We start from the raw sequence: 54,746 nt of genomic DNA, 5'->3' as shown, positions 1-54,746 counted from the left end.
AATTTTTAAATTCACAGGGAGTCCCTCTTCGACTCCATCCACCTTAAGATCTTACTCTTGAGAAACAGTAACTATAAAATTCACTGGGATTCTCACATGTTAATTTCGTTAAACATTTTTGATAAAATTTACATAAATTTTCATTTCCTTCAAGTGAAATTTCCAAAAGAGTAAACTTTGGGTGTGGTGTTACCTAGTTGTGCATCCCTTCCACATGGTCCATTTTTATGATATCATGTGTCATTTTTTTTTCTTTTTTTCTTTTTAAAATTATTCTCTTTCTCATTCGTTTGGACTATTTTCAGAAATATAGCGTTTTTGGAAAATAATGACAAAAATAGGTAGTGCGTGAAGAAGTGATGAAAATGGGGTGGATGACCAAACTATTAAACAACAAAAGAAGTTGTGCATCGGATACACAACTTTCATTAATCCACGTCGGCCTACTTTGATTAGTTTGACCCACGTGGAACGTGACTAGATAAGAAAGACAAAAAGGAAACTTATGAATTAATTTCTTAAAAACATCATTAATCAAATATATAATTAAAAAAAAACTTTATATTCAATCCCTTATTATGATTATTATAAGTTAATTTCTTAGACATTTAATTTTTTAGGAAAAACTACCATATTTTTAAAAAATTTAGACATTTAATTAATTAATCTATAAAACCCTTATAATGATTATTATGGTTTAATTTATTCAAAACTTAATTAATCCATCCTTTAGTTTTGTCCTATTTTAGCCAAAATTATGGTTTTTGACACTAGACAAATGTTCGCCATTTTTTGGAAGCATTGGCAATCTTTTTTATCGTTTTGGGTTGCACCTGAGTTCTCTGTCCCACGAGTTCGCTTCTTAACCTATACTTTTGGGAAAATGTGTAAGGGACCTTTCTAGACATGTAGACTAAAGTCTTTGGAGTTTAAATCCCTAAGCTCGAAAGACTTATGACCAATACAAAGCAATGAAAACGTTGAAGGACCACTTTTTATCCCAAAATAAAAAAACTGACATTGTTGTTTGCATTTTTTTAGGACGAACACCATAAGTTCTTGAACTTAGCTCATTTTCTTTGCTGGAAATCCATTTTTAGTGGTTCTTAAGATCGGACAAATGTTCGTCAATTTTTTGGAAGCATTGGCAATTTTGGGTTGAACCTTTGTTCTCCCTCCAACGAGCTCGCTTCCCAACCTATACTTTAGGAAAATATGTAAGGGACCGTGCCAGAAATGTAAACTTAAGTATTCAGAGTTTGAGTCCTTAATCTCGAAAGACCTATGACCAATACAAAATAAAGAAACCGTTGAAGGACTACTTTTTACCCAAAAGAAAAAAACTGAGTATGGAGAATTGTCGTTCGTATTTTTTGGGACAAACACCAGAAGTACTTGAAATTAGCCCATTTTCTTTACTAGAACTACATTTTTAGTGGTTTTTGACACCGGACAAACATTTGTTACTTTTTGGAAGTATTGGTCATCTTTTTTATCGTTTTAGGTTGCACCTTAGTTCACCCTCTAGTAAGCTCGCTTTTCGACCTATACATTGGGAAAATGTGTAAGGGACCATGCCACAAATGTAAACTAAAGTGTTTGGAGTTTGAGTTCCTGAGCTCGAAACACTTATGACCAATACAAAACAAATAAACCGTTGCAGGACCACTTTTACCCTAAAATCAAAAAACTGAATCCAGGGCATTAGTGTTCACATTTTTTGGGACGAATACCAAAGATTCTTGAACTTAGCCAGTTTCTTCCATGGAAGTGTATTTTCATTGGTTTTTAACATCGAACAAATGTTTGACAGTTTTTTGGAAGCATTGGCCCTCTTTTCAATCGTTTTGGGAAGTACCTTAGTTCATCCTCCATCAAGCTCGCTTCTGACCTATACTGGAAAATATGTAAGGGACCATGTAAGGAATGTAAACTGAAGTATTCGGAGTTTGAGTCCCTAAGCTAGAATGACTTATGACCAATATAAAATAAAAAAACCGTTGAAGGACCAATTTTACCCAACAATAAATAAAACTGAGTCTGTGGCATTGTAGTTCGCATTTTTCGGAATGAACACCATAAGTTCTTGAATTTAGCCCATTTTCTTTGTTGAAAGTGCATTTTTAGTGGTTTTTGACACCGAACAAACGGTCATCACTTTTTGGAAGCATCGGCCCTCTTTTCGATCGTTTAGGGTTCCACCTTAGTTCACCCTCCAATGAGCTCGTTTTCTGACCTATACTTTGGAGAAAATGTGTAAGGGACTATGCCAGGAATGTAGACTGAAGTCTTAAAAGTTTGAGTCTCTAAGCTCGAAAGACTTATGACCAATACAAAACAAAGAAACTGTTGAAGGACCACTTTTTACCCCTAAAAAAAATTGAGTTCGGGGCATTATCGTTTGTATTTTTTTGGGATGAACACCAAAAGTTCTTGAACTTAGCCCATTTTCTTTGATGGGATTTCATTTTTAGTGGTTTTTGACATCGGACAAACATTCGCCACTTTTTGGAAGCATTGGCCATCTTTTCAATCGTTCTGGGTTGCACCTTAATTCTCCCTCCAACGAGCTCGCTTTCCGACTTATACTTTAGAAAAATGTGTAAGGGACCATGCCAGGAATGTAAAATGAATTCTTTGAAGTTTGAGTCCCTGAGCTCGAAATACCTATGACCAATACAAAACAAATAAATCATTGAAGAACCACTTTTTTCCCTAAAATAAAAAAACTGAGTCTAGGACATTGTCGTTCACATTTTTCTAAGAAGAACACCATAAGTTCTTGAACTTAGTTTATTTGCATTACTGGAAGTGCATCTTCAGTGGCTTTTAACATTGGAGAAACGTTTGCCACTTTTTGGAAGAATTGACCATCTTTTCAATCGTTTTGGGTTGCGCCTTAGTTTTCCTTCAAGCTCGCTTCCCGACATATACTTTGGAAAATTATGTAAAGGACCATGCTAGGATTGTAAAACGAAGTCTTCGGAGTTTAAGTGCATAAGCTCGAAAGACTTATGACCAATAGAAAACAAAGAAATCATTGAAGGACCATTTGTTACCCCAACCGATTCGAGTTGTTCGAGAGTGGTTTATATACTACACCAAATTATTATTATAATAATTTAGCTTTTAGCTTAATTTAGGAGCCAAAACAAGTCCATTTGAGGATGTTTTATTTAAATATGCATGTGATGTAGGTTTTATTAATGTTTAAACTGTATGTGCATATAGTATGCCATATAGATTTAAAATATCACCATAGGTTAACATGTTCATGTATTGAAAGTATCTTATAATAGTTATAATGTATCGTATGCATGTTAATTAATTAATATGATTAATTAATTAAGTTAATTTTGATTAAATATGATTTAATAAAATTAATTAACTATTGATTTATTTATTTTAATTAAATATGATTTAACTAAAAGTTAAATAAATAAAAAATACATACTAATTAATTTGTTTATATAATGGTTATATATTGTTAGATGTTTGTTATAGTTTTGTCTAAACTTTTTATAAGTCTTATAAAATGAATTAGACATTTAAAATCTAAAACAAAGATAAGTTGCACGCTCACCTAGGTTAAAAACATATCAACCAAATTTCACAGAATTAGGTCGATATTTTGTAAAATTGGTTACAAGAGACTCAACTGATTCGATCTTGTCAGCAAGTCAGATAAGATGACTAAGGTTAAACGTTCTTAAGTTGACGGTTTACAGAACACCTACTACCTGGAGATCGTAATTAGTTCTTAAGCCTAATTAACCTAGTTTTATGAGCATGCGTGGGAGATGTGAGGTAATAAAATTGGTTTATCACTTAGATATCGTAGGTTAAAATCCGGTATAATGGTTGTGCTGGATGTTTCACTAGACATAGGATATGTTTAAGTTAGCTTAAATATGATCATATTTTTTTTTAAGTACCCTTTGAAACCGTCTTAGAACACTTCATCTAGAGAAAAGTAATGTACTTTTAGCTTCAGTATCCCTAAGAGTTCACACTATATGGTCTATACAGGGCTTTAGGACGTGCATAAGAGCGGACTCCCTTCGAAGAGTGTTTGCATGGATCAATATCAAGGTGAATAAGAGAAGTAGTTCATAGTAAGTGGGTAAGGGATATGTGATAACACATCCCACGGTCTCTTCCACTAGGTCACATCATGAGATTCCTATAATGCACCTGCTTGTCTGCCATGGAGCGACGTTCCCTTTGGAGGGCAATAATATAGGATTTGAAACATCACGAACTCTATACATGGATAGGGTCTCTTAGATCAGTTTTTATATCGAAGATCAGAAGCATAATGATTTTTATCTCTGAGATCTAAAAATGGAGGGTTACACTTACAAGAATTACTAAGTTGTTAGTATATTCTGGACCAAACTAGCGATAACTAAGTGTTATGGGAATATGAGATATTCAAGAGTTAGCATTTGATCAAGATTGTCTTGGTTCAAAGGAGGAGTAATCGACTACCATTTGTTAGAGGTTATTCTGAACCTTTGGAATATCGTTGCAAAACATAATAATGATGGGTACATTATTAATATTTGCTATATTAATTGGTTCTTAAAGGATTGTAGTTTTTCACTCGATATAATTTATTTTATTTTTCAGCATAAACAGCTATTTAATACAACTCTTAGCTTCTGAGATTCTTAATGGTGATATTTATAGACTTGGAAATCAAGCCTAAATACCATACTAGTCCTAAATGATTTAAGGTTGTCTTAACTGAGGAACGTCCTCAAGCCCCTATCTAAAATGTCAACTGAAATGTTTGAGAAGCATATGATCGATGGGTTAAGGTTAATGAAAAGGCTCATGTCTATATTCTTGCCAATATATCTGATGCTTTGGGAAATAAACACGAATCCTTAGCCACGACTAAAGATTGTATGAATTCATCGAGGGAAATGTTTAGTCAACCATCATGATCTCTTAGACACGAAGCTATTAATCACATTTACACCAAGCGAATGAAGGAAGGGACTTTTGTTAGAGAACATGTCATGGACATAATGATGCACTTCAATATCACTGAAGTAAATGAGAGATCTGAAGTTGTTTAGATAGATATTTCATACTTAAAAATTGTTTTGTCTAAAAAAGTTGAGAAATTTAATTAATATCTATCTCTTATATTTGAGAACAAATGTATTGTTTAGCATAAAAGATAAAGATTTCTTCTAATACCTATTTATGGTACTTAAGATTGATCACATCAATCTCAATGCGATTAGGAGAATGGATAAGCGTAAACTTTTAAATTAGTTAGAAGATAACTCTTTACCTTCATGTGAGTCTTATTTTAAAAGGAGATTGGATAAGAGTAGACTTCTAAAAGATTTTTTTATTGGAAAAAGGTCTCATAAACAAAAATACCATCAGAACTAGTACATTTAGACCTTTGTGGACCATGAATGTCAACGTTCAAGGACAATATGAATATTTCATCAGTTTTGTTGATGATTATTCAAGGTTTGGTCATATTTACCTATTGCATCACAAGTCCGATTCTCTTTAAAAGTCCAGAGAATATAAGGCTGAAGTTGAGATTCAATTAAGTAAAACTGTAAAAAGACATTTCAATCATATCGAGGTGGAGAGTATTGGGACTTAATATTCCAAGACTATTTGATAGAGCACGGAATCTAGTCACAACTCTCTGCATCTAGTACGTCTAAGTAGAACAGTGTATTAGAAAGAAAAAACTAAGCCTTGTTGGATATGGTTTGTTCTATGATGAGCTTTGCTCATTGATCCTCGAGGAATAAGGAATTTGTATAGACAAATACCATATTCTTAGAGGAAAACCTCACAATAAATCATTAAACCAAGTAGTGAATTAGTATTAGGATTTCCAAAGTAGTAAACCTAGTTCATCCACTAAAGTAGTTGATAAAACTAGAAAATCTCATTCGTCACATCATTATTAAAAGTTGAGAGTGCCTCAAAGTAGTGGGAGGTTGTTCATCAGCCTCACCGTTACATGGTTTTATCGAAAACCAAATCGTCATACTTGATGATGATTATAGAGGATCCATTGACTTATGAAAAGGGAATAAATGATGTAGATTATCTATATGATGTTTAGAAATAACTAGCTATGCACTTTCAAATAAGAGATTTGGAAATGCACAATGTGTTCTAAGGATCCAAATTGTTCAAAACGACAAGAACATGATACTAGCCAGTGTCAAGCATCTTATATAAACAAAATGTTGTCTAGATATAAAATACAAAATTTCAAAAGAGTTGGATTATCGTTAAGAATATTTTAAAATAGTTTAGAAATTTAAAAGATTATGTGCTCGTGTATAGTGCTAAGGATTTGATCCTTATCGAATACACTAATTCTGATTTTCAAAGATTGTAGAAAGTCTACGTTGAAATCAGTATTCACTATAAATGGAAGAGCAGTAGTGTGAAGAAACGTAAAGTTAAAGTGTAATATTTTATTTGGGTAATTGTACATCGTAGTGATGTAGTAACCCTGATACTTGTCAAACAAATCATGGTTGTTTGGTTTACAAAGTCATTCACGACTAAATTTTTTAAAGGTCACCTATTTAGTTTAGGTTTACGAAGTTTGTGCACTAGGACTAGTGGAAGAATGTTTGGGTGTATGCTCTAGTTTGTTGTACTCATATGTTTATTGTATTTATATGAGTAATTCTCTCACGATTAAATTTAACATTGTTTTCTCACACTAGGAATTTTAATCCAAGTGAAAGTTTGTTAGAATTTATGTCCTAAAACTCGTAGTTTATAGTTAAAATTATATTTTATTCAATAAAGTGTTTATTAAAGACTTATTAGTGAAAATAGAATATTATAATCATGAATACAATTAACTAAGGTCCTGAGGCTATCTAGTGTAGACTTGAAGTTTAAGTAGAGACATAAACGTGGATCAAGTTTAAGTTTATAGCCCAAATGGTTCATAGTGTATGAATAAGGTTGGTGCCTTATTACGGGAACACTATGGATGCGGCCTTATTACAAACGAAGTGATGATGAATCATTCATGTAGAGACATGGGAGTGGGGGCATCCTATGTAAAGAGTTTATATAAAACTGGAACCATGAAATAGTCACTTTTAAGTTATAACACCGTTGACTTTATAAACTGATTATTTCGAGTATGATGACCTAGGTAACTTAATATTAATCATGAGCTAACTATGAACTTCTGTTTAAATGATATTATTCTTAGATCTGCATAGGTGAGGGCAGCTCAACGATATTGGCCCAATAAGTCTTCTATTTCAGTGGTAAGATCGGGTGGATGGTTAGGGACATAACGTGCAAGACGAAATTCACTCGTACCCACTTTATGGTTAGTATATAAGTTGTTCCCTTAACTCCAAGTCTTGATCAAGAGATCCCACCCTCTCATTGGCCCGAAAGGAATTTGGTTTATAAGTTGGACTTTAATTCAAATGTTCAATAGTGGATCAGCGGAACTTAAGGAACAAAATGTAGTCTCGGGGGTAAAATAGTATTTTAACCCAGCTGAGGTGACGAACAACCTGTGAAGGATTAACTTACTGATCATGGTTATATTAAATGGACACAAATATATCTATAGTGAGGGGAGTGCAACTACAGGACTTTAGTGGAATGACCCATTAGTTAACGAATGTCGATCAGCTTGGTCTAAAAGGGTTTAACCAGATAATCTCGGATCGTTGGAGCCCAGATCTATAGGTCCATTAGGTTGCGCTGATAGCTCATATGGAATTAACTTATAACAATATATATTAGGTAGAGAGAGAAACTGACGAATACATGTTATATCGCCATCGGTTATAGAGCTTTATGTTTAAATGTGATTTAAGTATTAACAATATGAAACCAGATTCATATTCGAAAGCTCAAAATTGATGGAAATGGTTAAAGTTGTGAAAATTCAAATTTTGACCGGCTTTATATTTAAATGTGATTTGAATTTCAGAAAAAGAAATGAGGATTCATGTTCGGGAGGAACACCGGACAAACATTCGCCACTTTTAGGAAGCACTAACATCTTTTCGATCGTTTTCGGTTGTACCTTAGTTCACTCTCCAACGAGCTAGCTTCTCGACGTTTACTTTGGGAAAATGTGTAAGGGAGCATGCCAGGAATATACATTGAAGTCTTCGGAGTTTTTGTCCCTAAGCAAGAAAAACTTGGCCAATACAAGAAAAAGAAACCGTTGAAGGACCACTTTTTATTCCAAAATAAAAAAACTTAGTCCGGGGCATTATTGTTTGCATTTTTTGGAACGAACACCATAAGTTTTTGAACTTAGCCCATTTTTTCTACAAGTGCATTTTCAATGGTTTTTGACACAGAATAAACGTTCCCCACTTTTTGAAAGCATTGACCATCATTTCGTCTGTTTTGGGTTGTACCTTAATTATCCTTCCAACGAGTTCGCTTCTCGATCTATACTTTTGGGAAAATATGTTAAGGTCCATGCTAGGAATGTAGATTGAAGTCTTTGGAGTTTGAGTCCTTAAGCTTGAAAAACTTATTACCAATACAAAATAAAGAAATCATTGAAGGACCACCTTTTACCCATAAATAAATAAAAACTAAGTTCGGGGTATTGTCATTTGCATTTTTTGGGACAACTACCAAAAGTTCTTTAACTTAGTCCATTTTCTTTGCTAGAAGTGCATTTTCAGTGGTTTTTGACACTAGACAAACGTTCGCCACTCTTTGGAAGCATTGGTCATCTTTTCGATCGTTTTCGGTTGCACCTTAGTTCACCCTTCAACGAGCTCGCTTTCCGATATATACTTTAGAAAATTGTTTAAGGGACCATGCAAGGAATGTAGACTGAAGTCTTTAGAGTTTGAGTCCTTAAGCTAGAAAGAGTTGGCCAATACAAACGAAAGAAGTCGTTGAAGGACCACTTTTTATACCAAAATAAAAAACTTAGTTAAGGGCATTGTCGTTCGTATTTTTTTGGGACGAACACCATAAGTTCTTAAATTTAGTCCATTTTCTTTGCTGGAAGTTCATTTTCAATGGTTTTTGATATCAGACAATCGTTCCTCACTTTTTGGAAGCATTGGCCATCTTTTCAATCGTTTTGGGTCATACCTTAGTTCTCCCTACAACGAGCTCGCTTCCCAACCAATACTTTTGGGAAAATGTGTAAGGAACCATGCTAGGAATGTAGGTTGAAGTCTTTGGAGTTTGAGTCCCTAAGCTCAAAAAACTTATGACCAATACAAAACAAAGAAACCATCGAAGGACCTCTTTTTACACCAAAATAAGAAACTTAGTACGGGCATTGTCGTTCGCATTTTTTGGAACTAACACAAGAAGTTCATAACATAACCCATTTTCTTTGCTGAAAATTCATTTTTAGTGGTTTTTGACACAGACAAACGTTCGCCACTTTTTGAAAGCATTGACAATCTTTTCGATCGTTTTCGATTGCACCTTAATTCTCCCTCCAACAAGTTCGCTTCCCTACCTATACTTTGGAAAAATATGTAAGAGACCATGCCAAAAATGTAGCTTGAAGTCTTCATAGTTTGAGTCCCTAAGCTTGAAAGACTTATAACCAATACAAAACAAACAAAACACTGAAGAACCACTTTTTACCCCAAAATAAGAAACTTAGTCCAGGGCATTGTCGTTCGTATTTTTTTGGGACGAACACCAGAAGTTCAAGAACTTAGCCCATCTTTTTGGAAGCTTTGACCAACTTTTCGATCATTTTGGATAGCACCTTAATTCTCCCTCCAACGAGCTCGCTTTTCGACCTATATTTTGCAAAAATGTGTAAGAGACCATGCTAGGAATGTAGACTGAAGTCTTCGGAGTTTGAGTCCCTAAGCTGGAAAGACTTATGACCAATACAAAACAAACAAACTGTTGAATGGCCACTTTTTACCCCAAGATAAATAAATTGAGTCCCGGCCATTGTCGTTCGCATTTTTTTTTTGGGACGAACACTAGAAGTTCTTAATATTAGTCCATTTTATTTGCTATAAGTGCATTTTCAATGTTTTTTAAACCAGACAAACGTTCGCCACTTTTTGGAAGCATTTGCAATCTTTTCCATTGTTTTAGGTTACACTTTAGTTCACCTTCCAACGAACTTACTTCCAGAATTATACTTTGAGAAAATGTGTAATGGACCATGTCAGGAATGTAGACTGAAGTCTTTGGAGTCCCTAAGCTGGAAAGACTTATGACTAATACAAAACAAACAAGCCGTTGAAGGACCACTTTATACCCAAAAATAAAAAACTTAGTTCGGGGCATATTCGTTCACATTTTTTTGGACGAACACCAGAAGTTCTTGAACTTAGCCCATTTTCTTTGCTGGAAATCCATTTTTAGTGGTTTTTCACATCGAACAAACATTTTCCACTTTTTGAAAGCATTGTCCATCTTTTCGATTGTTTTGGATAGCACCTTAATTCTCCCTCCAACGAGCTCGCTTCTCGACCTTTATTTTAAGAAAATGTGTAAGAGACCATGCTAGGAATGTAAACTGAAGTCATTGGAGTTCGAGTCCATAAGTTGGAAAGACTTATGGTCAATACAAAATAAACAAACCGTTGAATGACCACTTTTTACCCTAAAATAAAAAAAACTTAGTCCGGGGCTTTGTCATTCGCATTTAGTTGGGACGAACACCAGAAGTTTTTCAACTTAGCCCATTTTATTTGCTGAAAGTGCATTTTCAGTGATTTTTGACATCAGACAAACGTTCGCCATTTTTTGGAAGCATTGACCATCTTTTCGATCGTTTTAGATTGCATTTTAGTTCACCCTCCAACGAGCTCACTTCTCGACCTATACTTTGGGAAAATGTGTAAGGGACCATGTCAAGAATGTAGACTGAAGTCATCAAAGTTTGAGTTTCTAAGCTTGAAAATCTTATGACCAATATAAAACAAAGAAACCGTTGAAGGACTACTTTTTACCCCAAAATAAAAAAACTGAGTTTGGGGCATTGTCATTTGCATTTTTTTTACAAACACCAAAAGTTCTTGAGCTTAGCCCATTTTCTTTGCTGGAAGTGCATTTTCAAATATTATGATCATTTACAACGAACTTCAATTTCTATGTTTAAGTGTATTAGAAATTTTCTCCACACATTTTTCTTTTTAACACAAACATTTAAAATTCTCTCTCCACCTAATTCGCTTGCATTACTTACTTTTGAAACTATAATGACAATTTAAAGTAATTAATTAGAAAGATTTGTATGGTCTAAATTCTGAAACCATAATGACAACTTAATGCATAGTTGAGGGATGTGTCATGAAACTTCGAATCAGTGAATTCACTACAAGAAATCTGACCTTTAATGTCGGTTTAAAACCGACATTAAAGGGCTTTAATGTCACTTGACAACCGACATCTTTGCGAGCGTTATTAAAGGCCTTTAATGTCGGTTTAAAAACGACATTAAAGGCCTTTAATGTCAGTTTTCAACCGACATCTTTGATAGTGTTATTGAAGCCCTTTAATGTCGGTTGGGCTTTAATGTCGGTTTTAAACCGACATTTTGATAGTGTTATTGAAGCCCTTTAATGTCGACTAGACTATGATGTCGTTTTAAAACCGACATTAAAGAGGCCAATAATGTCAGTTTAAAACCGACATTAAAGGCTTGTTTTTGTCCATTTTTAGAAATTTATATTTATTTAATTGTTATTATTGTCCATTTTTTATAAACCAACATTGAATCCATATAGATAAATATTTTTTTCTCGCTCCAACAAATTAATAAAATTAATATTATTTTAGAAACTATAATATTTATCTTTTAAATTTGTATACACAAAATGAAAACTTAATATTGTGTTTATATATACATTCTACAATGGTACATGAAACAAGATCCTAATGCAAGACTTAAATAAGAAATTCTAAACGCCTTCTCAGTCTTCAACCTTCAACGATCGCTTGGCTATCTACACAATCGCTTAGCTTTCAATCTGATGACTTCAATCATTCTACAAGCAATATCAAAATAAACCATTTAATCTGATAACTTTTGATTTCTATCATCTCCATTATTACAAACAAACATGTTTAGCATAGTAGTAAGCAGTTCTATCACTAGAAGAAAACCATAAACATACCCAAACCCAATTACAAAAACATTCAAACCCACTCATAAAGAAAAGTATATATCAAAATAATTTTTGGAATATGTAGAAACTGTCATTGTACACATTCAAATGTCTATCTCCCAAACATTTTTATATACAGAATCATTTTCCATGGTCGATTCCTTGCATCATATTATTTAAATAACTGCCCTGAACACTCTTCCTTGCATCATATTATTTAAATTTTCAAAGAAGAGAAGAGAGGAGAGTTTTCAGGTGGATTTTACGGTATCAATGGCATGAACCAAATCATCGAACTTTGCTCCAGTTACTTCTTTAACGACCTTCTTATCCTTTAGAATTTTGAAAGTTGGCACCACTTTTATCCCAAGTTTCTTTGCCAATGGCTGCCAGATAAAAGCTTAGCATATACTGTTGTGACTTATTCTAACATATCACACACACATATATATTGTAACTTACTTTTCAGATCAAAGCTTTCAATAGAAAACATATCACGAAATCATTTGACGTCAAGAACTAACCTAAATTAAAGAAACTGTTGGAGAATTCAGAATATCGACCTATTCCTCTTACAAACTAACTAATTCAATAACCAGAGAAATTAAGCATTAAATCTACACAAATCCATAGGAAGAAAGATGATGTCTTCAACTACTATCCATTTACTTACAAGAATTTCAGTATTTTACACTGCCAGGACTCTAAATTGTTTTGGCTTTATTTTGTTGGGAGTGTTCGGTTTCTTATCACAGAAAATTGTTAGGTTGCCATACATTATTTTTTTCTTTCTGTAACCTAAAGTGGAAGTTCTTTATGCAATAGCTTCCCACAATCATAACCTCTTAGTTGTTTTGGACTTTTCTATGTGAATTATTTTGTCTCGAGAATACCTGCAGTTCACCCCTTGCAAGGGCAGGTTTTAATATGTTTGCTGCATCAATAGCTCCTTCTGCAGCCCCTGCTCCAATTAACAGTGGTGAACGACGCGCCGTGGATTCTAACAGTGGTGAACGACGGTCCCAGTTCGGGAACGATGGTGAACGACGCGCCGTGGATTCTAACAGTGGCTGCCTCCACCATTGATAGGGATTTTGAGTCTGATGTTGTGTTGGGCAACAAAAAAGTGATCAAGGTAATTCGGAATCCTTCGGCAACTGCAATGAAAACAGCTAAAACCACAATAAATTATTTCAAATAAAAAAATTATAATGCAGGGCGAAGGTATAAATTTCTCTGATCTTCAAAAGTCCCCTGTATACCCTCTAATACAAGGCAAGTCAGCCAAGAAAGCGAGTGCCAGTGAAGACAGTGCAAGGTATATAAGAAATGACATGCTGAGTAATTTATTAAGATTTCTTGCAAAGCTTTCTGATGAGTTCTCCAGTTGTTATTGTCAGATGTATTTAATAAATACATATTAAAGTGTGCTATCTATGTGAATTAATAATTTATCGCCTTCAGAGTCTTGGTGAGGAAGACTTAGATTTAAAGTATTTACGCTAACTGTTACTTCTCAATTTAATTAAATTAGGATTTGTTCTGAAGATTCCATGGATGAAGCTCAAGTGAAGGGAAAGATAGTTATTTGCGAAAGCAGTGTCGAAGGAGGTGGTTCGGATTGGCAAAGTCAGGCGGAAACAGTGAAGAGTCTTCAAGGGGTTGGGGTAGTTTTAATTGATGACGACTCAAAATTAGTTGCAGAGAAGTTTACTACTCCCATGACAGTTATTAGCAAAAAGGACGGTCCTGAGATCCTCTCCTATGTTAACTCAAGCAGGTAAAAGTTAAAATAATCCTCTGTTTAATCAATCTAGATAGAAAGCTCGGATGTGAAGTGAGCTTCAATTCCATATCTTCTTTACTAGCTTGAACTTCACGATCTCAAATGGCTAATTGAGTTTGAAATTTTCTGAAGGAAACCAGTTGCTACAATTCTCCCCACTGAGACCATAATAAACTATAAGCCAGCACCTGCTATAACATATTTTTCATCCAGAGGGCCTAATCCCGCAGTATTAAACATAATTAAGGTAAAAGGCAGCTTCTACAGGAAGGACGAGGGGAAAGATTATTATATTTTAACTTGAAAATTTTAACCTTCATGAAGAAAATTTATTGTTCCACGCCTGAATTTGAGAGTTATTGTGATGCAGCCGGACATATCAGCACCAGGAGTGAACATTCTTGCAGCCTGGCTTGGAAATGATTCAAGTTCAACTCCACAAGCAACAAAGTCACCACTCTTCAATGTGATCTCAGGAACTTCAATGTCCTGCCCCCATGTCTCTGGCGTAGTGGCCTCTGTAAAATCTCAAAACCCCACATGGAGTCCCTCAGCAATCAAATCAGCCATCATGACAACAGGCAAGGAATATTAACCTTAGAATGGAAAAAAAAAATTCTTCTTTCCTTTTCTTGTTGACCTGAACATGTTTACTAATGACCAATTCTTTCTCAAAAAAATTTACAGCAATCCAAACGAATAACTTGGGATCGCCTATGACTTTGGATACGGGATCAGTAGCCACACCTTATGATTATGGGGCAGGAGAAATATCAACCAATGGAGCATTACAACCAGGACTAGTCTACGAAACTAGTACAACAGACTACTTACTATACCTTTGCGGCCGAGGTTATAATCTAACCACCATTAAAAGCATCACAACTACTGTTCCTGATGGATTTGATTGCCCCAAGAATTCAACTACAGACTACATATCCAACATGAACTACCCAACAATAGCAGTATCAGAATTGAAAGGCAAGGAAAGTAAGAAAGTAATCAGAACAGTTACAAATGTTGGTGGCAATGGTGAAACAGTTTACACAGTCAGTGTAGACGCACCTGAGGAAGTAGAGGTCAAAGTGATTCCAGAGAAATTGAAATTTGCAAAGAACAATGAGAAGCAGAGTTATCAAGTGGTTTTCACCCCAACTGCATCCACACTGAAGGAAAGAGTCTTTGGTTCAATCACTTGGACCAATGGAAAACATCGAGTCCGAAGTCTATTTGTCGTCACTAGTGAGAGTAGTGAGCCATAAGATTACTTATAAAACAGTGAACACATTGCAAGGTCAAAAGTTGTAATTCTCTAGTCATCTGTTTCAGTTTGGACTATGGTACTTTCTGAATAAATGTAGTTGGTGTTTTAGATGTCTAACCTGATTGAACACCCTTCATCTTTAAAAAAAATCATCAAAACTAAATTGAGGGCTAAAGACACTGAATAGAAACATTAGGATTCAGGAGAAACGAAGAAAGTATGGTGGAAGAGCAGATGGGGCTGAGTGATTAATTGATCTTAAACAAGACTGTGTCTAAGACTCCCATTTTTGGCTAATAGTGATTGTGAGTAGAAGAGATATACAAGCAAATGGACATAGTAACAACTAACAAATGAATTTCAACTTCACTGATAATGTGGCACTTACCTGGGGTATAATACCATGATAATGTTGTCCTTATCCCCATTGTAACCCTGAATGTAAAAGCAAAAAATTCAATGTCAGAGAAGGTTTCAAACAAAATTAAGGCACACGTTAAAGCCGACCACAAAGAATTAGTGCAAATTAAAGGAAATGCAATATGATTCAGGCCACTGAAAGTAAGCAGTTGCACAGAAGGAAAGAAGCACCTTTAGTAATTCCATTTCTTCCTTTGTTGGACAAAACTTGATTAGGTTGTCAACCTGATCCACATCTAATGCCGATTCATCCAGTGCAAGGACCGAACACTGAGAATGGTCACCACAATTCGTACAAAAGACTAAATCAAAAATGAAAATACGCTTGAAGCAAATAACACCCTCAGAAAACACATTATGCCTCCACCATTACACAAATCGAAAGGGAAAACGCGACCAAAGTCACACAAAAAATGCACCAATCTCAAACCTCAACCAAACTGAAATAGCACCGGTAAGTCACAGGTGTAAGAACACGTGGTAGTACCTGCTGATACAAGCCATAGAGTAACAAAGCGGCCTCATCAGAGAACTTAGACCTGAGGGCCTTTGAAGACAATTTCGGTGATCCATCAAAACCGGCATAAGAAGCCGCGGCGTAGAACCGATCGGGATATTGCAAGCCGGAGCTCGCCCTCACCATCGCAGCCATCTCTTCTTCGCCTTCTTCTATGTAAGCTTAGGAATTGGACGAACAAACAAGTTGCACTTGAGGTTATAGCCGTCATCGTCTGATGGAATTATGTGAGAGAGGTATCAAAGGCGGAGAGAAGGGAGTTGGAACTTTGCGACGGTGGAGATTGAAGAAAGGGAAGAAGAGGAGATGAAAGATGGACGAGGATTAGATGCAAGAAGGGGAGACGAGAGGGATAGAGGGAAGGGATGAAGGCGGCTGCTAATGGGTTAAAGGAAAAAGCATTAAAACCCTAGTGTAAAAGGGAAATATTAATTAAATAAAAATAATAAGAATAAAAAGTAGCTTTAATGTCGGTTTTAAACCGACATTAATCCTTCCTCTTTGATGTCGGTTTTAAACCGACATTAAACATCCGCATTTTAAAAACTGACATTAAACATTCATTTTCATTTTTTTCAACCGACACCAAAAGTCATATTTCTTCTAGTGATTATATGAGATTTGTTATCGGATTTTTAAGTTAAAAAAATTGTATATTTTTAGGCAAGTTTTTCCTTAAAGCTTTGAAGTGTTGTTTTTTACCTTATGGCCATGGTTTTGGTGTAAATAAAAATGCATTTTCATATAATTCTACATTTAAAATTGAAATTTATAAGAATTAAAAATTTATACAAACATCAAATTTATGTACTAAGCATATTCTTGATTTCCCTCTATGACATCATCGCCTTTTCGTCGTCTATATCGAATGCGTTTTTGATCTGTGTCGGCAACATTGAGTCGTCTGGTTTGCTAAATAATTTGTTTTATATTTTCCAAGGTTTGATCGCACATTGAACTCAAATCTTGTAAATTATTTTCCATGAAGTAAGCATGTATGTCTTGCACAAAATTATTATGAATGATTACAAATAATATAATTAAATAATGTGCATGTATTAAATTTATAAAACAAATCAGATTAAAATTCTTACCATGTAATAATAGTAAGCAACATTAGGTGTGATAAAGTGTCTCGTAATTGATGAGTATCAGGGAAAATAGTTATTTGATATTATTGGCTCGTGTGTCGCTACTTCATGTGCACGAAAATCATTTCGCGAATGCCACATTGTGATATGCTTCGCATGACTCCTACGCCAATCTTGATCATGTTTGTGGCATTTGCAGCATACCAAACTGTCGTAACCACGATCTGATTGATGCTTCTCAATGATATGAAAGCAAATCATAAGACCCACGTAAGCCCGCACCACTTGGTTGTTATGACATTGATCAGGAAGCAATGTCACAATGTCGGACGTATATGGTGTCCAATTAATCTATTAAAAAAAACAAACATAAGTAGATAGCAAAAAACATACCTAGACAACATTCGTATAATATTTTATTACCTAAGAGTGTATCAGTCGATCAAATATCTGTCGATATGTCAACAACATATTTGCTGACTGTTTTGATGCAGGTAGAACACCACTCCATCTAATGTGTGAAAAAAATTAATAATAAGTTATAGATAGTGCAAATTTTATTAAAAGAATAATATATAGATAAAATAATGTCTGAAACTCAAAGGTCGACCAACTGAAGCATGTAGTGCTACTTGTGGTACCACAATAAGGAATCTATCATATGCCCATACTTGCAATAAAGTTAATGGGCCAGTTATTTCTAAAAATTGTGCATTACTGGCTTGACATAATTCCTTATACAGTCATACAAGGCATGCAACGCTTCAAGAGTATGTACCAGCCTAGTCGAAATCGTTTAAAAGTGGAAGAAACATACAGTGGACTAGAGTATTTGATTTTTTTGGCAAACATAAAGACTCAAATGAGTTGCATAATGTATACGTGAGCGTATCTTTGAACGCCCACAACATCAACATCTGGTGGCAATTCTGTGAACTGTTTTGCCACCAGGGAAGACTTAACCGTTGACCTTTCATGTCAAGCGGTAGAACTCCCTAGAAATCTTCAGACTTGCTTCCAGTTATACGTTAACAATCTTATAACAGGCTCACCATCCACCGGTACAATCAAGTGCCAATCCAATTGCATGAATCTATCTAGAAAATCCCAAGAAATCCAACAGGTTTTAAATATGGCATAATCCGCTGATCGAAGGGGATCGTGCGTTGGGATGCTGCCTCTCTCCTCTAACAACTCAAAACAACTGTGGAGGAGGTATCTCATACAAAACGTGAGCAATGAGACAATTGTAAATATAGCTGGGTAGGATCAATTGGACCAGGTTCCATTGTGCAAGCTATTGTAAAAAAGAAATTCATTAATAACATAGATGTATTGTAGTAATAACATGAAAAATGAATGTTCAACTACATAAAATTGATTAATTCAAAATATTACACGTCCAATTTATGAAACAAAAGTTCAAAAGCATAAAATTAAACACTTAAAATAGGTTATATTCAAACATGATATTGTAAATTACCCACTCTCTTTATTCGTGAACCCATCATGTTAAACAACATCCCACGTATAGTAACATTTAAAATATCCTGAATCCTCAAAATTCAAAGTACCTCAGATCAAATTGTTTTTCAAAGAATTGTTTTTTTTGTTTAATTTTATAAGATACCTCAAATCCAATAATTTCAAATCAAAATTCAAATAACAAACCCAAAATCAAAATTCTTCCTAAATCAATTACCTAAAATTAAATAGTTTTTCTAAAATCAAATAATTTCCCTAAAATATTTTTCCCTAAAATAAAAATTCAAATAACTCCCTAAAGAAAATAATTTCCCTAAAATCACAATTCAAATTACTCCTTCAATATACCTAAAATCAAAATTAAAATAACATACCCTAAATTAAATAATTCTCCCTAAATCAAATAACATATCTAAAATCAAATATTTTTTCTAAAATCAAATTACAAACCTAAATTCAAATAATCTTTACAGCAAAATCAAATAATTTTTACAACAAAATCAAATTATATAACTAAAGCCAAACAACAAACCTATATTCAAATAATTTTACAAAACAATCAAATAATTTTTACTAACATCAAATAATAAACCTAAATTAAACTATTTTTATAACAAAATCGTGTACCTTATCTATGATTTAGTTAGATAATAAAATCATATAAGGAAAATATACCTTGTGACGACAAAATCGGAAGGCAAAATGGGAGGGGAGAGACACTTTTTTCATGAAGGCTGAATGTGAGGGAGACTCTTGGTTGCTGATTTTTCATGAAGGATGGAAAGATTGCTAAATTTTTATGAAGGATGGAATTATTTCATGAAGATTGAAGGAAGGCAGAAGGGAAATGGAAGATAGGAGACAAATGATAAAGGAAGACAAAATAAGAGGAAAAGTAGAGAAGACTCGAGCTAGGTTTTAAAAGTGAGCACCCAGTATACGAGACCTTGCATGCCGGACAAATGGGTGCACATGAAAGGAGTCGTGTACTGGATACACGATTCCAGTTACAAACTTACAAGTTGGGGATTAGGTCCACGACTCTAGTCACATTTCAGCTTGTAGACGTGTATCCGATCTACAAGTTAGCAAAGTTGTGTACCTGATACATGACTTCGCTACTTTATTTTTAACATTTTTTCCCACATACCCTATTTTTGTTATTATTTTTTAAAAATAGAGTGTTAAAAAAGATTCCATTCCTTTGTTCATCTCCTATTTTTTTTTTCTCCAAATGTCAATTGCAATCTCCAACTTTCTTTTTTTGTTGAACTCTTTGATTTTCTACTTTTTGTGTTGCCCAAATCTCGAGCTCACTTCCAAGGTTGTTCCTCTTTTTCTCCATAACAATTTTAAAGCCATCAAATATTTTACTAATCTCGGACAAGAGTCCATGGTCCTTTAGATTTGCAAGTTTACGTTGAAGAAGAGATGTTAAATAAAGGATATAAAAGTAGAAAATGATTGATAGGCACATGCATGAAAAATAGACAAAATAATAATGGTGAAGAAAAGAGGCTATATGGAAATGGAGATTAGAAAAGATAAGAGAGAAACATGAAGAAAAAAGAAGCAAAGAATGATGAGAAAGGAAAAATAAGTGAAAATAAGAAAAGGAGAATGAAAGAAGAAGAAGAAGAAGAAGAAGAAAAAAAATAAAGAGAAAGCGGAGAAGAACGAAGGAAGGAGAATTTAAATAAAAAAGTAAATTCATGAGACCATAAAAATGGGCCACGTGGAAGGGATGCATGAATGCAGTACCCAAGTTTTACTCTTTATAAAATAGGTACTAAAGTAAACTTAATTAAACGTTATTGAAAAACTTTGGAAAAGGGGTATTATTGTTTTATTCATTTTTCTTTTATTTTAAACAAATAACACTAAAATAGGAAGAACGATAACTCATACAACTAAAGTATGGGTGTGAGAGAAATTTAAAACTAAAAAAGAAATATAAAGGGAAAAGTAACGTTTGCTATTTAGAATTTTAGAAAATCTGTCTTGCAAAATTCAAAAGCCATAGTAAACGACACCGTTTCTCTTGACCAACTCGGACCATCCCGCAATCGCATATACATATAGAAATCACAATCCCAAATTCGGAAGGAGGAAAGGAAAACAGAAGAAAAACAAAAACAACAGGAAAAATAAATTTCAATCTCCCATTTCCTAATTTGCAATCCAAATTTCTTCGTCACCCGCTTTCTTCTTGGATCGAATTCTTTGGAAGTCTCATCAAATTCCTCCCCTTTTCGCTTGAATTCAATCCCCCTAACACAGATAAATTATATTGATTTAAGCTGTTGGAATTGGTGTCTTAATTGGCTAAACTAGGGCTTGTTGCTCCCCGATCTGCGGGAATTCAATGGCGGATCAGGAGGAGGAAGACCTCCGGGCGGCTCTACGGATGAGCATGCAGCAGCACTCACCGCCGGAACCTAAACGGAGCAAGCCCAGGGATTCCCCCGTCGGACCTCCGACTTCCTCATCGGAGGAGTCTCCAGAAGTGAAGAGCCGGAGATTGCAACGGGAGCTTATGGCTGCTGCTGCTGAGAAGCGAATGTTGGCCTCTAAGAGTTATTCTGAAGCAGTGGGTTCTTCATCAAAGTCGGTGAAGAAAGGGAAGGATTTTAGTGTGAAAGACGAGAATTTGGGGAAGGAATTGTCGGAAACTGAAGCGAATCAGTTATTTTCAATGGTGTTCGGGGACGAGGTTTCCAAAGAAATACTCGCGCAATGGAGTAATCAAGGCATAAGGTGTGCTAAATCTCTGTACTAGCATCGCCTTCTGTTAGAAGTCTTAACTCTTAGGATGGGTATTAGTCTTATATTATGTTCTGCTTCTGCTGTATTATTAATATTGCTACTTGATTTCTATAGAGGAATGTAATTGTGAATAAGAGGGCTGCAAGTGGTATAGATGACTTATACTTAGAATAGGATGTCACAGTTTAGAAATTTGGAAGGTGCCATTTTTCTTGTTGATATATATCATGTATCTGAAAGTGATTTTTCATACATTACAACATTCTTTTTTTTTTATCCATTAGTTCATCAATTGTGGTCTTCTTGCACTTGTTTAAACTATCATTGGGAAATTTGAATTGGATTCTGGTTGAAATGTATCATTTCTTTCCTTGGGAAAACTAGTTCAAGCAGTTATAGTTTGAGTTTTAAAAGAGTTAAAATATATATGGCATGCTCATTTCAATACCCTTACTGGCTAATACTGGAAGAACTTTCTTTAGGTTTAGCCCCGATCCAGAAACATCAATGGGCTTAGTGCAGCATGAAGGTGGGCCCTGTGGCGTCTTAGCAACTATTCAAGTAATCCCTAATTTCTCAGAATGTAGTTTCTAATATGTCTCACAGCATCTAATTTGACTTTTAAGTTGCTCATATTGCTTTCAAAATATCTTCTGTTTCTTACTTTGCATTTATGGGTATTCACAGTAAACTCCTGAAGTCCTTCCCTGTTTATTGTGCTGTTAGTTCAAAAAATGAAAATTCGAGGCTAGTAACAGCTGTGCATATGAATATGTAACTTAACGTACTGATGCAATCTGCCAAATTTTGTTTGTTTGTTTTCTTTTTCTTTTTCTTTTTTTTTTGGAATAAGACAATTTTCATTGATGAATGAAATAAGAGGAAACTGCAACACCTAATAGGGAAAGCTCTCCATTTGGAAAGGAAAAAAAAAACTATAACGAGTAAAAGGATGATTAGATTTACACCAAAGAAACACATTAGCTAAAACTAAATCCATAAACCGGTTAAAAAGTGAGGAGGAATCCTTAAATAGATGACCATTTAAGAATGCTCGCACATTAGCCAACCAAATTGTTCTTTTAGAACCACCAAAAGGATGTCTCACTAATAAAGAAGCTATAAGATCAAATATAGAATTGGGACAAGCCAAAGACCAGCCATAAGCTTCCAAAATAACATTCCAGTTATGAGTTGCAAAAGAACAATGAGCAAATAAGTGAGGTGGAGATTCAACATCTCAACAACTCTAGTGGAAGGTGGAGATTCAACGTGTCAACGACATAAGGGGCACCAAGAAGGGGAGAGATGCATGTAAAGCATCTGCCTTTGTGGTTTATCAGTCCCATTAATAGCACCAAGAAGTTGATCTTTTTTGGATAATGATCCCACCAAACTATAGAGTAAAGATCCTTACTAGTAGAATCAACCGAACCCATTCAACCCACTAAATCTGCCATGAGAGATTTAATTGTAAAATTCAAAGAGGGATCAATAGTGCAGATTGTAACAAAAGATAAGTTATGAGATAAAGCAGCCCATTCAGAAATCTCCAAGTCATTAAGATTATGTAGAAGGCGTAGATCCCATGAAGTTGAACCATCAGTCTACACATTAGCCACAATATCATCAGTGTGTAGAGCAAGATGAAAAAGGAGGGGGGATGTAGTTAAGATAAACCACAACTGAGTGTAGAATCTTTTCAAAAAGAAGTAGAAGAAATATTACTTATGCAACGTTGTTCACGACTAGCAACCAAGCCAAACAAATAAATCTTCAGGGGAATTTAAAGAACATTGATAACTAGATATTGGCCTAACTTTGATAATCGCACAATGCTTGGCCACAATTAACTGCTGCCATGAAGCATCCCGCTCGATGAGGTAACATCAAATCCATTTAGCCAAACGACCTAAATGACTATGGTGAGAATTGCCCATGCCAGTACCACCATCAGTTGAGGACCTTGTGTAATCTTCCAATTCACATTATGCATATCGCCATTACCACAAGAACCTTTCCAAGAAAAGTCAGGAACCATCTTTTCTTGGTTATTGATGATCAACGAAAGAGCATGAAACAAGGATACGTAATATGTAGTCATGCTAGAAAGCACTGGTAGATTTAGTATAGGCCCAGGGGACTCAAGTTCCCCTTTAACTTTATGCTAATTATATTAAATATATATATATATATATATATATATATATATAACTGAAATAATATTAATAACAGTCGCTAACCCAGTGGTAAAACTGTCATACAACCCCCACTAGACTCAAGTTCAAGCTCAACTCTTTACATTTTTCTAGATTACTTTTACTGAATTTTAAAGCACCCCCCCTCCCCGTCGACAAAACTTCTGGATATGCCATTGTTAGAAAGAGTAGCTTGAATGAATGTGTGCCTAAAGGTGCATACATCCAATTATGAAGCTTATGTCAAATCCTCTCAACAATTGAATGCCTAAAAAGTAGTTGCCCTAGCCTTCCCACCAAGAGGCAAGCACAAGTAGGTAGACAGCCTACAACCCCGTTTACAACCAAATGTGTTCAACATCTATTCAAAATCAAAATCAATAACATTAATCCCAAGCAACGCACTTTTAGAGAGGTTAATTTTCTAAGAAGCACAAACATTGACATACCACACAAATACAACACAACATTTACATGGAGACGCGCTAATCTTAGAAATAGTTGGACATGACACATTATTACTTTCTTTTTTCTTACAAAAATAAATATGTGCGTTTATTTTGAAATATTGTGAAATATACGCACATATTTAACAAAAGGAACAAAAACAGGAATGGAAAAAAAGAAAGATAGAAACGGAAGGAAAAATAGCAGAAATGGGAAAACAAAACAAAACTGTAAGAGGTAGCCTGTATCTAAAACTTTTATATTTCATAGAAGATTGAGAAATGCTCTCCTCTCTCCTTTCTCCTTACCCCCTCTCTTCTGTAACTGTGTCCTTGGCTTCAGACACCATGGGTGCTACTACCAATCCTTCTTCAACTACTATTTCCTCCAGATCAATTCTTATAGATTGGAAAATCTTCTCCATTCAACCAAAGAATTGGCTTGGCCACAAGCTCTAATAATTGAATAGGGTAGATCCTCTTCTATTCTCTCTGTCTTTCATGGTTAACTCTTGATTGGCTTATCTCATCCTTTAATAGCCTTTGCAAATATCCACATAATCATAAGTTTTTTGGAAAGATGGATGATGGTAATAATACCTTTTGGTTGGAAAAGCACAACAAAAATGGCTATTTTGCCGAACTCACACAACTCCTTCACTTTGGTTACCGAGTTAAGCTTTACATTGCCTCATAAGATAAAAAGAAGGGATGGTTCTCTTTCTACTCACAGATTTAATACTGAGGGAAGCTCCACCTAAGAAAACAGAACAAAGATCTTTATTGCAGTGGTATTAACAAAGCCCTCGATCCACTTCATGGATAAGCCTCACCAGCCAACCCTTTTAGACCCTTGCATCACTTTCAATTGTCCACCAACAACATGACTGGAACTCAATGGTGATTGTGTAACGTTACCAACTACACGACACTTGCCCAGAGATTAGAGCAACAATTTGATCACCACTCTCCATTTATTATCCAAATCCCTTTCTAATTGATAGACCCTTGCTTCACGTTTATGATACCACGGATTAATTGAACCTCAAACTCAGAAAAGGTAAATCCCCACTAAATCCATTTGATTTGGCTGATATCTCTCCTCTTTCCATTCAAATCCAGATAACATCCAACCTACTTTATTTGGTGAAAGTTACAAATGCTTCGGATTTTCCTTCCAGCTTCTCCTTTTCTTTCCAAATACCAACACTTGGACCCACAAAAATCATCTTCTCCATTTTTCTCCAGCCATCTGTGTGGGGTGGAGCGGGAAGAGGAACGAAAACAGAGGGGGTCTCACAACCAACAATCTTCCTGGAGATAGGTGTTTGAATCATCCCCAATAAGGCAATTAACTAATCTGGGGAAGGTGGAAAAATCGGAAGGGATCGTTTTCCACGGTTTTTTGGATGTACCCTTTAGACTCTTTTTAGCGTAGGGTCATTTGACTTTTGATGCAAGTATTTCTTCATCCATTACCATGTATCTCAATTTCTAAATGCGCTCCCCCTTCCCCCCTATAGATAAAAAACAATTTCATTCATAGGATGAAATTTCAAATGGAGGGCAGCCACCATCTAATGATCCAAGACATCCATGCCCAACCCTCTTGATCAACTGGCCTTGACACCATCTTCCTCCTAATCAATTGAGCAGCCCCCACCATTTAGTCTTCTCTAAACTCTTACAAAGATAAGCCTACTTATAATCCACAGTTACAAAAAGACAATTGACAACATACATTGTTTAGGCTTAAGGTCTATGGAGCGCGCACACTTTGTTTTTGACCAAGTGTCGGACATAGATAGGTCTGCACAGCATTGTGCTTGATGGTCAGAAAAATCAGAGTACTCCTGTGAGTTTCAAGCTTTCCTCTGTAAAGAGGGAAAGTTTTTTTTTGGTGGCTTTAAAAAGGTGACGAGAACACTATTTATTTTTTTGAGAAAAGACGAGAACACTAACTTCTGTAATTTATTTTACTTCTTTAGTGCTCTAGGTTTGGTCATTTTCTACGAGCATTGATTGGAATCCTTTCAGATTCCCAGCGGGTTCTACCAAATTTTAAGTTACTAAATTCGGGTTCCTGAAGCCGTTTGAAAGCCATGGCTTAATAAGGCTCATGGTGACAATGTCTACCCTATTGGACTTTTCAGAAAGTCATGGAACATCTCCAGGTAGAGTCTTGCAAGAGTTCTTAGATCTAGGTTGTATTGGAATCTTAGCAAAACTCTTATATACGCTATCTCTAAAAAAACATATGCCAAGAGATGTTGTTATTACTTTGATATTACGATATTCTGTTTTATGTTTGTGCCTCTTGTGATGCTTAGACGAGCCTCTTCAAAGAGGGGGTCGCCTTTTGGTGCCTTGTGGCAGCTCGTTGTGCCTGTGGCTTTGTCAAAGGCGAGCACTTGAAACATTATACTAATATTAAATATTAAATAATGCTCGATTTCTTCTCCTTCATCAAACGTCCGGTCTTCACACTTCTACTTCACAATTTCATTTCTTCTCCAAGGCCTCCCCAAAGGCGTCACCTTTTGCGAATAGCTTCATCAAATCATCAATTTTGTTGTCTTGCTTTTTATGGCTGCTTCGAGTTAAAGAGTTATGTGGCCGTGCGGTTTTGTTTCCCTTTGATACTGATTTTCTAGGTTGTGTAAAGGTGTTATATCTTATATGCGGATTTCTTGAACTTCAGCAAGTTTTTAAATAAAAAAAAAAATTATTTTCAATTGTTTCAAATAACTTATGTCCATTTTAGTTTTTGTGCATTATATATTCAATGGGTGGGGGGTGAGGTATTACATATTTTTCCCTCATGTGTTCATCATATTATTTATGTATTATTAATTATTATTATATTTTATTTTTTTTCAATAAGGATTTTCTTACCGTTTATATCTTATTATTATTATATCCATATTTTGCATATATTGTTTATTTATTCATTGGGCCTAGCTTTGCTCAGGCGTCACCTTTTTGTCGCCTCTTGTCTTGAGGCGATCAAGAGACTTGTGCTTTGAGAACGCTAGCTTAGCTTAATGGTAATTCACGTAACCTTCATCCCTAAAGGTCGGAGGTTCGATCCCTTTTTTCGCAGTTGTTGTACAAAAAAGTTGGTGTTTGTATTTTTTGAGCATTTATCTCATTTCATTTTCTTAATGGAAAGTTTCGTTTTCTTGTTCAACAAAAAAAAAAAAAAAAAAAAAGGAAAAGAAAAAGAAAAAGAAAAAGAAAAAAGGGAGTACACTCATCTTTATTAGATCATGTCTAAGTTCTGGTAGAAAAATGAAAATGATCCTCTCAAGTTCTCTAGTATTTCACTGATTTCCAATTTGCATTTAGTGAAGGAAAGCAATCTTGATGATTGGAAGAGAAAGAAAAAGGTGTTGCCAAACTCAATCTTGAGATTTAAAAAAACTTCAGCTTTGACAATTAGAACAGTAAGCTAAAACAGTAAACTTAAGCTAAAACAGTAAACTAGTAAGATGGTAGGTTTATGCTATTTGAATTACAGCATTCCACCCCCTGAGCATCAAACTTGTCCTCAAGTTGGGTTTGCTATGTAAGCTGGAATCCATCAGCTACGTTGTACCTTTTCAGATCTGCAATTTTGAAAACTGGTGATGTTGATCCCTTCAGGCAGCTCAAGCTTTTAGGCGTTTGGCTCATATTTAGCTATTATTCTACATGGGCCGATCCGTCTGTCTTTTAAGTTTCATAGGTTCCAGCTGGGAACTTCTTTTTCTTCTTCAAATGGGCTTTTACTAGGTCACCAATTTGAAAATGGACTTCCCTTCTCTTCTTGTCTTTCTCCTCTTTTTAAGATTCTGTAGTCTTAGTTGGATGTTCTATAACTTCAGTGTGAAGTTTGTGGATTCTTTCAGCCATGTCTTCTGCTTCTTGTAGTTCCACTTCTTTCGGTAGTTTGTTAGGTCAAAGGTAAGCCTTGGGGCTTTAGTATATACAATTTCTAAAGGACACTTGCCTGTAGTTCTATTCTTCATGTTGTTAAAAGCAAATTCAGCTTGGGCAAGAATCATATCCCATTGCTTAGGATGGGTTCCACTTAGACATCGAATCAAATTCCCCAATGACTGGTTAATTACCTTTGTCTGTCCATCTGTTTGGGAATGTGCAGTAGTACCAAGTTTCAGGGTGGTGTCGAATTTCTTACACAAAGTCTTCCAAAAATGGCTTAGGAACTTGGTATCTATGTCAGAGACTATTGTTCTAGGAATGCCATGTAGCCTTACTATCTCTCTAAAGAAGGGAGTGGCTATGTAAACTGAATCAGTAGTCTTCTTGTAGGCCAAAAAGTATCATCTTGTTGAATCTATCAACAACCACCATAACTGAATCGAATCCTCTTTGAGTTTTAGGTAGACCTACAACAAAATCAATCGATAAGTCTTTCCATATATTTTTTGGAATTGGTAGAGGAGTATAAAGGCCAGCATTCGTTGAAGTAACTTTTGCTCTTTGGCAAATAGCACATCTCTTCACGAAATTGTTGGTTTCTCTCCTAGCTTGTGACCAATAGAACCTTTTATTGATAACATGGAAGGTCTTGTCTTGACCAAATTGTCCTGCTAACCCACCTGGCTGTGCTTCTTTTATTAAGGCTTCCCTTAAGGAAATATAAGGGATGCATAATTGGTCTCCTTTGAAGAGAAATCCTTCCATCAAGTGATAGTCTCCTTCTCGGATATTGTTAGAGCAATTGCTCCAAATCTTCCCAAAATCTTCCATCATTTTCATACAGTTTTGGGAGATGGTTGAAGGCTATAATCTCGGCTGAAAGAATAGTCAATAAGGTTCCTTTTCTACTTAGAGCATTGGCAACCCAATTTTCTTTCTCGGCTTGATATTTATTGTAAAATCAAAACGTTGGATATAAGACACCCATCTACAATGCATCCTGTTGATGCTTTTTTGAGCTTGTAGATACTTCAAAGAGAAATGGTCAGTGAGGAGTATGAACTCTTTAGACAAAAGGTGCACTCCCACTGTCTTAAGGCTCTTACTAGAGCATATAGCTCCTGCTCATAAGTGCTCCAAGCTTGTCTAGAGGAACTCAACTTTTCACTAAAAAACTCCACTGGATGCCCCCCTCGTGATAGGACTGCCCAATTCCAGCTCCACTGGCATCTACTGCCACTTCAAAGGGACTGTAAAATTCTGGGAGTTTAAGCACCGGATGACTGCTAAGCTTCTTTTTGATCAAATCAAAGCTTTGTTGTCGATTCTTCCCCCAAGTAAAAAGCTCCTTTCTTCAAACAATCAGTTATTGGGGCTGTTATGGAGCTGAAATTTCTAATGAATTTCCTGTAAAATGAAGCTAGCCCCATGAAGGCTTGGACTTCCTTCACTGAATTAGGAGTTGGCCAATTTGCTACAGCTTCAACTTTGCTCTCATCCATCCTTACTTGGTTTTCACAAATAATAAACCCTAGGAATGAAACTTTCCCTGTGCAGAAAGTACACTTCTTCAAGTTAATTTACAATTCATTCTGTTCTAGGGCTTCAAAAACCAATTTTAGGTGCTGTAAATGATCTTCCTCATTTCTGCTGTACACCAAGATGTCATCAAAGTAGACGACCACAAACTTGTTTAGTAAAGAATGAAGCACTTGAAGCACTAGACGCATGAAAGTGCTTGGTGCATTGGATAAGCCGAAAGGCATCAGTAGCCACTCAAATAGCCTTCATTATTCTTGAAAGCTGTTTTCCATTCATTTCCAGGCCTTATTTGGATTTGATGGCAGCCACTCTTATGTCTACCTTTGAAAAGATGAGTGCTCCTCCAAGTTGATCAAGTAGATCACTGATTCAGGGATAGGCAAACAATACTTGATAGTTATCTTGTTGATGGCTCGGCTATCAACACAGATTCTCCAGCTACCATCTTTTTTGGAGCCAATGGGGCTGGGCTGATACTCAAATGGATATTTCCCTTCTTCAGTAGCTTTCTATATGTTGATGCAAGATTTCGTACTCCTTTGGACTCATCCTATAGTGAGGAAGGTTAGGAAGGGAAGAGCCCAGAATCAAGTCAATGTTATTCTGAATGTCCCAAAGGGGAGGAGGTTCAGTGGGTTCTTCCTTGATGTTTGGAAACTGATTGAACAATTGGTGGCATATGTTTGGAGCAATCTGTGGTTGCAACAACAAGGCCTAAGATATCAGATTCTTTATCTTTAATAAACTTCTTACCAAGTACAGTGATGAAGAGAGGGTTGTTGGACTGCTTCAAATTAATTCCGTCTTCATTTTTCTTGCTAAGTGGCACTAGGACAATCTTCTTATTCATCCACGGGAATTCATAGGTATTCTCTCTTCCTATATGGACTGTTGGACATCATATTGCCACGGGAGATATGGCAAACATCCATATCTAATACATCACAAATGATTTGGTCTTTATAGCTTCCTCTAATTGACAAAGGCACCGAGCAAATCTCATTTATTTGTGTATCTCCACCTTTCTTGATCCATCCTATTTTATAAGGAAGAATGGGGTTCTGTCTTCAGTTTAAGGGCAGTAACTAACTTAGAAACAAAATTCTCGCTGCTGCCACTGTCGAAAATCATGTTGCATACCTTATTTTGAATAGTGCAATGGGTCTTGAAAAGACTATGTCTTTGCTGGTGGGAGTTATCATTTCTTGGTGCAATTAGCTCTCTCTGATTTACCTCATTCAGTTTATTGATGACACTGCACTTACATGGAATTCTCTTTAATATAGTAAAGTTTCTGAAGCACCTTCTGTCTTTTAACATTAACCTCACAAGTTTAAAAGTCATGATTTCTAGCCTTGAAATTAAAGGTTTGGTAGATTGGGGTGGGTTGTAATGTTCAGTATCGGCCCAAGGTCTATGTAGGGCTTCCTCTTGATGGAAGATCTTTGATTTATCAAGTTTGAGAAGCTGATCGTCGTGAACTTTGTTGATAAGCCTCAAACTGGAAATGCAATTCACTCTCCTAAGGCAGAATGCTCACACTTTTGCAGATCTCTCGAACCTACCTGCACGTGCGCTTGTTGGTTATCCAAGAAGGTTCCATCTATGACTGAAACTTATACGTGGGACTTTTACTGGAATGTTAACAAATAGAGTGGTGGGACCAATTGGTAGCTTGGAACAGGATGAAACTTTCTATTCCTTTTAGATGATTGGGTTTTAGTAATTTTCATGATAAGAATCTTCCGCTTCTTGTAAAATGGCTGGGAAGATTCACCCTTCAAAAAGATCTCTATGTAGAGGAGTTATGGCTGCCAAATTTGGGGTAACTGGTTTAAAAGACTTGATTAAATATACCATTCTTGATTGTAGCTAAATGTGGAACTTGGAGGCATAATTTTCCTTATTATGAATAGTTCAATTTTTGCCCCGCTATTGATTAAAACGTTTTGCACGATAACCATCATGGGTTGGCCTAATGGTAAAAGGGGACATAGTCTCAATAACTAACCAAGAGGTCATAGGTTCAATCATGGTTGCACCTACCTATGAATTAATTTTCTACGAGTTTTCTTGACACTTAAATGTTGTAGAGTCAAGCGGATTGTCCCGTGAGATTAGTCGAGGTGCGCGTAAGCTGGCTCAAGCACTCACGAATGTATAAAAGAAGAGAAACGTTTTGCATGATGCAGATGAATCTATTTTTAGATAATTAACCAATTTGATGATGTCTTATCTTATCTACCGTTTAGGCATATACATGTCTAATATTTTCTATTTATATTATTGACTTTGTCTGTAATTTTTTATTTAATTTATGCCCATTTGGTTTTGTTACGACAGGCATTTGTTCTGAAGAACATTCTTTTCTTTCCGGACGAATTTGGTAAAGTTGCATCAAATATGGCACAGAATTTAGGTTCAAGTAGATTGTCTAGCAGTGAATGTGTTGCATCGAATAATTTTGCTGCTCTTACCGAAGATGTGAAAAGAAGGTGATTTATCTTTGTGTGAAAACTGAAAAGAATGGAAATACGTTAGTGTCACTGTTCAGTTTGTCAATTTTCCTGCTTGAAGGACTTGTGTGCTTGAGCAAGCTAGATTCTGTAGTGCATGGATTCTTGTTCAAATGCATGTTTAGTTGCACATTTTTATGTAATATATATGATTTTCTAGCCACTGTTTGGTTTCAAGGTTACTCATCAAGTCTAGGAATTTTCTTTCCAGCAATGAGTTTCTCATGCCATGCACTTCATCTTGGTGGTCGTGCTTTTCTGCGGCAGTGGATGAGCATGACCTTTTGTCTAATACACATTATACAACCTTAAATTTACAAACTTATTAGAGTCAGAAATCTACCTGCATTATGCATAAAAAGTGCAGATGTTTTTTTTTTAATTTTCACTTTTGATATTCTCAAGTTGATGATTCATATGTGATATAGCACATTAGAAAACCGTGAATGTGGACAAACTAGTTAAAGTCAGGAACCCATCCATCCTGCGAACAAGTGTAAAATAATCCCTCCAAGTGCTTAGTGAGTGATAACCTAATCAGGCATGCTTGAGAATACAAATGTATGGAAGTTTGTAGTCTTTATGCTTTGTGTAACGATAAGGACTCGTTTAGTCTAATTTTTTTTTAGGTCTGAATTGAGGTTTTTGTCTCATTCCCAGGCTTATTCCTCGTCTCTCCTAATAAAAAGAAAATAAAGTTTTAAGACCACCTTTAGTCCTTCTAAACATTTAATATAGTTTTGCATGCACATGTGTGTCTATGCACAAAGGTGCTATTGATAAGCATAGGTCAACATCAAATTGAATATGCACACAATTTGTTGTGCCTAGAGTGCAAATTGTGACAACTGCATAGACACACCAAATGTTGGACATAGACAGACTGGAAAATGTTGAACACAGAAATGAATTTGCACACACCATGATCTGCACATATTTATGTAGAAATCATTGTTTGTTTTGACAAGTGCCACGCCAAATGTTTGAATCTCTTTCTAGAAAAATTGTACAAAGGACAGACTGCATGGATTAAAATTGTACTGTTTGTAAGATTAAATTTTTTATGTTATGGGTATGCACTTAACCATGAGCATAGCCTTCCTATCTCCAACGCACCTTCAAGGAATTCTGGAACCAATGCAATCACAGCCAAATAAGGGCTTGAATCTCTTACTAGAAAAAAATATACCAATTTCTTCAAAGGTGTCTAAGCTAAATAGGAATTATAAGTCGCATTTCAAATTTATATCATTGGATATAACTTTCCTAGCAAATAATCTTTTATAGAATGATTATTATTCAAAAGTTAAATGCTTAGAAAACGTCTACTCAAGCAATGTGTAAACTCTTTTGGCAGGGCTTTGATCAGAAGCATGAGTGAGATATTGTTTCTATGTGGAGCTAATAGAAATGCTGTAATAGCAACTTTAAGTGTGCCTGGAAACAGCGTTGTAGGATCTGGACACATAGCAGAAAATGAGGTACGTTAGATTTATCTTGATATTGATGCATTCTGAAGAATCAGTTGGTCATGCTTGAATCTCGTGATTGCATTTTCTTTTTAGGTCGTCAAGAGCTTGTTTTCATTTTATTCATGATGTGATACATATTTTTTTGTGCACAGACAAATGCATTTGAAGGTCTTTCAATAGAATCAGGCTTGGATTTGCAGAAAGTGCTGAGAGTCACCACATGCACATCAAAGGAAAGTGCATTACAGAGGCTCAGTGCAGCTCTTCCTGTCTTCCAGAGTCGTATGGGTGCCTTGCTGTTCCTGATTTCTGCTTTACTTTCACGAGGACTGGTATTTTTGTCAAATCACGCTCATTCAACCAATTGTCGGATTTAATTTTTCCTGTGATTTTAAGATTTTAAATACCAATGAATTGATATGGTTCTATTATTACTGACGTTAAGGCAGTATCTTGGTTGTTTTCTGTAAAAGGTGGCCAGAACTTAGATATTCTAGAAAGCCAAACCATCAAGAAAAATAGATAGGTGGGATTTGGCAAGTGTTCATACATTTTGTCTCATAATGTTTATGTCTTTGGTTTATGACTTGCAAAGTGGTGATGGATTTATTTGTGGTTGATCTTTCTTGTAAGTACTGACTCATAATTTGCTTGTTATAAGTGCCCATTGGCCATTATACATCGTGAGTGCTAATGTCTGATTTCTTTTTCCTCCACAAGGCCTTTTAATTTCTGTAATTTCTGATAACTGAGTTGAATTTGGATGTTACTTTCTGATTATCATTTTAGGATCTTTATATTATTAATGCCAGTTCAATTTTACTTCTTTAGGATATGGTACAAGCTGACAGGGATGATCCAAGCCTCCCTCTTGTCACTGCTCCATTTGGTCATGCTTCACAGGTCTTTTGATTTGCATTCTATTTGATTGAATCATGTAATTTCCTTCAGTTTCTGTTTGTATATATAATATATATATACGAATTTTATTGGCATGAAACAGGAGATTGTGAACCTGCTGCTTTGTGGACAAGCCGTTCCAAATGTGTTTGATGGAAAGATGGACTTAGGTGGTGGAATGTCCCTAAAAGGCATATCAAAAAGTGTGGAAGTTGGATTCCTAACTCTGTTGGAATCTCTCAATTTCTGTAAGGTTGGCCAATATCTTAAATGCCCAAAATGGCCAATATGGGTGGTTGGAAGTGAGTCGCACTACACTGTTCTCTTCGCTTTCGATACTTCTGTACAGGATGAGAATGAACTGGAAGAAAGGGAGTCACAAATAAGGAAGGCATTTGATGGCCAAGACCAGAGTGGAGGTGGTGGTTTCATCAGTGTTGAAGGCTTTCATCAAGTTCTCAGGGAAGTCAATATCAAACTTCAACCCGAGAAACTTGATCATCTTTGCAGTACAGGATTTATTGTCTGGAGTGAATTCTGGCAGGCAATTCTGGAGTTGGACAAAAACTTTGGAGGCCTAAAGGATTCAACCGGATTGATGGGTAAAAAAGTGTTTGATCTTTATCACTTTAACGGGATTGCCAAGTCTGATTTAAATGGAAACCAAATAGCCTGTGGAGGTGAGACTCCTATTCAAAGACCCAGGCTGACTAAATTGAAAGTTTCGGTTCCACCACGGTGGACTCCAGAGGAATTCATGGCAGATGTGCCTGTTTCTTCTGCTTCAGCAGGAAACGGATCTGCCAGTAAAGATGTTGAGGTTTCTAAACCGGAACCATCTCAACATGCCCCACTGGTCGATTGCATCAGAACACGCTGGCCTCGAGCTGTTTGCAGCTGGGCTGGTGATCCTCCTAGTATAGTATGATTTTTTTTCTTCTTTTTTTGCTTTCCATTGTGCACAATGCATGAATGTTGCGGCAAAAAGACGGGGAATTTCCATTTGAAAGCACACAAATGGGCATAATATGTATTATTATCTTTAGGCTGTTTGTGCACGAGTTCTGTGTAATGTTGTAGTTTTAACATTCAATTCGATTTTGACGTGTTGGATTGGATTACTTGAACAAAGGCTTATCTGTAATTTATTTCTCAAATGATATAAAATTTCTTCCTTTGTGCTTTGGCTGTCAATTGATGAGGTTTCTTTGGACTTGGGGAGGTCGGTGCGAAGCATCACTGCAAACATCGCTGCAACATCGGTAACGGCAGCAAATTTCCATGGCCGGAGGTGGAGCTGATAATTTTATCAGGTGAGTAATTTTGGCTGCTTATCAATTCATTATTGGAACTGTGCTGGCTCTCACCCCCTTCAACATCTAACTTCTATGTTAGAATACATTATGAAAACAAATAACATTTAGGCCACGTTTAATGGGAAATAGTAATCATAATAAAATTTTATTGATGGATTTATTGTAACGATTGCAACGTAACTGAATTACTTTATTATTATTATTTTTTTTAATTTTTAACAAATTTATTGTATCTATTTGATTCTAATGGTAATAGTCAAGCTAAAGGTAAAAAGTAGAAGGATTTTGTAATTTCCATACTGTACAGTGATAATACAGATTATAGTAGTAAATTTTCATGCATAACCTTTAGTTCTTCAATTAGATTGCGTGTTTTGATTATATAGATTTGGAGGTGGGTTCCACGGTTTATTACAATTACGAGATATTGGTAACAACAAACATAATCAATTGGGGCTCGTTTTTTAGTTTACTATTGATGGATTACATTCCAATTCCATCAATTTCAATTGGAATAAACGTTACCTTAAATTCATATATTAATTTTTTTCCCAGAATAACTAAAGTCCATTTCCTATGTAAAAGATCACTCAAAGCAACCAAAATACTTAGAAATAATGTAATTTTGTATTGCAATGTTGTGAAAAATGGGGAAACATCTTTAGAATCCTCATGCTCTTACACCATGAATCAACAACTGGAATAGTAAATCATTCCAGGAGTCTATTGGACCTGGTAAACACCAATGTAAACAATCAATCTGTACTTTTCCATTTCCATGAGCAAATGGATGGAATTGCCTATACCAGCTCGGGTGCCCATCAGGTCTCAACAAAGAGAGACGTGTCGTGTCGAGAAGCTTCAAAGTTGGAGCCTTTCCGATTCCAGATTTAACAACCTTGTCAAACTCTTGCAGTTCAATATTTCTCATTACTACATCCACATCTTTCATTTCAACCTCCCCTCCCTTGAAAGGCACTGTCCTATTGCATTGCCCTCCACTAAACCATTCTCCATTCTCAAAATGATCTGGTATGGTGGTTCTAAACAAAACAAATGCCTTATGATCAGAACGTGTAATGAAGTCGAAGACCAATCCAATTGCTTTTCGATATGCATAAGCGAATCCGAGGTCTGTCATGTTCTTTTCCAAGCAGTTATGACAGCCGGTCACGGTATTGTTCTCGTAGTATATAGCAGCCTTCAAAAACCATTTCCCACCAGCAAATACTACATAGTCAAGATCCTTGTACGGTGACGTCCATTTTTCATCAAGCTCGTCGAGATGCAGTTTGATCTCCGAACTTGAAATTCCATTTATATCCTCGAAAATGGCTGCTTTGGTTAGGAAGGGAGACCAGATGACTGAAAGGGTGAAGTTGTGAGATGGGAAGTGCCATTTTTTGGATCTGTATTCTTCGTCATGGTATGTCTCAATTACTTCCTCCACCTGTGGAATGTTATCATTGGGACTTTGATCACCAAAAGCAGAACCGTACTAATGACATAACAAATCAATACACAAAATAAATGATACTAAAGAATAAAAAAAGAACACGACAAGAAACAAAGAGCTATTGTCTATTCCAAATATGTGGAGTTTTGAGCTCGGAAATCCAACCAGATTTTGTGAATAGTGAAGTTTGGTCCACCACTAATATTCTATCCCACTCAAGAAAAAAAGACTTGAGGATAATTATCAAGGTGATGTTCTCAACTGTTGAATTTTGAAAATAAGTTATTTTAAATAAATTTTGAAAAAATTGAACTATTTTACCACTACTCAGAATAAATTTTGAAAGAGTTTGAAAGTGTTTATTTTTAAATGGGTTTTAGTTTAGATAAAAATGATATTTTAAAAAACATTTTTTCTCATAGTTAATTCACAGTACAATTTTTCTTTTTTAATTTATCCATGATAGACTTGATTGTTGACCAACTTTTATCGCCGATAGATTCTCACTAGCTTAATATGATACATCACTTATAGACTTCAAGAGTTAGGTTTAAATTTTGTTATATAGCTAATTCTTTGATATTATAATATATCTGTTAATAATTTGGGGCTGTGGCGATTATTACCCACCTGAGGAGGCCCAGTTGTTGAGTTGTTAATTATTAATAGTTATAGCAGTTGGTTGATTGGTGAATTATTGAGAATGCAGAAATTTATGTGTTTACCGTAGAAGTTAGCTAAACATAATGTCATGACAATGGCAGCATAAAGGAAGAGATGTAACATTAAAGCTTCCTTTGCTTCTAAACAAAGTAAAGTTAGCATGAAAATGGACTTCTATTTCCTTTTTCACATTCAAACCAACAATTACACAACTGATCCAACCTCTTTAAACTTGAAAAACAAACTCGAAAACAACATTAATAATTGGTCGAGACATGATTGAGCTGAATTTACTTCTTGTACCTGAGAAAGAATGCAAAGCAATGATTGAACATGGTTACGTTGAATGGAATCCCCAACGAAAGCCCATGATTTGTTCCTCATTAGACGAAGAAACATGCCGGGATTGAACCTCGGCAACTCGCACTCGGCTGGATTCCATCTCCAGTGAAGATAACCGGTGTCGGGCCGCCCGTTTCGCATACAATTCTGATGAGTTTCAATGAAATGGCAACTCTCATTTGTGTAAAAAGGTCCTATAGAATCTTCCACCCATTCCCCCACAAATATATCACATTCTGTTCTACTATCTGAACAAAAACCATATGACAATGAGAAAACAGAGCATTCAACATTTGAACCGAATATTAGCTTTAAAAAAACAATCTTTACCAAAACGTGAAGAAGAGATAGTAAGAATATTGAAATTCAAGCCAAAATATCTCACCATTTTGAGGTTGGGTTTGAGCCAAATCTGTTGAATCAAGAGGAGGGTGTGGAAATGAAACTAGTTTGAAAGAAAGAGAGAGAAAAATGTGAAAGGAAAGAGCAGCAAAGAGTAAAAAGAGGGCAAATTTGAGAACACAACTCATATGTTTTCTTAGGAAAAATGGGTTATGATATTCAATCTTCATTTCTCTCTCTTTGACAGAGATTCAAAATATTGAAGGAATGAAGTGAAAATGGTAAAAAAAAAAAAAAAAAAAAAAAAACAAAGAAAAGAAAAGAAAAGAAAAGAAAAGAAAATACAGCACTTTATTTTGGAACCAACGACATAAAGGCTTAATTAAGAGGGAGTTGGAAGATTGGGATGTGGGTTTAAAGCTTTGATTTTGAAAGGGTTTTGATAAGATTGTGATTGGTGGGTGTAGATGGGGATGGGGATGGGGAATCAAATCTTCATAATGTAATTATTCATTTTCAATATCTTTCTTACTCTCTTTTATTTCTCTGTCTTCTCAGTTCTTACCATCATAGATAAAGCTTCTTTCTTTTTCTTTCTTTCCATACCCTTCACTTCATAAAATTATTCCTTGAAAATGACACAATAATGTGATCCTCCTGTACCCATTGGGAGCATATTTGAAGTTTATAGCCCTTTTTTTTTTCTTTTCTTTTTTTCTATAACTTTTCTATTTCTTGTTTTGTATTTTTAAAGAAACTGAAAAAAAAAAAAAAGAATTAGTGACGATTTATTTTTATTGAAAAAAATAAATAAATATAGATCCTTTGGTGTTAGAATAATTATTTATTTTGCTGGCTTTTAAAGTTTAAATATAATTTAGTTATATAATAGGTAAAAGGTTAATTTATATATATAACAAAATAAAAAAAAAATTAGATTGTTCGGTATAAATAAAAGATTAATTTTTTTAAGTGTTTTACAAAAGTAAAAAAGGTATTTATAAACCTTTAGAATCTCTTGTTGTGAAATTAAAAACAATAATTAATAATACAATTATTTTCATGCAATGATAAACATTTATTCGTTCTTGATAACAATTCCATTTGGAGTGAGACTATCAAAGATTCACTCTAAAATATTCAATCCTAAGATTGGGATGCTAATTTTGAATTTTCTATTTGTGTAAAGTTAAAGAGTTTAAAATTTGGATGAGAAGAACACTTGTCTATTTCATCTAATTTCTTGAAAAGATAAAATGTCAGAACGTCAACACATTAGTTATAACACTAATATTCGCATTAAGTACTGATTTTTTCTTCTACCTAATCGCCCAGCTCATTTTGAAATATTCTTCTCTTTTCACTAATGTTGTTGATCACTAAAAAGTAAGACCGTGTTTACAAATTCTTAAAAAGAATTGGTATAATCGTAATGAAATTTCATTGATAGGTCAGTTATAAATATAATTGAATTGCGTTTTATCTAAAACGGTGAATTTTGTCAAATCTACAAATACTGTTATACCTTGGGTTAGCCCAAATCTTAACAGTAATGGTAACAAAATCACTATTAAATAACATTTTCTCTAAAAGTGTAACAATAGTGATAATATAACCCAAACGGTAACGGTAACGGTATAATATAATTTTCAAACACAATTGGATTGATCATTCTCTGCTCGTCAATGGGATAGTAACTTTTGTTTATGGATTTAGATGTGGATCTCATGTATTGATACGTATGCAGAACATAGGTAAAACAATGCAAAACATAATTAAATGGGGACTACATTTTAAATTACCATTGATTAATTCATTCCCATTGCACTTGGGTCGACATGGTCTAAAGATCAATTTTTAATTCTTTGCATATCAATATTCACTGTTACCTTTATAATATGAATTTTTCGATGTATATAATTTGTTACTTTATGCTAATCACTACCTATGTTGTTGATGTATTCAATGTAATTCATGTTCTTACTGATTAGTATTGGAAAATAACAAAAGATGTAAAAGCACGTTACTATAGTAATAGGTCAATGAGAGACTTCTATCAATTATATTGTCCATAGAAGTTTGTCACACCAATAAAGTTATAGCACTGATATAATGAATCAATACTAAAATCTATGGTCGATAATAAAAGTATATCACTCATGATCTAATTTAGAACCCAAATTGAAACACAAAGAAGAAATAATAAAAAAAAAGGAGATTATGGTTCAATTATGGTTCATTCTTTTCATACCGCAATTCATATTCAGGCCTTATTCACTTGAGGATGGTGATTTGCAACATGAATCATATGATTTAGAGGGGTGATTGCTCCATCAAAATACTTGACCAATATATGAGCTTTGAGAATCATATAGATCTGATATAGCCATAGAACATAGTTGATAGAATTAAGTCTAACGGAGACAAGATTGCATATGTTAGTAAGAAGAAACATCGGAGAAGTCTACATAACTTGTGGATCTACCATTAACGAGAAAGGAACATATGAGTTATTTTAAGTATGGGTTAGGTATTTTAAGTCTAACCCTTTTCTAGGACAAGTATTTTACAAGCCTAGACTTTTTTTACCTACTTTTTCATGGTTCTGAATAATAAACAGTAGGGGTGTACATAAGTCGGGTTGGATTGGATTGAAGGTAAAATATGGATCAACCCAAATTATTCGAGTTGGTAAAAAATGAACTTTATCAGTTTAATATGCAAGGGACAACCCAACCCAACCCAAAAATTTCGAGTTGGGTTGGTGGGTTGGTATTTTTTTCATCTTTGCATAATTTCTTAGGGTCTAGATAGTGCAGGCGGAAGTTGGATGAAAAATCAAAACAATTAGGTTCAAGGTATCAAACTAACAAATAGTAGAGTTAAACTAAAAGAAATTGAAAGAAAAAGAAAACTCCACCACAAGGTAGAAAGAATGATATGCAATAAGCAAAAGAAAAAAACACCCACCATAATGCAGAAAGAAGCAAAAGAAAAAAAACACCAAAAACACCCCACCACAGTGCAAAAAGAACAATAGGCAGTAAGCAAAATAAAACACATGGAACAAAAGATTCACCTCACACATTGCCAAAATGAAGCAAATCCAACAAAATTGGTAGTTAGAAATGTGATTTTAGGGAAAAAAAAGTTAGCCAGATGCAAAATCGATGGATAAAAAGGATGAAAAAGTGAAAGAGGAGAAAGAGATGGACTGACCCGAAGAATGTAGAGTGACGAAGAAGGAAGAAAGAGAGAGGAGAATGGGGTTTTGTGAGAGATGATTGGAAAAGTGCTAAGAACGTGAGTTTGGGAGAATGAGGTTTCAATTTCGGCTTTACCTGTCGAAGAAGGAAAAAGTGCGAAGGAAGAAGGGAAAAGTGAGGGCTGTGTTGGGGTGGGGTAGATTTGGAACGTGAGGTCGCCATCGTCGGAATGTGATGTTGAATTGATTGCGAACGCAAAGGGGAAGGGGTTAAGTGTGAGTCGTGAGGTCTATATAGGCATTGTTGGAATGAACTTCTAGCCACTAACTTCGAACTACTACAATTGACTAACTTCTAGTTGCCACAAGCCAACCTAGCTGTTTTGTCATCTTGCATAAATCCTAATAAGAAGTTCTTTTTCCTCCCAGTGTCATTGAACTCCTCTTCTCGCTAGTAGCCAAGTTCTTCGGCTCTTAGAGTTGTAGCTTTGTTGAAATAAGTAAAAAGACACATTTTTAGTATATAACAAGTGAAACAAAACTTGTATATAAAAATACTTTTAAAAAATAGTTGTCAAGTACATTTGTGTTTTTATTGTAAAAAGATTTTATCAAAAGTATTTAAATAAAAGTGCATTTTTAAAAAACTCTTTTTTCCTTTAGAATTCTAATTATGCTTTAATTTAATCATAATAATATTTTTTAAAAATACTTTCTCATTCTTCTATTTTTTTTTCTTTTAGGGTTTTTTTTAGTATTGTATTATTAGATTATATTTTGTAAAGTATGTCTTTTCTTTTCTTTGTTTAAAATCAATGTTTCTACATTAATTATAGAAGATTTTGTTTATTTTCTTCTATTTTTCTTGAGTGAAAATCAATCGCTTTATCTATTGCATTCTCAATGTCAAATATATTGGTAACTATTCTTTATGCTTTAGTTTAATAACATACTTCTTTTTATATCTTTTATTGGTTCATTTGATTAGAAGACTTAGAATCGTTTTTAAAACTTAAAGATTAAAATGTTGAAAACAATTTAGTGGTCAAATAAAAATAAAAAATTGAACTTTATGATTAGCTTAATTCTCCAAATATAATTTGATAAAAGAAATGTTCTTTTTTAAATTAGTTGAAGGGATAAAAGTATATGAAATTTTATTCTTCTTTTAAATGATCATGATACACGCGTGAAGAAAATGCTACACGATCATGTAGTTTTCATTTTTAATGATGGGAAAAAAATGCTTCAAATCTAAACGATCAGATTGAGTATGGTACGCAATCTTTTACATCAAATCCACATGATCATGTAGTTTTTTTTAAAATGATGGGAAAAGGACTTCAAATCTAAATGATCGTGTTAACTATGCTAAACAATCGTGTTGATTAGGTAAGCAATCGCTTAGATTATATCCACATGATCGTTTAATTTTTTTCAAATGATGGAGAAAAGGCTTCAAATCTAATGATCATGTTGACTAGGTAAACCATCGTTTAGATCATATATCCACACGATCGTGTAGTTCTTTTAAAATGATAGAAAAAGGACTTCAAATCTAAATTATCGTCTTGACCATGCTAAACAATCATGTTGACTAGAGATCATATCCACACAATCATGTAGTTCTTTTTAAACGACGGAAAAATGTCTTCAAATTTGAACGATTATGTTGACCATGCTAAATAATCGTGTTGACTAGACAAGCAATCATTTATATCATATCAAAGTAATATTTAAACAATCTTGATATTTTGGAAGAGGAGGGAGAAGAAAGAAAGAGAAGATGAAGAAAGAAAGAAACAAAAAGAAGATGAAGAAAAATAGGAGAAAGAAAATCTGGAAAAAGAGCTGAAGAAATCTGGAAGAGAAGATGAATAAATCGCAAAGAATAAGAAGAAAGAGAAGCGATGAATCGTCCGCAATATCAAGGAAAAATCTGGAATATATGAAAATATTTTTTCGACTTCCTATAGTTTTTGATTTTGTTACACGGGTCATAAATATTTGGTGTTTTGCTGTATTTATGAAAATTAACTTTAAAATTATTAAGATGAAAAAGTTAAAGGGGAATTTTCAAATATAGTAAAACAAACTAAAATATTTACAAAATATAGTAAAATTTTAAATTATATTAACAATAGAAAGTGATAAACTTCTATCACTTTTTATCAATGTCACTGAAAGAAGCGTATCAGTCTCTATCATTGATTGAATTTGAAATTTTCCTATACTTTGTAAATATTTTGTCAAATTTGGCATTTTTGACGAATCTCTAAAACTTAAACTAATTTAAAATCTAAGCCATGATTAAATACAAAAAAGCATTTCATAAACTCATGATTTAAAAATTTGCATTTCCTTACCCACTTCAAACATGGTTTTCTTAAACCTAGCCTACACTTTGTATTCAAAATGCTTTATATGAAATTCTTAATTAAATTTAATTTAAGAGGAATTTTAAAAAATGACAAATTTGACAAAATATATCTACAAAAGATAGTAAAATTTCAGATTCTATCAATAATAGTCATTGGTAGACATTAGTAGACACTAATATGCTTCTATCAGTCATATTGCTATACAGTAATAAAAGTCTATCGGTGTTTATCATTAATAGAATCCAAATTTTGCTATATGTTGTAAATATTTTAGTTTATTTGATTATATTTAAAAATATCCATTCACTACAAGAAAAATGAGCTTTCCCGATGCAAATTTGCACGTCGAGAAAGAGATGCTATGCCGACGTCGTGAACTCTATATCAGCAGTGGTCCTCTATCTTGACGTAGTGTTTAAGACATCAGGATAGTTGACCACTTCCCAACACCAAGTAGGTACACGTCGGGGAAACCTGAAATTTAAAATAATAATATATACTTTTCCCAGCGTAAAGAAAGTATACGTCGACAATTCCATAGCTATACCCCATGTAGAAGTCTTTGGCATCGTGGAAAAGATATATTATTATTTAAATTTCAGGTTTTCCTAATGTATACCTGAAATTTAAATCGAATTTGAACCCAAAAGCAAAAAAAAAGTTAAATAATAATAAATTAAAAAATATTATAAAAACGTTTTCTTGCACTGTTCATGCATCGAGGGTTCTCTATTTTGTCTATGTTGTGTCGGCCCAGTTTCTTCCGACGTCGCGTCGGGCGTTCCCTATTGTCGACGTGGAGGTAGATTTCTGCATTAACCTATTGCCGACGCGTTGAGCGAATGTCAAAAAAGTTCTTTGCCCGACGTTTCCTATTAGTCGGGAGTTTTATAAAGATTATCTCCTGACGTCGTACATATGTGTTGGGACATTTATTTGCTTCTTCTGACGGGACTCCCGATGTAGTACGGTGTCTAAAGTTCTAGGTTTTCTAACGCTGAATTTTAATGCGTTAGAAAAACCTCTCATGATGCCTTTCACCCGACTCCGGCCCAGATGCGCATTTATGCGTCGCTGGATGATGTTTTTCCAATGCTTTTTCGTATATCTCCTAATGATTTTGTGCTTTAGAAGATCCCCCATTTTTTGTAGTGTGTATTCGACGTAGAGGATGACAACGTGAGGATGTGCAGAGGAGATGTGGATCATGCTTAGTTTGTAATTCAAATTTTTAATCCACATGAACTTCAATTTTCAATTAAAAATTATATGAAATTGCATTCTCATTTTCACCAAAACCATAGTCATATTAGAAATTTAAGTAAAAAAATAACAAATTTAGAGGATTAATCTCGTTTGAGTTAGAAAGAAATAAGCTATGAATTTTCGATGGGGAAGTTGAAAGGAAAAAAATAAGCCACTGTCATTAGTATGCCTTAAATAAGCAAACAACATGTATTGCTTCAATTTAATAATTTAAAAAAAAATACCGAAGTTCAATACTCGATGCACCACTCCTGTCAATAACTTTGACCAATCTTCAACTTTGTGGGCTGTGATTGGATTAAAAGAAGTCATGTACTAGGTATACGAATTTTCTTCACAACAATTTCACCATATTTTTTATAATAGTTTCAACTTTAAACCCTTACTTTGTATTTTCTTTCGTGGTTATCCTATTTTATCGTTATTTAAAAAAGATACATTATTCTTGAAATTAGTGCTGAAGTATTTGTTTTCTTAGTTGCCTACCTTGTAACTAAGACGGCTGTAATTTGAGTTTTTGTGATGAGTTTGTATTAGATAAAGTTTGAATTAGCATGGTCATGATTTTGAGCCTTTAAAAAAAATTATCAACTCTCATGCATTTTTATTTAAGTGCTTTGCTCCTCTAACTCAGATACTATTTAGATTTTTGTTGTCAATTTGAAAGGTCTTGGTGATGGAGGTTAAGATGTCTAAATGACAATTTAGTGATCTACGCTTTAGGTCGTTTAGCCAAACCCTTCTGAATAAAGTTTTAAAAAAATGATAAAAAGAAAACGAGCCTTTGTTAAAACTTCTTGCTCGATGCTAAACCTCTTTCATCACCAGAATAAGTGGATTGGAAGAAAGGTGGATGACTAAGTTGGAGTTGTTGCTCGAAGTCAGATTTCCTTCACCTCCAAAAAGTGTTGGGCAAGCTATGGAACAAAGGTGAAAATAAAGACTTATGGTGTAGAGTAGCATGGGCAAGAGTTTTTCTGGGGTTATGTTGCAACGTTGTTAAGAGTGTCATGATTTTGTCGGTTTGTTATAAATAGTTTCTCTTTCTCTTTTATGTCAAATTAACTAAGCTACCTCTAAACCCCTAGTACTCTCTCTCTTTACTAAATTTCATACTTTGGGATGTATTTGGACTATCTTGAAGCTTCATGATGGCATTGATCAGGTGCCTAAGATAAGTCTTCTAGCTTAGAATATCAAGATAATTAAACCCAATTGTCTTTAGTTGTTAGATTGCTTAAACTTTGAGTTTCTCATGAATGTTTGTGTTATTTTTTATTTAATCACTTTTTCATAATGGTTTTGCTTCACTAAAGATTGACTTGTAACATGTAATTGTTACTTATGTTTGATCCCGAGCAGTACGACGTGAAGTATGCATGTGTGTTTCTTAGGTGTCTAATTTACAAGTTCAAATAGTTTACCATCTTAGCTTTCTTGGATCTTAGTATGAATATCTAATATTTAAGGAAGTCTATCAAACAAACACCATTTAACTTTTTAGATTAGTTAAAACGAGCATCAAGATTCTAAATTCCTAGGACCCTCTTTGTTAAACGATTTGTATTTTTTATTTTTTATTTTTTATTTTTTTTGTAAAAATTAAGTTTATTTCTCTGCATTGTCAATTCCAAAAAACAAAAGTAACTTCATGAAAACTATATTTAAAAGAAAAAAAAAACAAAGATAGAAGTTAAAACAAAAGTAGTGTCTATGGACTTGTAAGTCTGACCACTTTTACCTTTTTTAAAAAAGTACATTTATTTACCGGAAACATGTCAACGAGTAGGTATGATAGTATTTTTGGGGTTACACATTTTTGTCATAAGCCGTTGTTTAATCAAAAAGCACACTTGAGAGGGGGAAAAAACTGAAGTTATCATATAGAAATATTTTTTCATTGCAAAGGTTAAATGTTTTGCTCTATCAAAACAACCAGGATGTTTGAATTAATCAACAGAAACATTTTATGGCAAAGATGAGAAGGCTAAAATGAACACATTGAAAACCTGACATCTCATTTCACAAAATGCACGATCCACTGCTGAAAAGGTGGAATCTCATTTCATAGATGGGCCTTCTTGCTACATGCAGGACATCTCTTCGCAATCTCCTCTTGTGTCGTAGGTTTAGTTTCTAAATATTCATAACTTCACTATAATTGCTGCAATGTAGCTTCTTTCTCCTTTTTCCTTCTCCAAAATCTTCTCAAAATTCACAAACTTTTTTCACACTAAAAGTACTTCAATTGTTTCTTCAAGGAAATGCCTTCACCTGACCTCCAAAAACATTAGGAGCTTTAAATTAATCAACTAAATATAGATGATATTATCAAACAAGCAAAAGCTTCCATTATGTATGACAAACCAGGCTCTCCGCATTGTTATTATCTAATAAAATACAACTTCATGTATAAAAGTTTATTGATATCGTCTAGTAGATTCGACAGCACTAGCTGAATTTTGCTGGTGAATAGAGTAGTCAAAACCCTTCAAAAGAATAACTCGGGTTGGTCCAATAAAAAAATTAAAGAATGTATTTTTGAATTGGGAGATTCCAAAAGGCAACGCTACAAGATTTTAATATTTCAAGCTTGAGCTCTCACTAGTTTAACCCACACTACAATCTAAAAGAGGACAGAAAATGAATTATAACAATTGCTTCTTACCTCACTTTCCGGTGCAAGAACCGTTTCCTTCATACCTTCTCTATTATAAGCCGCAACTTCCTTTCAAATTATTTTACACGTAAGCCAGGGATATTTTTGAGACCCATCTTCCCAAGTACTAGTTTGGGAATGGCCGGAGGATTGTCGAGTCCCATGCTTCGACTGAACTCATTGGCAAGTTCAACCAGTCTATACTTGTCCCTTCCAACCGTCTTGTTTGAGTTATAGTAACCAAGCCACGCCTGGTATGCAGCTTCTTTATTCTTCATCTCAACATGGGCCAGAGCACGGTCCACCTGCTTACATTTCATGTTAGAGGCTCTCACAGATTATTTGTAATCGATTTCTTTCAGTAATTGGGGAAAAAAACCAGAACGTAAGGGAGACCTTTTTCTTTGTTTCTGGGTCGATTAGAGGCATAGGAGCTTTTGATATCGGCAAGTCTTTAACTGTAGACAAAAAGAATTCTTCCCAAGGCGTTAGCAACAATATGCCTTGCCCTTCTTTGCCTTTACGTCCTGTTCTACCAAGTCGATGAATATACTGTTCTCTATCAGCAGGCAAGCCAACCTAAAAGCAAAGGAGCCTTTTGGATAACACTAGTTGACATTTCAAAGTCCACTCTAAGAAGCTCAAGTTGTGGTAAGATACAAGTAAAGGCAGCACCGACAGCAACTTTCACATTAACATTGGCTAAAAGGCCGAATGAGAGCAAATTACCTGTATGACAAGGGTCACATCGGGATAATCAACCCCACGAGCTGAAACATCCGAAGTTACAAGGATGAGGCCTTTCGACTTTCGGAACTCATCCGAAACCTTGGTTCTGTAACTCTGCGCTTTCCTAGAATGAATCTCTCTGATGTTCAAGTTCAGCTCACCAAGAAGGTCGGCAACCATTCGTGTGACCATAGCAGTTGTGCAGAATACAAGAACCTGCATCCACCAAGAGATTAATTAGAATTCCCTGAACAGGTACAACAAAACATGAGAACATTCTCATTACAAGTTCACCTATCCCAAGGAATAATTAGCTAACATTAGCAATGACTTTCATCCATAGCATTAGTTCCTAACATTATCAACTAACTATTTGGTTTCACGTATGGAGAAGAATTGGAGAATTACGGGCTAGTAATTACCCATTCTCATTATAACAGATAAGGAAATTACTATAATTGAACTATTGAGTAAATTTAACACCATGATTGAAGTTAATACCTTATAGTCAACGTCATCAGCAATATGTTCTTTAAGAATGGCATAGAGCAGACTAAAATGCTTCTCCAACGGAGCAACTATATGCATCTGTCTCACCTGAAATGATCCAGCTGGTTACTATATGACCGAATTCATTACACGTGGTATAAGAGCCAGAAGATGATCCGGTAGCTTTACACAGTCCTACCTGTGCATGTGTGTCCTCACTGCCTTCTTGAATTGTATTGACAAATTCATGATCTCTTCTCAACGCAATGTGACTGATTTGGCGGACCTTTATTTGAGAGGAATGTTTAGCATTCAGTAGTTGGTTACATTCAATGAGGGGGTTTGATAAGAAACAAGTAACAACATTGCAAAAATAGTAAATAAATACCTCATCCGGAACAGTGGCAGAAAACAGAAGAGTTTGTCTTTGTTTTGGAACTGCAGCAATAATCCGTTCAATGTCCTTGCGAAATCCCATGTCTAATAAATGATCAGCTTCGTCAAGAACAAGGACCTTGACACCCATCAGTCTAGTTGCAAAACCTGCAGTATTCTCTATATGATCTTTCAGCCTTCCAGGAGTAGCAACAAGAATCTGCAGTTCAAGTTTGTGAAATTTTAAAGCCATCACCACCCACCATCATCTTATTGTAGCAATTGGCATAAAACTGAAGTTCAAACTTACTGATCCAACTGAATATGCAGCATTCAGTGCTAATGGTAGTAGTAGCTAGGCTAAGTCCAAAATATTAAACCACTTATTATCAGGATATTAAGCTTGCAAAACATTCAGGGTCTTAACAAAATTAGGTCTAAGATTGAAACCGTTGGTAAAATCTCTACCTTCATGCTACTTTTGACTTAGGAAAGCTAACCTGGCAAGGGTTTGCTTGCATGCGTTTCTGTTCGAGGGCAAGTCTTGTACCTCCTATTACAACTTGAACGCCAATAGTAGAGTGGTACTTCAAAAGAGTATTAGCTTCATTGGCAGCCTGTGTGGCAAGCTCTCGGGTTGGGCATATAACAAGAACAAGAATTGGAGGCCGCTTCTGATCACCAGTAGGTGGAGACTTCACAACAACTTCAATTGAGGGAAGCTGAAATAAAGAACTTAAAAAGTTGATAGCATACAAAATTTTCTGTCACTATCATTCCAGGTGAAGAAATGAATACTAGTCATGCTAGCTGGTAACTGCTGCTCGACTTCCTTACATAGGTCCAATTTTATAATGGCAATAGGGTGCAGAGAAGTAAAGATGCTGCTGAAACCAATTTTAGAACTACACAATGTATGATTGAAAAACTGAAGGAAAAATAAAGACAATAAACTTCAAAATAGTTCTTTTTTAGATTCTTTCAACAATGAATCAACCTTCAGATAATTTGGGGGGACAAAATTGTTAATCGATCAGTATCGTTTGACCATTCTATTAAATTATGTTTTTTTTTAATTAACAAAAACAAATGTAAATGACCTTTTTCGTAAGATCATCATGTAACTTACCAAAAACGCCACAGTTTTTCCAGTCCCTGTCTTAGCTTTGGCAAGAACATCCTTACCTAGAAACACAAGTGCAAGTACGAAGTAAAAGACCAACTAAGCAGAAATTTAAGGGAAATAAATGCATGTACAAAACTTTCAGGGATACACTGAATTGTAAACCCTTTTGAAAATTGTCACTAAAACTGTGGAGTAGATTAATGAAATAATCGGACAGTATACGTAATTTTGAAAAGAGAAGTGAAAGATATTGATCTACATTAACAATGTAGTTTAAGCCCAAACACTTGAGGAAAATAAACAAACCTTTTAGTATTAGAGGAAGTGTGGCCTCCTGTACTACAGTCATCTTCTCATATCCAGCGTCTTTGATACCCTTTAGTGATATGGGTGATATTGAACACTGATCAAATCTGCAGGCATGAAAAGCAGTCGTGCATCCATATAAACAGGCCACAGGGAAATCATTTCTTTAGACTCACATATTCCTTCCCATTTCATTCTTGCTATTTTTACTTGTTTGAAATAAAAAATGCAGACCACCAGAACGTCGTTGACTATCATGGTCAGTCGCCATTTTACTAAAGGTTGTAATTTTTTATTGTTCATTTAGTTTCTGTTTAAAAGAAGGTCTGATTATCCAATTATGGATTGAGAGAAGATATTCAGACAACCTTGAAGTGGCATGAGAAAGTGGTTCCCGTTGCTCGGATAAGTTTCTAAAGCTAGATACTTAAGAATTTGGTACCAGTCAGAGTGCTTATTGTCCCTCCCGTTGGTTAGTTGAGTCCTGGATCCTTAACTACCCAATTACTTTCAGATTTGTGGCAGTTCGTGGTATCTTAACTAATTGATAGGGCAAAATGTGCTTAAGAAAACAGAAACAAATTGGAAATGAACCTTTACAGTTATATTTAACGTACCTAGTTTCACTCAAATATGAGTCAGAACCTCCTGGAGATTTTCGTGGTCGATCCATTTCGCTCACTTTCTCCCCAGATGGAAACAAAGTATTAGTACTTTTTCCGAACAGAAAATCTTTTTCCTCGTCCTCGTCGTCAGCACTATCTTCATCGCCTAGAAAATCCCTAACACCAGTTTTAGTTCTCCTTCTCTTACCATCATCTTCTTCTTCCTCGTCCTCGTCCTCCTCGCTTTCACTTTCACCTGTAAAACGGGCTCGATACTTAGAATCCCTCCTTCCTCTCTCTAAGCTCTCACGACCTGGAATCTGTTGATTTCTCGAATTAGTCTCTCTCGTCCCACGTCCCCTTCCAATCGAAGAACCCACATTCTCTCTAACAAAAACACGGCCACTACTGCGTGAACGGAAGTCTTCTCTCTCGTCCTCATACTCACGCTTGAATCGACTAACATTTCGTGAACTCTTCGGATATGACTCTGTTGAGGGGCCTCGAGGTCTCCGACGCTCTGAAGACTCCCGTAACTCGTACGACTGTCGACCCCTCCCCCTCTTCAACGACGGTGACTCCCTATCCCCATCCCTATCCCTATCCCTATCCTTTCCTCTACCCCGCCTACGATCTTCATCCGAGTCTTCATCGCTCGTAATTCGTCCACGAAACGAGCTTGTTTTCAAGTCACTAACCCAATCACTGAGTTCAGCCTCATCCTCAACAAGACTCTTAGAGGCACCAAACCCTCCTCTCTCGGAGCTTCTACCGACGGCGCTGCTCCGTCGGACTCCTTGAAAAGTTTGGGAAGGGCGAGAAGAGAAGGCCATAGAGGCATACTTGAGCTTGAAGGGGAAGACGCGAGAGAAAATATGAATTGGTCGAGATTGACGAATGGAGGGTTGGAGCTTCATCAAGGGAAAACTAGGAAGAGGAAAAGGATGGCTGAGGAGATGGAGGCGAGGGAAGAGCTTGGTGGACATAGCAGAACTTCCAAATTCCTGCTCTACCAGCTGCAGCCACCGGTACCGAAGGAGGTGGATAGTCGGAAAAAATGGGCGAAAGAATGTTGCATTAGGGTTTAAAAGGGTTTTTGAGGATGAAGGTTTATGAGTTAGAGGTAATAGTGGATATGGTGACGACAGTCACATCCAACGGCTAGCAGTCGTAGACTACCAAAAAAAAAAAAATGTTTACCTACTAATTTTGTTTAAGGCTTTGTTTTTCATCCCATCTTATGGAACAACTATTGTATTCTTTTCTATCCATTACGAGTTTTTTCATTCTCTAACTTTTCTTTTATTACGTTGTTTAATTTTTATTTGAGAAAATTACACAAACCACCTCTTCATTTCAAAACATATTCATTTACAAATCAAATGACAATATTAAATAAACACTAGTACAGAGTTCAAATATGATTTAAAGATCATTTTGGTTTCTAAAACATTTTAAAAACCACTCACATTTGGGATGAGATTTTCTTCTGCCCTAAGCACATGGCCAAACTCCTTGTCAACCTTAGATGCTTGATAACTCTAAAAAGTCTTCTCAATGCCTCGTAAATTCTCCAGTCCTTACTTAGCTCAGAATTTTGATTAAGCTTTAAAATTTGTCTGGAACTCCCTTATTTATAGACTTTTTTTCGGTGAGAATTTTCATGTCGAAATAATTACTTCTGCTTGGCAGTGAGTTTCAACAAATCGTGTTCTACCACGTAGTTCTCACCGTCCAAATTCTGATCATCAGTTAGTGGCTGGGTCAGAACTGAGCATCGCCCTTCATACGTAAGTAACATCAACTACTTCTGTGTTAGAGAATCTTAGGCGTCGACTACCAGAACGCATAGAAACTTCCTCAACACTTGATTGAAATGCCTCAATGCGTTAAATCACGAGAAACCTTTCTAGTCGACAACTCTTTATCACATACAGTCTTATTGTGTTGCTTAGGACGTGATTAGGGTCTCATAAGTGAACCATAAGAGGTGAGTCGATGTTGTATTTGTTGGAGAAACTTTGAATATAATATGAATTTTATACACTAGCAAACTAATTGCAACTCAATTGAAAATAAATACACTTAAGCCAGATTATATAATAAGGCATAGATATGGAGACAAATACTTGAAAGAACCTCTAAATCTCTACATTCTCAAACTATAGTCGAGTAAGTGTTGTCCTAAGGACAATTATTTTCTTTGCACGAGCTTGCAAGCAGACTACAATGATCTTCTTGGTAGGATACAACGATTAACTACAATAGAACTATAGCCTCAAACTACTTAGATTTGAAAAAAGTCTTAGATATTTGCTCTTAACTCAACTCAATAACAATGTAAAGAAAGAAAGAAGGAAGAAACTACTTGACATTGATTCAGACTTAGTACTTAGTGCAATGTTGTGTGTTGTGTATCTTATTCTATGCGATGAGACATGGTCATGACATGTTGTGAGCTCTTTATGTCTCACATTCTGATGTAATTACTAAGTCCTCGTTGAGTACAGGTTTACCTACTGCTTGCCCAAGTATAAGCGAAGCAATAGGTTTCTTGGGTAATCCAGGTCAAACACAAGAAATTCAATTCCTTTTTCCATTGGTTTACAGATGTAGTGATCCATGAACTTGAAGATATAACCCTCATTAACTTCTTCTGCTTCTTCTTCTCTCACTGCCTCCTTTAACTTATCTTTTCATGTTGAAGCTTCAGGAGTTGATTTGGGCAGTGAGGGGAGGCTTTTCTCACCATCTTCGTCAGGGAGTATTTCTTTTTCCCTTTGGAGTAGGTTATCAATAACCTCCACGTTGACTTCTTTTCTTTTTAGGGATAGTATTGGGCTTTCCGCCCCATCTTCTTGCTCTTTAAATGCGTCATGAATAAACGCGACAGGGTCTGAGAGGGAATCTCGAAAGATATCTTGATTGGATTCTTCAAGGCTCAAGGGTTTATTTTAATTGGTTGGCTCAGCAACAAGGGATAGAGGATTGTCCTCTTGTCGTGAGGTAGAGGTTCCTTCCTGGTACGTACAATAATGGCAAGATT

At 35.2% G+C, this 54,746-nt stretch overlaps 4 protein-coding genes across 6 annotated transcripts; 2 read left to right on the top strand and 2 right to left on the bottom strand.

The window, feature by feature from the left end:
- Positions 1 to 13,063: 13,063 nt before the first annotated feature.
- On the top strand, positions 13,064 to 15,280 carry LOC127149842 (CO(2)-response secreted protease-like). The gene is made up of 6 exons (XM_051086038.1): positions 13,064 to 13,248; positions 13,331 to 13,431; positions 13,648 to 13,893; positions 14,032 to 14,146; positions 14,270 to 14,480; positions 14,587 to 15,280. Exons 1-6 carry the CDS (start codon positions 13,150 to 13,152, stop codon positions 15,159 to 15,161), a joined length of 1,347 nt encoding a protein of 448 aa, XP_050941995.1. The 5' UTR covers positions 13,064 to 13,149; the 3' UTR covers positions 15,162 to 15,280.
- A 5,483-nt stretch (positions 15,281 to 20,763) lies between these two features.
- LOC103500090 (uncharacterized) lies at positions 20,764 to 35,634 on the top strand. Its single transcript, XM_008463293.3, has 7 exons — positions 20,764 to 21,433; positions 21,925 to 22,003; positions 31,896 to 32,047; positions 33,426 to 33,549; positions 33,693 to 33,872; positions 34,372 to 34,443; positions 34,544 to 35,634. Exons 1-7 carry the CDS (start codon positions 21,042 to 21,044, stop codon positions 35,366 to 35,368), a joined length of 1,824 nt encoding a protein of 607 aa, XP_008461515.1. The 5' UTR covers positions 20,764 to 21,041; the 3' UTR covers positions 35,369 to 35,634.
- A 727-nt stretch (positions 35,635 to 36,361) lies between these two features.
- Positions 36,362 to 39,017, bottom strand: LOC103500091 (protein trichome birefringence-like 26). Its single transcript, XM_008463294.3, has 3 exons — positions 38,603 to 39,017; positions 38,179 to 38,465; positions 36,362 to 37,206 (listed from the first exon to the last, which is right to left on the bottom strand). The coding sequence occupies exons 1-3, from the start codon at positions 38,787 to 38,789 to the stop codon at positions 36,427 to 36,429; spliced, it is 1,254 nt and encodes a 417-aa protein (XP_008461516.1). The 5' UTR covers positions 38,790 to 39,017; the 3' UTR covers positions 36,362 to 36,426.
- An 8,270-nt stretch (positions 39,018 to 47,287) lies between these two features.
- LOC103500092 (DEAD-box ATP-dependent RNA helicase 31-like) lies at positions 47,288 to 52,824 on the bottom strand. 3 transcript variants are annotated; one of them, XR_007821623.1, is made up of 11 exons: positions 51,713 to 52,824; positions 51,096 to 51,202; positions 50,793 to 50,848; positions 50,164 to 50,385; positions 49,677 to 49,883; positions 49,488 to 49,574; positions 49,301 to 49,396; positions 48,800 to 49,015; positions 48,467 to 48,649; positions 48,080 to 48,375; positions 47,288 to 47,685 (listed from the first exon to the last, which is right to left on the bottom strand). XR_007821623.1 is itself a non-coding variant. In XM_051086027.1 (10 exons), the coding sequence occupies exons 1-10, from the start codon at positions 52,684 to 52,686 to the stop codon at positions 48,148 to 48,150; spliced, it is 2,376 nt and encodes a 791-aa protein (XP_050941984.1). In that variant the 5' UTR covers positions 52,687 to 52,813; the 3' UTR covers positions 47,902 to 48,147. The 3 variants fall into 3 exon arrangements, 1 of the variants encoding a protein (XP_050941984.1); XR_007821624.1 differs by having other exon boundaries at positions 47,288 to 47,690; positions 51,713 to 52,813; XM_051086027.1 differs by lacking the exon at positions 47,288 to 47,685 and having other exon boundaries at positions 47,902 to 48,375; positions 51,713 to 52,813.
- Between the last annotated feature and the right edge of the window lie 1,922 nt (positions 52,825 to 54,746).

This window comes from Cucumis melo, chromosome 1, assembly GCF_025177605.1.
Source record: "Cucumis melo cultivar AY chromosome 1, USDA_Cmelo_AY_1.0, whole genome shotgun sequence".
NCBI lineage: Eukaryota > Viridiplantae > Streptophyta > Magnoliopsida > Cucurbitales > Cucurbitaceae > Cucumis > Cucumis melo.
Note: the sequence above shows the minus strand (reverse complement) of the source record. Positions and strands in the feature narration are given on the sequence as shown.

Coding starts and splice junctions, on each gene's coding strand:
- LOC127149842 (XM_051086038.1), top strand. CDS start 13,150: ATGGTGAACGACGCGCCGTGGATTCTAACAGTGGCTGCCTCCACCATT. Junction 13,432..13,647: donor GCCAGTGAAGACAGTGCAAG/GTATATAAGAAA, acceptor TAATTAAATTAG/GATTTGTTCTGAAGATTCCA. Junction 14,481..14,586: donor ATCAGCCATCATGACAACAG/GCAAGGAATATT, acceptor AAAAATTTACAG/CAATCCAAACGAATAACTTG.
- LOC103500092 (XM_051086027.1), bottom strand. CDS start 52,686: ATGTCCACCAAGCTCTTCCCTCGCCTCCATCTCCTCAGCCATCCTTTT. Junction 49,397..49,487: donor GTGAGGACACACATGCACAG/GTAGGACTGTGT, acceptor GGATCATTTCAG/GTGAGACAGATGCATATAGT. Junction 49,016..49,300: donor CTGATGACGTTGACTATAAG/GTATTAACTTCA, acceptor TGGTGGATGCAG/GTTCTTGTATTCTGCACAAC.
- LOC103500090 (XM_008463293.3), top strand. CDS start 21,042: ATGGCGGATCAGGAGGAGGAAGACCTCCGGGCGGCTCTACGGATGAGC. Junction 21,434..21,924: donor TGGAGTAATCAAGGCATAAG/GTGTGCTAAATC, acceptor AACTTTCTTTAG/GTTTAGCCCCGATCCAGAAA. Junction 32,048..33,425: donor ACCGAAGATGTGAAAAGAAG/GTGATTTATCTT, acceptor CTCTTTTGGCAG/GGCTTTGATCAGAAGCATGA.
- LOC103500091 (XM_008463294.3), bottom strand. CDS start 38,789: ATGAAGATTGAATATCATAACCCATTTTTCCTAAGAAAACATATGAGT. Junction 38,466..38,602: donor TCAAACCCAACCTCAAAATG/GTGAGATATTTT, acceptor GTTTTTGTTCAG/ATAGTAGAACAGAATGTGAT. Junction 37,207..38,178: donor TGCTTTGCATTCTTTCTCAG/GTACAAGAAGTA, acceptor AACATTCCACAG/GTGGAGGAAGTAATTGAGAC.